This window comes from Hevea brasiliensis, chromosome 15 (assembly GCF_030052815.1).
Source record: "Hevea brasiliensis isolate MT/VB/25A 57/8 chromosome 15, ASM3005281v1, whole genome shotgun sequence".
NCBI classification, from domain to species: Eukaryota; Viridiplantae; Streptophyta; class Magnoliopsida; order Malpighiales; family Euphorbiaceae; genus Hevea; species Hevea brasiliensis.
In genome coordinates this window covers 48123360-48195448 of record NC_079507.1, presented here as the reverse complement: position 1 = coordinate 48195448, position 72089 = coordinate 48123360, and the positions used below count along the sequence as shown (strand labels likewise).

Here is a 72089-nt window from a genome sequence, read left to right as displayed (position 1 = left end):
AGGAACCATTACTCCAATAGAGAGAAGTCTAGAATTTTCAAACAAATTTCCTGACAAAATCTTGGATAAAACCCAGCTGCAAAGATTCTTAGGTAGCTTGAATTATGTCTTAGATTTTTGTCCAAATATTAACCGTCTAGCAAAACCCTTGCATGATAGGTTAAAGAAAAACCCTGTTCCATGGACAGATCATCACACTGAAGTGATCCGTCATATTAAAAAACAGGTCCAAACCATTCCTTGTCTGCATTTAGCAGATCCATTAGCCCCTAAGGTAGTCGAGACAGATGCCTCAGAGTTAGGTTATGGCGGAATTTTAAAACAAGTTCAAAACGGAAAAGAACAAATAGTTCAATTCCATTCTGCACATTGGAATGATTGTCAAAAGAAATACTCTACCATCAAAAAAGAGATTCTTGCAATTGTTATGTGCATACAAAAATTTCAAAGTGACTTATTAAATCAAAAATTTTTGCTTAGAATTGATTGCAAATCAGCCAAAGAAGTTTTGCAAAAAGATGTTCAAAATCTTGCATCAAAACAAATTTTTGCACGATGGCAAGTAATTTTAAGTATTTTTTATTTTGAAATTGAATTTATAAAAGGAGATACAAATTCCATCCCAGACTTTCTAACCAGAGAATTTCTTCAAAACAGGCCAATGCCCAGAAAGAAAAATACCAAGGCTGAAGCCTCAGCCTCTACAAAACCAAACCCTACAAAACCAATCATCTCTTCTGCAAAACTTATTCAAACTTGGGCAGACATGGTCGAAGCAGAAGAAGAAGATCAAACAAAACTCATTTAATCTTAGGCTCGAAGCAGAATGACCAGTTAAAAATGGATAGAATCACGCCCAAATCTCTTGAAGTTCTTGAGCTCTACAAAACATAACTCGTGCCAATCGGAAAGGTAAATCTATAAAACCTGTTTCCAAAACCCAGGAGAAAGGAGAGTCTTCCTCCCAAAAAACCCTTTCTCAAACTTTTCAAAACTGTTCTCAAGCCCATGAGATTTTACAAATAGATTTTCAAACCGATGTTTCCCAACCAAATTCTTCTCAAATAGTTTTGTCTCAAACAAAATTAAAAAGAAGTCTTCTAATGGATTACAAAACCCATTTTCAAAATGTTTTGATCATAGAGGATGAGTTCTTACACCAAGACGCTCTATGGCAATTTCAAAAGCCTTTACAAAGGATGGCATTACAAACCTTGGGATCTTTCCAAAACCCGAGCCTACTATCGTGCAACACTTGAATTTCTTGGCTCGGCAAAATTTAAACATTTTTATCTAAAAGAAAATCATGCCGATCCGCTTATTCAACTGCCACATTCAAAACGCCCTTAATCCTTCCGATTGGGGCAAGAACTTACAAAACCAAAAATCTTCCCATTATCATTCCAAAACAAGATTGACCATTGCTAACATTTCAATTACTGGGATTACCAATAGGCATGGTACAATACCTCTCTCATACAAAATCACAAGAATAGTCATTCATGGCTGTTCTATTTCCAAAAAACATTTGATCCTTCCAAAACCCCTTCATGGTTTGCTCAGGTGGAAGTATTTTGGTGCACTACAAATTCTTACACCGTAAATATCGAGAGTTTAAACCTTTTCAAAACCCATTACAAACCCTCACCCAAAGAGAAAAGGTTTCCTCCTCTTCTCTTATTTTCTTCAAAATTCTTTTTACCTTGGGTTCTTATCTGGCTTTTTGAATTTCGACCCCAAGATGGATTGAATACAATCATCAGAAGGTTCAAGGTAAAATGGTGGGATTCACTTAATATCCTAGAAACAATTACAAACCAAGGAGTAAAACTGCTTAAGGAAAACTGTTGCCACCAACTCCTATACAAACTTTTCAAATCAATTGTTTTTGGCTCAAAGATCACATGCCATGGCAAGATTAGCAGAGCTAAAAATGATAAAGAATATTTTGCAATAATGGAACAATTATTGCAAACAGTAACCAATTCTTCACCAATTCGATTCGTAACCCATCATAGATTTGGGAGATGATGATGAAGAAGGTTGTGGTACCTCTTCACAAATACAAAATCTGTTATAAAAAAAAAAAGAAGAAAAAGAAAAGAGAAAAAGAAAAAGAAAAAGAAAAATTTAAGACCGGCAAAAGAAATTTATGGCTGCAAAATTATCCATTTTCTCTTCATTTTCCTTTATTTTAATAATCATTTTTACTTTTGTAATATTCTCTTTTTTCTCTTCCTTTATTTCAAAATTAGACAGGACACTGTTCACCTGTCATATCTTGTACTATTCACTTTTTACTGTTAGCATGTGAAGGAGACAAGAAGCACTGTTCACACGTGAAGGCATCAAGTGGCAGACACTATTCAAAACCTACAAAATTACAAAACTGCCCCTGGACACTTCTATTTAAGGAGGCACCCATCCAAGGCAAAGGGAAGCCACTTCAAACCATTCTTCAAGCCTCTTGAGCCCAAGCTTTTCCCTTTTAAGCTTCTCAAGCCGAGAGAAACCGAAGAAGGTCCTGAAGGAGTTTCACCCCGAGGTGAAGAAAGGAGCAAGAAGGTTGATTCACTTCCCATCCTGCCCTACCTCTACCTCACCTACAATCCGAAGAGGTAGGGCAGGATGGGAAGTGAATCAACCTTCTTGCTCCTTTCTTCACCTCGGGGTGAAACTCCTTCAGGACCTTCTTCGGTTTCTCTCGGCTTGAGAAGCTTAAAAGGGAAAAGCTTGGGCTCAAGAGGCTTGAAGAATGGTATGAAGTGGCTTGCCTTTGCCTTGGATGGGTGCCTCCTTAAATAGAAGTGTCCAGGGGTAGTTTGTAATTTTGTAGGTTTTGAATAGTGTCTGCCACTTGATGCCTTCACGTGAACAAAGGCTTTGTCTCCTTCACATGCTAACAAGAAAGTGAATAAAGACAAGATATGACAGTGAAATGTTGTCCTATCTAGTTTTGAAATAAAGGAAGAGAAAAAAGAGAATATTACAAAAGTAAAAATGATTATTAAAATAAAGGAAAATGAAGAGAAAATGGATAATTTTGCCGCCATAAATTTCTTTTGCCGGTCTTAAATTTTTTCCTTTTCTTTTTCTTTTTCTCTATTCTTTTTCTTCTTTTTTTTTTTATAACAGATTTTGTATTTGTGAAGAGGTACCACAACCTTCTTCATCATCATCTCCCAAATCTATGATGGGTTTTGAATCAGAATTGGCTGCAGAAGAATTGGTTCTGTTTTGCAATAATTGTTCCATTATTGCAAAATATTCTTCATCATTTTTAGCTCCTGCTAATCTTGCCATGGCATGTGATCTTTGAGCCAAAATCAATTGATTTGAAAAGTTTTGTATAGGAGTTGGTGGCAACAGGTTTTTTCCCTTAAGCCAGGTTTTTACTCCTTGGTTTGTAATTGTTTCTAGGATATTAAGTGAATCCCACCATTTTACCTTGAACCTTCTGATAATTGTATTCAATCCATCTTGCGGTTGAAATTCAAAAAACTAGATAAGAACCCAAGGTAAAAAGAATTTTGAAGAAAACAAGAGAAGAGGAGGAAACCTTTTCTCTTTGGGTGAGGGTTTGTAATGGGTTTTGAAAAGGTTTAAACTCTCTGATATTTCTGGTGTAAGAATTTCAGGTAGTGCACTAAAATACTTCCACCACTGAGCAAACCATGAAGGGGTTTTGGAAGGATCAAATGTTTTTTAGAAATAGAACAGCCATGAATGACTATTCTTGTGATTTTGTATGAGAAAGGTATTGTACCATGCCTGTTGGTAATCCCAGTAATTGAAATGTTGGCAATGGTCAATCTTGTTTTGGAATGATAATGGGAAGATTTTTGGTTTTGTAAGTTCTTGCCCCCAATCAGAAGGATTAAGGACGTTTTGAATGTGGCAGGTTGAATAAGCCGGATCAGCATGATTTTCTTTTAGATAAAAATGTTTAAATTTTGCCGAGCCAGTAAATTCAAGTATTGCCTGATAGTAGGCTCGGGTTTTGGAAAGATCCCAAGGTTTGTAATGCCATCCTTTTGTAAAGGCTTTTGAAATTGCCATAGAGGCGTCTTGGTGTAAGAACTCATCCTCTATGATCAAAACATTTTGAAAATGGGTTTTTGTAATCCATTCCGAAGACTTCTTTTTTAATTTTGTTTGAGACAAAACTATTTGAGAAGAATTTGGTTGGGAAACATCGGTTTGAAAATCTATTTGTAAAATCTCATGGGCTTGAGAACAGTTTTGAAAAGTTTGAGAAAGGGTTTTTTGGGAGGAAGACTCTCCTTTCTCCTGGGTTTTGGAAACAGGTTTTGTAGATTTACCTTTCTGGGCCTGATTGGCCTGAGTTATGTTTTGTAGAGCCTGAAGAACTTCAGGAGATTTGGACAGTGATTCTATCCATTTTTGAATCTGGCTGTCTGTTTCTGGAGCCTGAGATTAAATGAGTTTTGTTTGATCTTCTTCTTCTGCTTCGACCATGTCTGCCCAAGTTTGAATAGGTTTTGCAAAAGAGATGATTGGTTTTGTAGAGGCTGAGGCTTCAGCCTTGGTATTTTTCTTTCTGGGCATTGGCCTGTGTTGAAGAAATTCTCTGGTTAGAAAGTCTGGGATGGAATTTGTATCTCCTTTTATAAATTCAATTTCAAAATCAAAAATACTTAAAATTGCTTGCCATCGTGCAAAAATTTATTTTGATGCAAGATTTTGAACATCTTTTTCCAAAACTTCTTTGGCTGATTTGCAATCGATTCTAAGCAAAAATTTTTGATTTAATAAATCACTTTGAAATTTTTGTATGCACATAACAATTGCAAGAATCTCTTTTTTGATGGTAGAGTATTTCTTTTGACAATCATTCCAATGTGCAGAATGGAATTGAACTATTTGTTCTTTTCCGTTTTGAACTTGTTTTAAAATTCCGCCATAACCTAACTCTGAGGCATCTGTCTCAACTACCTTAGGGGCTAATGGATCTGCTAAATGCAGACAAGGAATGGTTTGGACCTATTTTTTAATATGACGGATCACTTCAGTGTGATGATCTGTCCATGGAACAGGGTTTTTCTTTAACCTATCATGCAAGGGTTTTGCAAGACGGTTAATATTTGAACAAAAATCTAAGACATAATTCAAGCTACCTAAGAATCTCTGTAGCTGGGTTTTATCCAAGATTTTGTCAGGAAATTTGTTTGAAAATTCTAGACTTCTCTCTATTGGAGTAATGGTTCCTTGGGATATGTAATGACCTAGAATATATATACTTAATCTCATTATTCTAGAATATATATGTTGAAAATTCTACAAGTGTTGCTTTTTTCCCTCTATTAAAACATTAATCTCATTATTATAAATGGAACAAGCTTTTATAATATTAAGATTTCTTGTTTTTGGTTTTGTAACGAAAGGGAAAACAAGAGTTTGTTTTGTAGTTTTGAAGGAGATATTATCATCGTTAACCTTGTAGGGAGTTATCAAGTTAATGAAAGGAGTCCCTAAGATTACACTATGATGAATATCTTGAACAATTACGAATGAGGTTTTGAAAAGGAAATCACCATTAGCTATGGAGGCTTCTGTCTTATAGCTAATATCCATTTTTGAATTATTTGCAGCTGAAAGTTTTTCTGTGGTTTTTTCGTAAAATTTCTTTGGAACAATTCCTTCTTTAATACAGTTCAAATTTGCTCCTGTATCAAATAAAGCAATTGTATTGATTTTGAAATCTTTTGAAAAAACAATGGTAATTTGTATCAAATATTTTTTGGAGGTGATCTGATTGAGGATGAAAAGAAAATCTTCTGGAGGTTTTTGAGTTTCCAAACTATTTTCTTTATTTTTCTCAGATTCTTCCTGGGGTTTTGAAAACAAAAGCTGGATTGCTTTTGAGTCCTGTGCCTTTTTCTCTTTAAGTTGTTTAAGCTCATTTTTAGTGATTTTTATTTCTCTTTGGAGGCTTTGGACTGGAGGGTTTTGTAGTTTTTTCTGATCTTCAAGATTTTCTTCATGCTTTAAAACATCTAAGACTAATTCTTGATTTTTTAAAAGCATGTTGACATTTTTTGCATTTTCTTCAGATTCAATTTTAGAATCTGAATTGGATGAATTATTAACTAATCCATCTTTTTGTAAAGGAGTGTTTTCTTCAGACTCCTGGTTGGAGTTTGAAGAGGAAGTTAAAAAATTAGTACTCAAATTTTGAATGACTAATTCTTCTTTTTGTAATGATTTATGATTGTCAGTGGATTCAGAGATTTTGAATTCACTTTCCATTTGTAATTCTGGGATTGATTTTGGAAGAGGTTTGTTTTGTAATCCAAAGGTTTCTTGGGGGTTTTGTTCCTTTAAAACCTGTTATTTTGAATTCTTTTTATGAGGAGTTGTATTCTTAACAGTAACAGGGTTATCAGACAGTTTTTCTTCTGCTTTCCTTAGAAGATCTTTCAGAGCCGCAATGAACTCTGTTTGATTATCTTCTAACTCCTGTTGTTTAGGTTTTGAAATTTGAGAAGGTTTTGAAACTGGATCTGATTTTTTGAAAGCTTTTGGAGTTTTGGAAAACAGATATGAAATGTTATGCTGTTTAGCATACATCTCAAACCAATCAAAGAAAAGAATATGAACTTTGTGTTGGTATATAAAGTCATAATATTCCTTTTGAATTTCTTTCCTTTGATCATTGAAATTTTTGAAAAACCACATTTGCTTTTTATGATTTTTAAGAGAATAAAAATCATCATGCAAATATTGTTTGTCTACTTCAAATTCTTTTTCAAGCACATTAAGTTCATGGCTTACATTTTCTGTAATGGCTGAAAAGGTAGGAGAAGTAGGTTCTGACTCTGTTTGGGTTTCATCCCAATGCACTGCTTTGTAAATTTGTATAAACTGGATGTGGAACATTTGCAGAGTAGTCTACATTTTGTAAAGTGGATCTAGATATTTCTGAAGTAGAAAACCTAGAAGAGCTAGGTAAGTCTGAGGTAGAATACCTAGGCTGAATATTTTGTATTTCAATTGGTTTTGTAACAGGCAAACTAATGACAGAAGGTATACAAGACACTCTTCCTATGTCAACAGTACTGGATGTTGAGGAATCATCTGAAAACCTAAGGCTTCTGTTAAAGCTAAGGCTGACTCTTCCATCGTCATACTGGGTTATTTGCCTAAGTTGAACATTTGGCTCAACTATTTTTGAAGATTCTGGTTCTACTACACCTTCTAAGATCCATTCTTCTAGTAGGGTTATGTCCTTCCATTGGATAGATCTAGGGATTACAGTGTTCGATTTTGTAAGATCAGTTTGTAAAAGCAAAGTTTCTCCTTTTTTACTTTGAAACTTATGTTTTGTAACAAAAGCAGAAACCATAGCTTTGTAATGGATTTTGTAAATCAGTGCAAGAGGAATAGATCCTTCAAGCATTTTGTAATTGTGAGTTTTGATTTGTAAAACAAGGGATTTTGTAATATTACTGCCGTTTAACGAAACAGTAAAATTTGGATAGCAATCAAAAGATATTGGTCCACTGCACAGACTAGACTCGACTGAACTAAGCGAGGAGTCCTGGAAGTTTATGAACCTAGTATCTGTAAGAACTGCTAGGATTGAGGTGTTCAACCCTTCTTTTGTAAGCGGTTTAATTCCAATTTGGACTAAACCTATATGGATGTATTTGTATTGTTTTTCACGGTGTTTTTGTAAAGATTTTTGAGACAGAAGAGAAATCGTCTCAAAGGGTTTTATAATCTGAAGATCTCTTTCTTCAGTTTTGATCGTAAAATCAGTTTTGAAAAAATTGAGTTTGTAGTCTGATAGATTTGATCCTTTTGTACTTTTGGAATTTCCCAATTATCTATACATTTTTCAAAATTTTACATTATTATTTCTTCACTATTAACTATCTTTCTTGACTCGGAGGACGAGGTAGAAGAGTTTGAAGAAGAAACTGTCCTAAAGAAAATTAGATTCATACTTAAAGAATTTTTCTAGGTTGATCTTTTGAGTTAAGTGAGGTAATCGCACCAGGAATCACTGCCCTAAACACGCCCTCTCGGCTACAAAGACAGGACTTGCAACCCAGGCCTGTTTACACCTCTAAAGAAGCTGTCTTATCACCGTTAGATCATCTTACCAACCTCTAAAAAATGTTTAAATGTGAATCTGAACGTTAAATAGAACCTTTTCCCCCCCAAGGCTCAGATACTAGGGACGCACTGGGATCGAAAGGGGGTTAAGCTAACAGGGAAGAAGTAACAATCTAGATCTTGAACAATATATAAATAATTAAAGAAATAAACAAAATGCACAAGAAAGGAAAATCTTCAGAAATGAAAATTAAATTTGTAAATTAAAGATTATATATATATATTCTATAAGCGGCAGAGCCAGTCCGTTAAGAATATATATATACTTAAAAATTAAACTTGAAATTTAAATATGAATATATATGTATATATTCAATAAAGGCAGAGCCAAATTGCTATGAATATATATACGTATATTTATGCAGATCAGGCGGTTGAACCGACCATATGCATGCAAAAGAAAGAAATATTTGTAATTTTGTAAGAAAAGTATTGAAGAAAAACTTATTTCAAAACTTTATAAAATTTGTAAGATTTGTACAAAGGTTTTGGAGATGTAATTCCGGGTAGGACTTACAAAGGTTGCTCAGCACATGAGCTTCCTAAGATCTACTACAAGGAAGTTACAGGGTTTGTAGGTTTGTAGGTGAGGTAGAGATAGGGTAGGATGGGAAGTGAATCAACCTTCTTGCTCCTTTCTTCACCTCGGGGTGAAACTCTTTCAGGACCTTCTTCGGATTCTTTTGGCTTAAGAAGCTTGAAAGGGAGAAGCTTGGGCTCAAGAGGCTTGAAGAATGGTTTGAAGTGGCTTCCCTTGCCTTGGATGGGTGCCTCCTTAAATAGAAGTGTCCAGGGGCAGTTTTGTAATTTTGTAGGTTTTGAATAGTGTCTGCCACTTGATGCCTTCACGTGTGAACAGTGCTTCTTGTCTCCTTCACATGCTAACAAGAAAAGTGAACAAGACAGATATGACAGTGAACAGTTGTCCTGTCTGGTTTTGAAATAAAGGAAGAGGAAAAAGAGAATATTACAAAAGTAAAAATGATTATTAAAATAAAGGAAAATGAAGAGAAAATGGATAATTTTGCCGCCATAAATTTCTTTTGCCGGTCTTAAATTTTTTCTTTTTCTTTTTCTTTTTCTCTTTTCTTTTTCTTTTTCTTTTTTTTTATTTTTTATTTTTTATAACAGATTTTGTATTTGTGAAGAGGTACCACAACCTTCTTCATCATCATCTCCCAAATCTATGATGGGTTCTAAATCAGAATTGGCTGCAGAAGAATTGGTTCTGTTTTGCAATAATTGTTCCATTATTGCAAAATATTCTTCATCATTTTTAGCTCCTGCTAATCTTGCCATGGCATGTGATCTTTGAGCCAAAAACAATTGATTTGAAAAGTTTTGTATAGGAGTTGGTGGCAACAGGTTTTTTCCTTAAGCCGTGCTTTACTCCTTGGTTTGTAATTGTTTCTGGGATATTAAGTGAATCCCACCATTTTACCTTGAACCTTCTGATGATTGTATTCAATCCATCTTGGGATCGAAATTCAAAAAACCAGATAAGAACCCAAGGTAAAAAGAATTTTGAAGAAAATAAGAGAAGAGGAGGAAACCTTTTCTCTTTGGGTGAGGGTTTGTAATGGGTTTTGAAAAGGTTTAAACTCTCTGATATTTCTGGTGTAAGAATTTCAGGTAGTGCACCAAAATACTTCCACCACTGAGCAAACGATGAAGGGATTTTGGAAGGATCAAATGTTTTTTGGAAATAGAACAACCATGAATGACTATTCTTGTGATTTTGTATGAGAAAGGTATTGTTCCATGCCTGTTGGTAATCCTAGTAATTGAAATGTTGGCAATGGTCAATCTTGTTTTGGAATGATAATGGGAAGATTTTTGGTTTTGTAAGTTCTTGCCCCAATCAGAAGGATTAAGGACGTTTTAAATGTGGCAGGTTGAATAAGCCGGATCAGCATGATTTTCTTTTAGATAAAAATGATTAAATTTTGCCGAGCCAGTAAATTCAAGTATTGCCTGATAGTAGGCTCGGGTTTTGAAAAGATCCCAAGGTTTGTAATGCCATCCTTTTATAAAGGCTTTTGAAATTGCCATAGAGGCGTCTTGGTGTAAGAACTCATCCTCTATGATCAAAACATTTTGAAAATGGGTTTTTGTAATCCATTCCGAAGACTTCTTTTTTAATTTTGTTTGAGACAAAACTATTTGAGAAGAATTTGGTTGGGAAACATCGGTTTGAAAATCTATTTGTAAAATCTCATGGGCTTGAGAACAGTTTTGAAAAGTTTGAGAAAGGGTTTTTTGGGAGGAAGACTCTCCTTTCTCCTGGGTTTTAGCAACAGGTTTTGTAGATTTACCTTTTTGGGCCTGATTGGCCTGAGTTATGTTTTGTAGAGCCTGAAGAACTTCAGGAGATTTAGACAGTGATTCTATCCATTTTTGAATCTGGCTGTCTGTTTCTGGAGCCTGAGATTCAATGAGTTTTGTTTGATCTTCTTCTTCTGCTTCGACCATGTCTGCCCAAGTTTGAATAGGTTTTGCGGAAGAGATGATTGGTTTTGTAGAGGCTGAGGCTTCAGCCTTGGTATTTTTCTTTCTGGGCATTGGCCTGTTTTGAAGAAATTCTCTGGTTAGAAAGTCTGGGATGGAATTTGTATCTCCTTTTATAAATTCAATTTCAAAATCAAAAATACTTAAAATTGCTTGCCATCGTGCAAAAATTTATTTTGATGCAAGATTTTGAACATCTTTTTGCAAAACTTCTTTGGCTGATTTGCAATCAATTCTAAGTAAAAATTTTTTATTTAATAAATCACTTTGAAATTTTTGTATGCACATGACAATTGCAGGAATCTCTTTTTTAATGGTAGAGTATTTCTTTTGACAATCATTCCAATGTGCAGAATGGAATTGAACTATTTGTTCTTTTCCGTTTTGAACTTGTTTTAAAATTCCAGCATAACCTAACTCTGAGGTATCTGTCTCGACTACCTTAGGGGCTAATGGATCTGCTAAATACAGACAAGGAATGGTTTGGACCTGTTTTTTAATATGACGGATCACTTCAGTGTGATGATCTGTCTATGGAACAGGGTTTTTCTTTAACCTATCATGCAAGGGTTTTGCTAGACGGTTAATATTTGGACAAAAATCTAAGACATAATTCAAGCTACCTAAGAATCTTTGCAGCTGGGTTTTAACCAAGATTTTGTCAGGAAATTTGTTTGAAAATTCTAGACTTCTCTCTATTGGAGTAATGGTTCCTTGGGATATGTAATGACCTAGAAACCTAACCCTAGTTTGGAAAAGAGAAATCTTTGATTTTGAAACGGCAAGGCCATTTCATTTTGTAACAAAGAAGAATGTTCTTAAGTGTTTGAAGTGTTGTTCAATTGACTCCGAGAACACAAGAACATCATCTATATAGACTGTGCAAAATTTTGAATATGGATTAAAGATTTCATTCATAATTCTCTGGAATTCTGATGGGGCATTTTTCTGGCCAAAAGGCATGACTTTCCACTCATACTGTCCAAAGGGAACTGTGAATGCAGTTTTGTATCTATCTTTTGGATCAATTTATATTTGCCAAAATCCTGATTTCATATCAAATTTGGAAAATACAAATGCAGAATGAAGTTTTTGTAAAAGATATTTTTTGTTTGGAATTGAATACCTGATCCATTTCAAAGCTTTATTCAAAGGTTTGTAATTAATTACTAATCTAGGAGTGCCTCTTTCTATTTCTGAATTTTTGTTTACATAAAAAGCTGCACAACTCCAAGGAGATCTAGATTCTGTAATTAATCCTTTTTTCTTTAAATCCAAAATTTCTGAACGACAGTGTTGTTCTAGTTCAGCATTCATTTGGATTGGTCTGGCTTTTGTAGGTATCTGTTTTTCATTGAAATCATTTTCATATGGTAAATCTACCATATGTTGTTTTCGATTCCAAAAGGCGTTTGGTAAATCAGAACAAATTTCTCTTTCAATTTGGGTTTTGAAATTCGAAATTTTCTTTTTCACCAAATCATTTTGTAATTGTTTTTCAATTCTTGTTAAAGAAACATCTTGCTGTAAATACAACAAGTGTTGCCTTTTTCCCTCTATTAAAACATTAATCTCATTATTATAAATGGAACAAGCTTTTATAATATTGAGATTTCTTGTTTTTGGTTTTGTAACGAAAGGGAAAACAAGAGTTTGTTTTGTAGTTTTGAAGGAGATATTATCATCGTTAACCATGTAGGGAGTTATCAAGTTAATGAAAGGAGTCCCTAAGATTACACTATGATGAATATCTTGAACAATTACGAATGAGGTTTTGAAAAGAAAATCACCATTAGCCATGGAGGCTTCTGTCTTATAGCTAATAGCCATTTTTGAATTATTTGCAGCTGAAAGTTTTTCTGTGGTTTTTTCGTAAAATTTCTTTGGAACAATTCCTTCTTTAATACAGTTCAAATATGCTCCTATATCAAATAAGGCAATTGTATTGATTTTGAAATCTTTTGAAAAAACAATGGTAATTTGTATTAAATATTTTCTAGAGGTGATCTGATTAAGGATGAAAAGAAAATCTTTCTCGACTCGGAGGACGAGGTAGAAGAGTTTGAAGAAGAAACTGTCCTAAAGAAAATTGGATTCATACTTAAAGAATTTTTCTAGGTTGATCTTTTGAGTTAAGTGAGGTAATCGCACCAGGAATCACTGCCCTAAACACGCCCTCTAGGCTACAAAGACGGGACTTCTAACCCAGGCCTATTTACACCCCTAAAGAAGTTGTCTTATCACCTTTAGATCATCTTACCAACTTCTAAAAAATGTTTAAATGTGAATTTGAACCTTAAATAGAACCTTTTCCCCCCCAAGGCTCTGATACCAGGGACGCACTGGGATCGAAAGGGGGTTGAGCTAACAGGGAAGAAGTAACAATCTAGATCTTGAATAATATATAAATAATTAAAGAAATAAACAAAATGCACAAGAAAGGAAAATCTTCAGAAATGAAAATTAAATTTGTAAATTAAAGATTATATATATATATTCTATAGGCGGTAGAGCCAGTCCGTTAAGAATATATATATACTTAAAAATTAAACTTGAAATTTAAATATGAATATACATGTATATATTCAATAGGCGGCAGAGCCAGTCCGTTATGAATATATATACGTATATTTATGCAGATCAGGCGGTTGAACCGACCATATGCATGCAAAAGAAAGATATATTTATAATTTTGTAAGAAAAGTATTGAAGAAAAACTTACTTTAAAACTTTATAAAATTTGTAAGATTTGTACAAAGGTTTTGGAGATGTAATTCCGGGTAGGACTTACAAAGGTTGCTCAGCACATGAGCTTCCTTAGATCTACTACAAGGAAGTTACAGGGTTTGTAGGTTTGTAGGTGAGGTAGAGGTAGGGCAGGATGGGAAGTGAATCAACCTTCTTGCTCCTTTCTTCACCTCGGGGTGAAACTCCTTCAGGACCTTCTTCGGATTCTCTCGGCTTCAGAAGCTTGAAGGGGAGAAGCTTGGGCACAAGAGGCTTGAAGAATGGTTTGAAGTGGCTTCCCTTTGCCTTGGATGGATGCCTCCTTATATAGAAGCGTCCAGGGGCAGTTTTGTAATTTTGTAGGTTTTGAACAGTGTCTGCCACTTGATGCCTTCACGTGTGAACAATGCTTCTTGTCTCCTTCACATGCGAACAGTAAAAAGTGAACAGTACAAGATATGACAGGTGAACAGTGTCCTGTCTGGATTTGAAATAAAGGAAGAGAATATAAATGATTACAAAAATTAAAATAAAGGAAAATGAAGAGAAAATGGATAATTTTGCCGCCATAAATTTCTTTTGCCGGTCTTAAATTTTCTTTTTCTTTTCTTTTTCTCTTTTCTTTTTCTTTTTCTTTTCTTTTTCTCTTTTTTTTTTTTTTTTTTTTTTTATGGAGTGGAGCTGGGACCACTCTTTTATCCTTCCATCATGTTTTGTAAGTTGTGCCATGTCTCCTCGTCGTCACTTGTTTCGTCATCTGACGAGACAGAAGATAAGTCGTAGTGACTTTCTTATTGAACCATGTAATTTTCATACCGTGTTTCAATATGAAAGGGTTTTGGGCTTGGCAAATGTTCATAGTGAACATATATCCGAGAATATGTACCTGTATGGACTAGCGCATATTCTGGATATCGGTGTTTTCGATGACTGTCTTTGCTCGCCATTTGTTGAGTTGGACGAAATGGTCTTCATGATTGCATGGCCAATCAGGAAGATGATAGAGAGGAGGAAGTTTTGTATCCAGGTAAAAGTAATGGATCGCTTGTTGTAGCTCTCCATTTGCTAATACTTCTGGAGGTGTTGAAATGATTTGTATGTTGACTGGTTTTTGGCAGAATAATAGTCTCCTGAATTCTTGAAGGACTCTATTTCCCAAAAACCTTGTCATTTCACAATCAGATCTTGTGACTCGGACTCCAGCTAACATACCCCATTTGAATAGTTCTCTAGCGTCTAGATATCGGGTTCCAGACATCTGAGTGGTTTTGAAGCGGGGGATGCTGAAATCTAAGCTATGTTCACAGTCTGGATAGCATAGAGGATATCGGTTAGGATGTTCCTAAGTGCAATGAAAACGGGGTTTTGAATGGTACTCCCATTCCCATGACCATCCATTGTAGCCTTGCTGATTGCTTTTTGTAAGATTGAGGCATTTTTGGAGAACATCCAGCTGTTCTTTGATTCTGGACTGGATGATGTTTTGTAGAATCTGCTCGCGGATCTCTTGAGGAAGACCATTGAGAACTTGTTGCCTGAATTTCTTCGAAAGACAATGGGTTTGGAAATGTTCTAAGGACCTATTGGCACCAAGTGAAGTAAAAAGGACTCACTGTGGTGATAATTTTTCACATTGACCAGTGGGGCCAATGGTAATTTTACACTAGAATCCAGTAGGGATCCTAGGCCTTTAGTCCTTCACTTTTGAATTTTTACACTAGAATCCAGTGGGGATCCTAGGCCTTCAAATTCCTGTTTTTGTAATTCAAGGTGATGATTTTGGTTAGAAGTGGATGGATCTGATGGACTAATTCTGGATGTAATGGATTTGTATAAAATTTGGTTTTGTAAAAACTCAATGAATGATTGAGCTACCATGATATGATCCTCATGATATTTAATTCTGCTAAGGAGGTCAGCCACATATTTATTAGCTTCCTCAAACTCAATGCAAAGTGCATTGAGAGCTGTTACTCCCAACCTTTTGTTTTGTATTAAAGTCCAAAGATTGTCTAATAAATATTGGTGCCTTTCTGTAAGAACATATGCAGTTCTGGCTACATTAATTCTGAATTTTTGAGCAGGAGTTTTGGAGAGGACTATTGGTCCAAAGTGGACTAAATCACCATTGTTGGATGATTCTGTCATCTGTAAAAACTCACAAGGGTTAGTTTGTAATAAGCAGTAATAAAAAAATTGATTTTTGAAAACAAGCTTTGTCACACCTTACCCCTTTGTAAGGCATAATATGTTCTCGTAGAATACTTAATGAACTACCGAACTTCACCTACCGATAACTCATTAAGTACCCTACAAAGGATTTTAAAACGATTTTCTTACATTTTGGAAGTGGTGAGCATTTTAGTGAGAATTAAAAACCATTTATTCAAAGCTTAAAGACTAGTAAAAATTTTTGTCCATTTAAATTTTGCCGCAAATTTTATAAAAATTTTGACAGAGTTCCGTTTGAAACTGGAGAAAACAGTTCTTCAAATACCTAAAAAAAACACTTCCAAAAATATTTCACAACTCCCAACCTTCAATAACTCAATCATCTCAATTCAATGCACTTCAAAATAATTTCACAATACAAATCAAGATTTCTCATCTCAAAATATTTAATATCTCCATTCACAAAGCATAAAGCAGGAAATTCATATGTACAAATATTAAATTTACAGAAGAAAATCCAAAATAATATTATTACAATTTATTTACAACTGCTCAACTACATTGATACATACAACATTTTTATATTTACATCAAGATTATCTACAAGGGTATAAAATAATACCCGTACAAAATGGTCAGAGTAATCCTCGATTTAACAGCAGCTCACTCTGCTGCTTTCTCCTTGCTCTTATCTGCGATAGCAAAATAAGCTATCGCTGAGTATAAAAATACTCAGTGGTGCACAATAAAAATTTAAAATACAATAAATAAATCATTCATTGCCAAACACAATTTAAATATTTCTCAATCACATTTCACAAATATCAAAGTTCATAATAACACCATTTTGTCAAATAATCTATTAAACACAGTTTAGTCAAACAATTTCATAAACACAGTGTTGCCAAAGTCATACACAACTTAAGCCATGACACAAAATTTCCGATCAATGACGCGTTGTACACCACGACAAAGCAATCTCAACCCCATTAATCGAAATCAATGAGGGAGGTGGCTAGCTAGCTAATGAGTACTCATCCGATCTACAACCTCAACTGGCAAGCCAGAGAGGGAGGAAAATAAATGATCTCAACCCCATAAATGGAGGAGGAATAATGTGGTACTGTCATGCTAAGTGTGAACATAAAATCCATTCAAAACAATTTATGCAAACAATTTATGAGAAATCTGATCACTTTCCAAAGTCACATTTACGATTATAAAATGGCAACACAATACATAATTAATCAACGAAGTCAAATTTTTGAGATTAAAATATTTAAACCATTATTATTGTGCACAAACCTGACTGGAGTTGCCTCTAGGCCTTGACTCAGTCTCTCCGAGCTTCCAAGTCTTTTTCAGCTGAAACACACAATTTCACCGTGTTTCAGTATCATAACTTAGCACAAATCCAAAAATAAATTTCACTTCATTTTTACCTAGCTTTAATGTACTAATTTCGACGTTCTCGAAGTTTTTGTGTTTCGGGTTACTATTAAAGTCAAATTGTTGACTTTTTAAGGCTTAATAGGTATGGGAACTCCAACTTCACCCACATACCACATTTTGGTCATTTTCTCAAAGCTTAAGTCCTTTTGGCCAAATTGTCAAATTTTCAGTTTTGGTGCTCCTAGTTGCACTGTTCCATTGGTCAATCTACTGTTGGAATTTGACAAAACTTCCTTCATAGAAAATGTTCCTTATTGTCTTAAGTTTATTCTCATTTTTGAATCACCCCAATTGGAGTTTTGTAGCTCAAGTTATAGCCAAAATACAGTTACTGTTCACGTGCACTGTTCATGCTGTAATTTTGGTTCTGGCAGATTTTTGATCCAACTTTGTTCAGTAATTTGATCAAGTTAAGTTCATAATTTAGTCTAACTTTCTTCATATGAAATGTTCTACTATGTCTTCGGTTTCTATCGGTTCAAGAATCGCCTAAATCGGAGTTTTCTAGAGAGAGTTATAACCATTGGAACTTTACTGTTCAAATGGAAATCTGCAGTTTTGCAGGTTCAGTAACTCAACTTTGCCCAATAATTTGATTAGGTTAATGGCATAATTTGGGTTGGTGTTCTTCATAAAAGTTTTAGATCTATATCTTATCTAATTACTGGTAAAATTTCAGGTCATTTTGACCTGCCTAACTCGAGTTATGACCAAATAAACAAATACTGTTCATTTAGTAAGTTTATACAGTGGCAGCCTGCTCTCATTTCACTTTGGTCAATTGGTTCACTAAGTTTTGGTCAATTTTTGGGCATGGTTCCTCAATGAAAATTGTGTCATTTTATGTCTATTTTCATCCCCAATTGGTGGCATATCAATTGGACTTGTAAAATTTCATTTTTGGTCCTTTAAAGTTGACTTGGTCATGCTGCCAGAAGCATGACCATATACCCTCCGAATTTGGCTTCACTTCCAACAATTCAAACACAACTCATTTGGTCACAATTGACCATTTTTCACTTCACAATAGGTCAAACATGCCATTTACTCATTTCTTACATTTTTGGTTCACAAACCCTAAGTGCCATAAACCCTAATTTCTAATTTATTAAAATTCATCAAATCAAAGTGTGCCAATCACATCTACTTGCTCAATTAGGCTTGTATACACATTTACTTGAACTAAAACATATCAACACTTCACAATCCCATGGCTGGCTGAAATTTACATCTTTGTTCTCATATATAATTTTCTCAATTTTTCATGTTATTCTATCCATTTCTACTCTAATTCAAACATTTTTACTAAAAAAAAAAGGTTGGATCAACTTACTTCAATTGAAGTTTTTCCAAAAGCTCTGATTCTTCTAATTTCTTCTTTCTTTTTGTACTCAATAAGCTTGTCAAGATCCAACAATAAGATTTACATAAGAAATTTGTGGGATTTATGGGGTTGATTCAAGCTTTAAAAGCTTGATTTTTCATGGCTATGGAGGAACAAAGGAGAAAAGAGAGAGAGAGAGAGTGTGGACGGGAAAGTGGGAAGATGACCATTTTTTTTTTCTTTTCTTTTCTTTTATAAACTTGGCTTATGGAAGACCACAAATCAATTTAATAAATAATTTAATTAATTTGTTTATGACATCATGCATGATGTCATCACTTTTTTACTTTTTCATTTTTCTCTCTTTTTTTTCTTTTTTTTTATCAGTTCTTTAATTTAATTCTCGATTCTGAAATTTTCTTTTCTCTGATTTTATTTGACAGTTAGGTCAGGAGTCAGCTCTCGGGGTCAATTGACCAAATTGCCCCTCGCCGGTTCATCCCGGTTTGCAAATAATCTAATATTTCTTCTGGCTCCCTGACCTAATTATTTGACTGGCTTAACAGTTCTTTTTCATGATTTTCTCTTTTCCACTGTATTCATAAGGGTCCTAAGGACCGCAGCGTCATATTTTACGGTTCAAAATTTGAGTTTAAAACGACTTCGCAGTCGTTCCCGAGGAGGTCACCCAACGTTGTGACTCTCGGCTCGTTTAACTTCTTATGTTTTGTTTTTCTTATTTATACTTAACTAATTGAACATTACTAATTATTTGTGTTTATGGCTTCTCTAGTTGTCTTAAGTATGGTTCTAATCCCCTTAATTGTCCGGACCGACACCGGTCACCGGAACAGTGAAATCTACCAGGCTATACAAATAGGGGTGTTACAAGCTTGTTTAAAGAATTTTCTTTTTGTAAATGCTGTCTTGTTTCCAAAACATTTATTTGATTATAAAAAATGGAATAAGCCTTTATGATATTCAAATTCTTTATTTTGGGTTTTTCAACAAAAGGAAACACAAGGTTTTGATTTTTTGTTTTAAAAGAAATACTATCATAGTTGACTCTGTAGGGAGTAATTAAATTGATGAACGGCGTCCCTAATATGACACTATGACTAATATCTTTTATTAAAACAAATGAAGTTTTTAGAAGGTGATTTGAATTGGCTATTGAAGCCTCTATTTTGTAATTAATTTTGATTTTGGAATTGTTTGCAGCTGAAAGTTTTTCAGTAGTTTTTTCTTGGAATTTCTCTGGAACAATGCCTTCTTTAATACAATTTAAATCTGCACCTGTATCAAATAAGGCAATTGTATCGATCTTGAAATCTTTTGAAAAAACTATCGAAATTCTAATCAAATATTTTCTGGAAGAAATCTCATTAAGAATGAAGAGAAAATCCTTTGTAGGTTTTTCAAGATTTTGAATTTCTGAAGTATTTTTTTCATCTTCTTCTTCGACTTCTTCATTATTTGTTTTGAAAGTAATTTTTGAATTGTTTCTGAGTCCTATGCCTGTTTTTCTTTAAGCTCATTAAGCTCAATCTTAACAGCTTTTATTTCTTCCTGGAGGCTTTAGACTGAAACAGTTGATTGTTTTGAAGTCTTCTTTCTACCCAACATGGCCGTAAGGTCATATGTGTTTCTTGCAACAGAGGGCAGAATAGAAGGTTTTTGTATTGGTTGTTCTTCAAAGGTTTTTAAAAGTTTTCCTAAAAATTCCTTTTGTAGTTGAGAATCTTTAACCTGTGTAAGGATTTCTAAGAGTAACTTCTGGTCTTTTGAAAGAACATTGATTTTCAATTTCGGTTTTGTAAACAGTTCATTTTCTGCTTCAGAATCTGAACTGGATGATGAACTTGTGATTAATTCATCAATTTGTAATCCTTCTTCATTTTCTGTGAGTTCAGAATTACTGGACTCACCTTCGGTTTCAATTAAAAGTGCAGTTATCTTATTAATAACTTCTTCTTCTAATTGCAACTCATGAAGTTTTTTGTTTAATTTGCAAAAATTTGCAGTGTGGCCTTTGTTACCACATTTGTAGCAAGTTAAATTTTTTATCTTTGATTTGGATTAGGGACTACGTTTACTAGTCTTTTTTGGAAGTTTTTTGTAATAGGAATCTTTTTCTGGTTTTGAAGAGTTTTTGTATTTTGGGATGATTTTTTGTAAGGTTTTCTGCTACAACTTCCTCCACAATCTGGAGTAGGATTTTTGGTTCCTATTTCAAATTATTTGCAGAAAGATCCTAACTCTTGGCGAGTTTTTCTCATTTCCCATTTGAGATGTTTTTGTAATTTCAAATCCTGACAGATCTTTAAACCTTCTTTTTGAGTGAGACTGACTAGTTCACCATAAGTTAATTTATCATATGGGATTTGATTTTCAAATGCTTCCTTGATTTTATTCCTAACTTTTTCTCCTAAAAGAGTCGGAAGTCCAGCAAGGAATTTTTCTTTCCAAAAGGGTTTATTAGAATCTTCTCTAAGCATTACCCTAGTAAGAAAAGTGTTTTTGTAATACTGAAAATCACTCAGTTTTTTGCATCTAAGGTTTGAAAGAAGTTCGGCATTCTTATCCTTAAGATGGGATGGGTCACCTACGAAATATAAGGAAATTGTTACAATCAAGGTGGCTACTGCATCTGGGATTGGTTGGCCAAGCTCATCAAGAATTGGCACGCCATCTTCTTGAGTTTGTATGGATTCTAGAATCTCAGATTTTTGTAGGTTCGTGAGATGATAATCCCACCATCCTTTGAGCTGTGCTGAGAATCCTGCAATGAGGAGTTCAGCAATAGCTCTGTCTGGAGTTCCAGTTTGGGTTTTGTAAGCATTTGCTGCCATGGTCATTTGCTGGAGCAAATTCAAGATGTTGTATTCAGACATACCATCTATGTTCCATTCATAGACAGTCGAGGCATTGAATTTAGACTGGGTCAGAATTTTAGATCTATTTTCTATGCCTAGGTCTGGAGCTGTTATTGGGAGGGGTGTTGCTACCCGCGGCCAATAAAGTCTATTGATTTGTAAAGGTTTTGAAGACTGAATTTCTTCAGTTTGGATGGGCTGGTTTTCCTGGCTTTGGACATCTGAATCTGAATCTTCCTCAATTATATTGACACTCCTTTGGGAAGTTTGAGGTGTTTCATGTGCTACTGGAGTAGAAGTTGAAGCTTCTAGCCTAGTCTTCATATCTCTCAAAGCTTGGATAAATTCAGAGTTGTTGTTGTTTTGTAAATCTTTTTGACTGTTTTTGGAAACTTGGAATGGTTTGAAAATTGGGTTTTTCAATTTTGTATCCGGCTTAGTTTCAAGTTGGGAAACTGTAGCCTGTTGGTTTTGTTCCATTTTTTTGTAATTGCTTACCTATGGTATGCAAATGGGCATTTGTAAAGTTATTCTGTAAAACAATATTTTTTATATTCACAGAATCACTTTCATTTGGAATTTTGTAAGGGGCTGCTTCTACTGTTTGTTCCAAGTGAGGAATTTTTACTATCCTAAGAGGAGGATGTTCATATTGTATTTTTCTACCATCTGAAATTTCCCATTCAGGAACTTTGTTTCTAACAGTAACAGGATTAACAGACAATTTTTCTTCTGCTTTATTTAGAAGATCTTTCAAAGCCGCAATGAACTCTGTTTGATTATCTTCTGACTCCTGTTGTTTAGGTTTTGAATTTTGGGAAGGTTTTGAATTTGGATTTGATTTTTTGAAAGTTTTTGGAGTTTTGGAAAATGGATATGAAATATTATGCTGTTTAGGATAAATCTCAAACCAATCAAAGAAGAGAATATGAACTTTATGTTGGTGTATAAAGTCATAATATTCCTTTTGAATTTCTTTCCTTTGATCATTGAAATTTTTGAAAAACCACATTTGCTTTTTATGATTTTTAGGAGAATAAAAATCATCATGCAAATATTGTTTGTCTACTTCAAATTCTTTTTCAAGCACATTGAGTTCATGGTTTACATTTTCTGTAATGGCTGAAAAGGTAGGAGAAGTAGGTTCTGACTCTATTTGGGTTTCATCCTGAACAGACTCGTTTTGTAAATTTGTATAAACTGGATATGGAACATTTAGAGTAATCTATGTTTTGTAAAGCGGATCTAGGTATTTCTGAAGTAGAAAACCTAGAAGAGCTAGGTAAGTCTGAGGTAGAATACCTAGGCTGAATATTTTGTATACCAATTGGTTTTGTAATATGAAGATCTCTTTCTTCAGTTTTGATTGTGAAATCAGTTTTGAAAAAATTGAGTTTTGTAGGCTGATAGATCTGATCCTTTTGTACTTTTGGAATTTCCCAATTATCTATACATTTTTCATAATCTTCGATTATTATTTCTTCACTATTAACTATCTTTCTCGACTCAGAGGACGAGGTAGAAGAGTTTGAAGAAGAAACTGTCCTACAGAAAATTCGATTCATACTTAAAGAATTTTTCTAGGTTGATCTTTTGAGTTAAGTGAGGTAATCGCACCAGGAATCACTGCCCTAAACACGCCCTCTCGGCTAAACATGGGACTTACAACCCAGGCCTGTTTACACCTCTAAAGCAGCTCTTTTATCACCTTAAGATCATCGTACCAACCTCTAAAAAATGTTTAAATGTGAATCCGAACCTTAAATAGAACCTTTTTCCCCCCCAGGCTCTGATACCAAGGACGCACCAGGGGAAAAGATTTACCATCTAAAATTCCTTTTGTAGTTGAGAATCTTCAACCTGTGTAAGGATTTCTAAGAGTAACTTCTGGTCTTTTGAAAGAACATTGATTTTCAATTTTGGTTTTGTAAACAGTTCATTTTCTGTTTCAGAATCTGAACTGGATGATGAACTTGTGATTAATTCATCAATTTGTAATCCTTCTTTATTTTCTGTGAGTTCAGAATTACTGGACTCACCTTCGGTTTCAATTAAAAGAGCAGTTATTTTATTAATAACTTCTTCTTCTAATTGCAACTCATGAAGTTTTTTGTTTAACTTGCGAAGAACAATATATGAATAATTAAAGAAATAAACAAAATGCACAAGAAAGGGAAATCTTCAGAAATGAAAATTAAATTTGTAAATTAAAGATTAAATATATATATTCTATTGGCGGCAGAGCCAGTCCGTTAAGAATATATATACTTAACAAAAATAAAAATTAAACTTGGAATTTAAATATGAATATACATGTATATATTCAATAGGCGGCAGAGCCAGTCCGTTATGAACATATATACGTATATTTATGCAGATCAGGCGGTTAAACAGACCATATTCATGCAAAATAAATTTTGTAAAAGAAATTGAAGAAAACTTACTTCAAAATCTTATAAATTTTGTAAGATTTGTACAAAGGTTTTGGAGATGTAATTCCGGGTAGGACTTACAAAGGTTGCTCAACACATGAGCTTTCTAAGATCTTCTACAAGGAAGTTACAAGGTTTGTAGGTGAGGTAGAGATAGGGTAGGATGGGAAGTGAATCAACCTTCTTGCTCCTTTCTTCACCTCGGGGTGAAACTCTTTCAGGACCTTCTTCGGATTCTTTTGGCTTAAGAAGCTTGAAAGGGAGAAGCTTGGGCTCAAGAGGCTTGAAGAATGGTTTGAAGTGGCTTCCCTTGCCTTGGATGGGTGCCTCCTTAAATAGAAGTGTCCAGGGGCAGTTTTGTAATTTTGTAGGTTTTGAATAGTGTCTGCCACTTGATGCCTTCACGTGTGAACAGTGCTTCTTGTCTCCTTCACATGCTAACAGTAAAAAGTGAACAGTACAGATATGACAGGTGAACAGTGTCCTGTCTGGTTTTGAAATAAAGGAAGAGAAAAAAGAGAATATTACAAAAGTAAAAATGATTATTAAAATAAAGGAAAATGAAGAGAAAATGGATAATTTTGCCGTCATAAATTTCTTTTGCCGGTCTTAAATTTTTTCTTTTTCTTTTTCTTTTTCTCTTTTCTTTTTCTTCTTTTTCTTTTTCTTTTTCTCTTTTCTTTTTCTTCTTTTTTTTTTTATAACAGATTTTGTATTTGTGAAGAGGTACCACAACCTTCTTCATCATCATCTCCCAAATCTATGATGGGTTCTGAATCAGAATTGGCTACAGAAGAATTGGTTCTGTTTTGCAATAATTGTTCCATTATTGCAAAATATTCTTCATCATTTTTAGCTCCTGCTAATCTTGCCATGGCATGTGATCTTTGAGCCAAAAACAATTGATTTGAAAAGTTTTGTATAGGAGTTGGTGGCAACAGGTTTTTTCCCTTAAGCCAGGTTTTTACTCCTTGGTTTGTAATTGTTTCTGGGATATTAAGTGAATCCCACCATTTTACCTTGAACCTTCTGATGATTGTATTCAATCCATCTTGGGATCGAAATTCAAAAAACCAGATAAGAACCCAAGGTAAAAAGAATTTTGAAGAAAATAAGAGAAGAGGAGGAAACCTTTTCTCTTTGGGTGAGGGTTTGTAATGGGTTTTGAAAAGGTTTAAACTCTCTGATATTTCTGGTGTAAGAATTTCAGGTAGTGCACCAAAATACTTCCACCACTGAGCAAACCATGAAGGGGTTTTGGAAGGATCAAATGTTTTTTGGAAATAGAACAGCCATGAATGACTATTCTTGTGATTTTGTATGAGAAAGGTGTTGTACCATGCCTGTTGGTAATCCCAGTAATTGAAATGTTGGCAATGGTCAATCTTGTTTTGGAATGATAATGGGAAGATTTTTTGTTTTGTAAGTTCTTGCCCCCAATCAGAAGGATTAAGGACGTTTTGAATGTGGCAGGTTGAATAAGCCAGATCAGCATGATTTTCTTTTAGATAAAAATGTTTAAATTTTGCTGAGCCAGTAAATTCAAGTATTGCCTAATAGTAGGCTCGGGTTTTGGAAAGATCCCAAGGTTTGTAATGCCATCCTTTTGTAAAGGCTTTTGAAATTGCCATAGAGGCGTCTTGGTGTAAGAACTCATCCTCTATGATCAAAACATTTTGAAAATGGGTTTTTGTAATCCATTCGAAGACTTCTTTTTTAATTTTGTTTGAGACAAAACTATTTGAGAAGAATTTGGTTGGGAAACATCGGTTTGAAAATCTATTTGTAAAATCTCATGGGCTTGAGAACAGTTTTGAAAAGTTTGAGAAAGGGTTTTTTGGGAGGAAGACTCTCCTTTCTCCTGGGTTTTGGAAACAGGTTTTGTAGATTTACCTTTCTGGGCCTGATTGGCCTGAGTTATGTTTTGTAGAGCCTGAAGAACTTCAGGAGATTTGGACAGTGATTCTATCCATTTTTGAATCTGGCTATCTGTTTCTGGAGCCTGAGATTCAATGAGTTTTGTTTGATCTTCTTCTTCTGCTTCAACCATGTCTGCCCAAGTTTGAATAGGTTTTGCAGAAGAGATGATTGGTTTTGTAGGGTTTGGTTTTGTAGAGGCTGAGGCTTCAGCCTTGGTATTTTTCTTTCTGGGCATTAGCCTGTTTTGAAGAAATTCTCTGGTTAGAAAGTCTAGGATGGAATTTGTATCTCCTTTTATAAATTCAATTTCAAAATAAAAAATACTTAAAATTGCTTGCCATCGTGCAAAAATTTGTTTTGATGCAAGATTTTGAACATCTTTTTGCAAAACTTCTTTGGCTGATTTGCAATTGATTCTAAGTAAAAATTTTTGATTTAATAAATCGCTTTGAAATTTTTGTATGCACATGACAATTGCAAGAATCTCTTTTTTGATGGTAGAGTATTTCTTTTGACAATCATTCCAATGTGCAGAATGGAATTGAAGTATTTGTTCTTTTCCGTTTTGAACTTGTTTTAAAATTCCACCATAACCTAACTCTGAGGCATCTGTCTCGACTACCTTAGGGGCTAATGGATCTGATAAATGCAGACAAGGAATGGTTTGGACCTGTTTTTCAATATGACGGATCACTTCAGTGTGATGATCTGTCCATGGAACAGGGTTTTTCTTTAACCTATCATGCAAGGGTTTTGCTAGACAATTAATATTTGGATAAAAATCTAAGACATAATTCAAGCTACCTAAGAATCTTTACAACTGGGTTTTATCCAAGATTTTGTCAGGAAATTTGTTTGAAAATTCTAGACTTCTCTCTATTGGAGTAATGGTTCCTTGGGATATGTAATGACCTAGAAACCTAACCCTGGTTTGGAAAAGAGAAATCTTTGATTTTGAAACGGCAAGGCCATTTCGTTTTGTAATAGAGAAGAATGTTCTTAAGTGTTTGAAGTGTTGTTCAATTGACTCCGAGAACACAAGAACATCATCTATATAGACTATGCAAAATTTTGAATATGGATTAAAGATTTCATTCATAATTCTCTGGAATTCTGATGGGGCATTTTTCAGGCCAAAAGGCATGACTTTCCACTCATACTGTCCAAAGGGAACTGTGAATGCGGTTTTGTATCTATCTTTTGGATCAATTTGTATTTGCCAAAATCCTGATTTCATATCAAACTTGGAAAGTACAAATGCATAATGAAGTTTTTGTAAAAGATCTTTTTTGTTTGGAATTGGATACCTGATCCATTTCAAAGCTTTATTCAAAGGTTTGTAATTAATTACTAATCTAGGAGTGCCTCTTTCTAATTCTGAATTTTTATTTACATAAAAAGCTGCACAACTCCAAGGAGATCTAGATTCTGTAATTAATCCTTTTTTCTTTAAATCCAAAATTTCTGAACGACAGTGTTGTTCTAGTTCAGCATTCATTTGGATTGGTCTGGCTTTTGTAGGTATTTGTTTTTCATTGAAATCATTTTCATATGGTAAATCTACCATATGTTGTTTTCGATTCCAAAAGGCATTTGGTAAATTAGAACAAATTTCTCTTTCAATTTGGGTTTTGAAATCCAAAATTTTCTTTTTCACCAAATCATTTTGTAATTGTTTTTCAATTCTTGTTAAAGAAACATCTTGCTGTAAATACAACAAGTGTTGCCTTTTTCCCTCTATTAAAACATTAATCTCATTATTATAAATGGAACAAGCTGTTATAATATTGAGATTTCTTGTTTTTGGTTTTGCAACGAAAGGGAAAACAAGAGTTTCTTTTGTAGTTTTGAATGAGATATTGTCATCGTTAACCATGTAAGGAGTTATCAAGTTAATGAAAGGAGTCCCTAAGATTACACTATGATGAATATCTTGAACAATTACAAATGAGGTTTTGAAAAGAAAATCACCATTAGCTATGGAGGCTTCTGTCTTATAGCTAATAGCCATTTTTGAATTATTTGCAGCTGAAAGTTTTTCTGTGGTTTTTTCGTAAAATTTCTTTTGAACAATTCCCTCTTTAATACAGTTCAAATCTGGTCCTGTATCAAATAAGGCAATTGTATTGATTTTGAAATCTTTTAAAAAAACAATGGTAATTTTTATCAAATATTTTCTGGAGGTGATTTGATTGAGGATGAAAAGAAAATCTTCTGGAGGTTTTTGAGTTTCCAAACTATTTTCTTTATTTTTCTCAGATTCTTCCTGGGGTTTCGAAAACAAAAGTTGGATTGCTTTTGAGTCCTGTGCCTTTTTCTCTTTAAGCTGTTTAAGCTCATTCTTAGTGATTTTTATTTCTCTTTGGAGGCATTGGACTGGAGGGTTTTGTAGTTTTTTCTGATCTTCAAGATTTTCTTCATGCTTTAAAACATCTAAGACTAATTCTTGATTTTTAAAAAGCATGTTGACATTTTTTGCATTTTCTTCAGATTTAATTTTAGAATCTGAATTGGATGAATTATTAACTAATCCATCTTTTTGTAAAGGCGTGTTTTCTTCAGACTCCTGGTTGGAGTTTGAAGAGGAAGTTAAAAAATTACTACTCAAATTTTGAATGACTAATTCTTCTTTTTGTAATGATTTATGACTGTCAGTGGATTCAGAGATTTTGAATTCACTTTCCATTTGTAATTATGGGATTGATTTTGGAAGAGGTTTGTTTTGTAATCCAAAGGTTTCTTGGGGGTTTTGTTCCTTTAAAACCTGTTGTTTTGAATTATTTTTATGAGGAGTTTTATTCTTAACAGGGTTATCAGACAGTTTTTCTTCTGCTTTCCTTAGAAGATCTTTCAGAGCCGCAATGAACTCTGATTGATTATCTTCTAACTCCTGTTGTTTAGGTTTTGAAATTTGAGAAGGTTTTGAAACTGGATCTGATTTTTTGAAAGTTTTTGGAGTTTTGGAAAACGGATATGAAATGTTATGCTGTTTAAGATACATCTCAAACCAATCAAAGAAAAGAATATGAACTTTGTGTTGGTATATAAAGTCATAATATTCCTTTTGAATTTCTTTCCTTTGATCATTAAAATTTTTGAAAAACCACATTTGCTTTTTATGATTTTTAGGAGAATAAAAATCATCATGCAAATATTGTTTGTCTACTTCAAATTCTTTTTCAAGCACATTAAGTTCATGGTTTACATTTTCTGTAATGGCTGAAAAGGTAGGAGAAGTAGGTTCTGACTCGGTTTGGGTTTCATCCTGAACAGACTCGTTTTGTAAATTTGTATAAACTGGATGTGGAACATTTGTAGAGTAGTCTACATTTTGTAATGTGGATCTAGGTATTTCTGAAGTAGAAAACCTAGAAGAGCTAGGTAAGTCTGAGGTAGAATACCTAGGCTGAATATTTTGTATTTCAATTGGTTTTGTAACAGGCAAACTAATGACAGAAGATATACAAGACACTCTTCCTATGTCAACAATACTGGATGTTGAGGAATCATCTGAAAACCTAAGGCTTCTGTTAAAGCTAAGGCTGACTCTTCCATCGTTATACTGGGTTATTTGCCTAAGTTGAACGTTTGGCTCAACTATTTTTGAAGATTCTGGTTTTACTGCACCTTCTAAGATCCATTCTTCTGGTAGGGTTATGTCCTTCCACTAGATAGATCTAGGGATTACAGTGTTGGATTTTGTAAGATCAGTTTGTAAAAGCAAAGTTTCTCCTCTTTTACTTTGAAACTTATGTTTTATAGCAAAAGCAGAAACCATAGCTTTGTAATGGATTTTGTAAATCAGTGCAAGAGGAATAAATCCTTCAAGCATTTTGTAATTGTGAGTTTTGATTTGTAAAACAAGGGATTTTGTAATATTACTGTCGTTTAACGAAACAGTAAAATTTGGATAGCAATCAAAAGATATTGGTCCACTGCACAGACTAGACTCGACTGAACTAAGCGAGGAGTCATGGAAGTTTATGAACCTAGTATCTCTAAGAACTGCTAGGATTGAGGTGTTCAACCCTTCTTTTGTAAGCGGTTTAATTCCAATTTGGACTAAACCTATATGGATGTATTTGTATTGTTTTTCACTGTGTTTTTGTAAAGATTTTTAGACAGAAGAGAAATCATCTCAAAGGGTTTTGTAATCTGAAAATCTCTTTCTTCAGTTTTGATCGTAAAATCAGTTTTGAAAAAATTGAGTTTTGTAGTCTGATAGATTTGATCCTTTTGTACTTTTGGAATTTCCCAATTATCTATACATTTTTCAAAATTTTCGATTATTATTTCTTCACTATTAACTATCTTTCTCGACTCGGAGGACGAGGTAGAAGAGTTTGAAGAAGAAACTGTCCTACAGAAAATTGGATTCATACTTAAAGAATTTTTCTAGGTTGATCTTTTGAGTTAAGTGAGGTAATCGCACCAGGAATCACTGCCCTAAACACGCCCTCTCGGCTACAAAGACGGGACTTACAACCCAGGCCTGTTTACACCTCTAAAGAAGCTGTCTTATCACCTTAAGATCATCTTACCAACCTCTAAAAAATGTTTAAATGTGAATCCGAACCTTAAATAGAACCTTTTCCCCCCCAGGCTCTGATACCAAGGACGCACCGGATCGAAAGGGGGATGAGCTAACAGGGAAGAAGTAACAATCTAGATCTTGAACAATATATAAATAATTAAATAAATAAACAAAATGCACAAGAAAGGAAAATCTTCAGAAATGAAAATTAAATTTGTAAATTAAAGATTATATATATATATATATATATATATATTCTATAGGCGGCAGAGCCAGTCCGTTAAGAATATATATATACTTAAAAATTAAACTTGAAATTTAAATATGAATATACATGTATATATTCAATAGGCGGCAGAGCCAGTCCGTTATAAATATATATACGTATATTTATGCAGATCAGGCGGTTGAACCGACCATATGCATGCAAAAGAAAGAAATATTTGTAATTTTGTAAGAAAAGTATTGAAGAAAAACTTACTTCAAAACTTTATAAAATTTGTAAGATTTGTACAAAGGTTTTGGAGATGTAATTCCGGATAGGACTTACAAAGGTTGCTTAGCACATGAGCTTCCTAAGATCTACTACAAGGAAGTTACAGGGTTTGTAGGTTTGTAGGTGAGGTAGAGGTAGGGCAGGATGGGAAGTGAATCAACCTTCTTGCTTTTAAAATTCAAGAATTACAAATATTTCTTTCTTTTGCATGCATATGGTCGGTTCAACCTCCTGATCTGCATAAATATACGTATATATGTTCATAACGGACTGGCTCTGCCGCCTATTGAATATATACATGTATATTCATATTTAAATTTCAAGTTTAATTTTTATTTTTGTTAAGTATATATATTCTTAACGGACTGGCTCTGCCGCCTATAAAATATATATATTTCTTTAACTTACAAATTTAATTTTCATTCATGAAGATTTTCCTTTCTTGTGCATTTTGCTTATTTCTTTAATTATTTATATATTGTTCAAGATCTAGATTATTACCTCTTCCCTGTTAGCTCATCCCCCTTTTGATCCCGGTGCGTCCTTGGTATCAGAGCCTGGGGGGAAAAGGTTCTATTTAAGGTTCGGATTCACATTTAAACATTTTTTAGAGGTTGGTAAGATGATCTTAAGGTGATAAGACAGCTTCTTTAGAGGTGTAAACAGGCCTGGGTTGTAAGTCCCGTTTTTGTAGCCGAGAGGGCGTGTTTAGGGCAGTGATTCCTGGTGCGATTACCTCACTTAACTCAAAAGATGAACCTAGAAAAATTCTTTAAGTATGAATCCAATTTTCTGTAGGATAGTTTCTTCTTCAAACTCTTCTACCTCGTCCTCCGAGTCGAGAAAGATAGTTAATAGTAAAGAAATAATAATCGAAAATTTTGAAAAATGTATAGATAATTGGAAAATTCCAAAACTACAAAAGGATCAAATCTATTAGACTACAAAACTCAATTTTTTCAAAACTGATTTTACGATCAAAACTGAAGAAAGAGATCTTCAGATTACAAAACCCTTTGAGACGATTTCTCTTCTGTCTCAAAAATCTTTACAAAAACACCGTGAAAAACAATACAAATACATCCATATACGTTTAATCCAAATTGGAATTAAACCGCTTACAAAAGAAGGGTTGAACACCTCAATTCTAGCAGTTCTTAGAGATACTAGGTTCATAAACTTTCAAGACTCCTTGCTTAGTTCAGTCGAGTCTAGTCTGTGCAGTGGACCAATATCTTTTGATTGCTATCCAAATTTTACTGTTTCGTTAAATGACAGTAATATTACAAAATCCCTTGTTTTACAAATCAAAACTCACAATTACAAAATGCTTGAAGGATCTATTCCTCTTGCACTGATTTACAAAATCCATTACAAAGCTATGGTTTCTGCTTTTGCTACAAAACATAAGTTTCAAAGTAAAAGAGGAGAAACTTTGCTTTTACAAACTGATCTTACAAAATCCAACACTGTAATCCCTAGATCTATCCAGTGGAAGGACATAACCCTACCAGAAGAATCGATCTTAGAAGGTGCAGTAGAACCAGAATCTTCAAAAATAGTTGAGCCAAACATTCAACTTAGGCAAATAACCCAGTATGACGATGGAAGAGTCAGCCTTAGCTTTAACAGAAGCCTTAGGTTTTCAGATGATTCCTCAACATCCAGTACTGTTGACATAGGAAGAGTGTCTTGTATACCTTCTGTCATTAGTTTGCCTGTTACAAAACCAATTGAAATACAAAATATTCAGCCTAGGTATTCTACCTCAAACTTACCTAGCTCTTCTAGGTTTTCTACTTCAGAAATACCTAGATCCATTTTACAAAACGTAGACTACTCTACAAATGTTCCACATCCAGTTTATACAAATTTACAAAACGAGTCTGTTCAGGATGAAACCCAAACAGAGTCAGAACCTACTTCTCCTACCTTTTCAGCCATTACAGAAAATGTAAACCATGAACTTAATGTGCTTGAAAAAGAATTTGAAGTAGACAAACAATATTTGCATGATGATTTTTATTCTCCTAAAAATCATAAAAAGCAAATGTGGTTTTTCAAAAATTTCAATGATCAAAGGAAAGAAATTCAAAAGGAATATTATGACTTTATATACCAACACAAAGTTCATATTCTTTTCTTTGATTGGTTTGAAATGTATGCTAAACAGCATAACATTTCCTATCCGTTTTCCAAAACTCCAGAAACTTTCAAAAAATCAGATCCAGTTTCAAAACCTTCTCAAATTTCAAAACCTAAACAACAGGAGTTAGAAGATAATCAAACAGAGTTCATTGCGGCTCTGAAAGATCTTCTAAGGAAAGCAGAAGAAAAACTGTCTGATAACCCTGTTACTGTTAAGAATACAACTCCTCATAAAAAGAATTCAAAACAACAGGTTTTAAAGGAACAAAACCCCCAAGAAACCTTTGGATTACAAAACAAACCTCTTCCAAAATCAATCCCAGAATTACAAATGGAAAGTGAATTCAAAATCTCTGAATCCACTGACAATCATAAATCATTACAAAAAGAAGAATTAGTCATTCAAAATTTGAGTACTAATTTTTCAACTTCCTCTTCAAACTCCAACCAGGAGTCTGAAGAAAACACGCATTTACAAAAAGATGGATTAGTTAATAATTCATCCAATTCAGATTCTAAAATTAAATCTGAAGAAAATGCAAAAAATGTCAACATGCTTTTTAAAAATCAAGAATTAGTCTTAGATGTTTTAAAGCATGAAGAAAATCTTGAAGATCAGAAAAAACTACAAAACCCTCCAGTCTAATGCCTCCAAAGAGAAATAAAATTCACTAAGAATGAGCTTAAATAGCTTAAAGAGAAAAAGGCACAGGACTCAAAAGCAATCCAGCTTTTGTTTTCAAAACCCCAAGAAGAATCTGAGAAAAATAAAGAAAATAGTTTGGAAACTCAAAAACCTCCAGAAGATTTTCTTTTCATCCTCAATCAGATCACCTCCAGAAAATATTTGATACAAATTACCATTGTTTTTTCAAAAGATTTCAAAATCAATACAATTGCCTTATTTGATACAGGAGCAGATTTGAACTGTATTAAAGAAGGAATTGTTCCAAAGAAATTTTACGAAAAAACCACAGAAAAACTTTCAGCTGCAAATAATTCAAAATGGCTATTAGCTATAAGGCAGAAGCCTCCATAGCTAATGGTGATTTTCTTTTCAAAACCTCATTCGTAATTGTTCAAGATATTCATCATAGTGTAATCTTAGGGACTCTTTTCATTAACTTGATAACTCCCTACATGGTTAACGATGATAATATCTCATTCAAAACTACAAAAGAAACTCTTGTTTTCCCTTTCGTTACAAAACCAAAAACAAGAAATCTCAATATTATAAAAGCTTGTTCCATTTATAATAATGAGATTAATGTTTTAATAGAGGGAAAAAGGCAACACTTGCTGTATTTACAGCAAGATGTTTCTTTAACAAGAATTGAAAAACAATTACAAAATGATTTGGTGAAAAAGAAAATTTCGGATTTCAAAACCCAAATTGAAAGAGAAATTTGTTCTGATTTACCAAACGCCTTTTGGAATTGAAAACAACATATGGTAGATTTACCATATGAAAATGATTTCAATGAAAAACAGATACCTACAAAAGCCAGACCAATCCAAATGAATGCTGAACTAGAACAACACTGCCGTTCAGAAATTTTGGATTTAAAAAAAAAAGGATTAATTACAGAATTTAGATCTCCTTGGAGTTATGCAGCTTTTTATGTAAACAAAAATTCAGAAATAGAAAGAGGCACTCCTAGATTAGTAATTAATTACAAACCTTTGAATAAAGCTTTGAAATGGATCAGGTATCTAATTCCAAACAAAAAAGATCTTTTACAAAAACTTCATTCTGCATTTGTATTTTCCGAATTTGATATGAAATCAGGATTTTGGCAAATACAAATTGATCCAAAAAATAGATACAAAACCGCATTCACAGTTTCCTTTGGATAGTATGAGTGGAAAGTCATGCCTTTTGGCCTGAAAAATGCCCCATCATAATTCCAGAGAATTATGAATGAAATCTTTAATCCATATTCAAAATTTTGCATAGTCTATATAGATGATGTTTTTGTGTTCTCGGAGTCAATTGAACAACACTTCAAACACTTAAGAACATTCTTCTCTGTTACAAAACGAAATGGTCTTGCCGTTTCAAAATCAAAGATTTCTCTTTTCCAAACCAGGGTTAGGTTTCTAGGTCATTACATATCCCAAGGAACCATTACTCCAATAGAGAGAAGTCTAGAATTTTCAAACAAATTTCCTGACAAAATCTTGGATAAAACCCAGCTGTAAAGATTCTTAGGTAGCTTGAATTATGTCTTAGATTTTTGTCCAAATATTAACCGTCTAGCAAAACCCTTGCATGATAGGTTAAAGAAAAACCCTGTTCCATGGACAGATCATCACACTGAAGTGATCCGTCATATTGAAAAACAGGTCCAAACCATTCCTTGTCTGCATTTAGCAGATCCATTAGCCCCTAAGGTAGTCGAGATAGATGCCTCAGAGTTAGGTTATAGTGGAATTTTAAAACAAGTTCAAAACAGAAAAGAACAAATAGTTCAATTCCATTCTGCACATTGGAATGATTGTCAAAAGAAATACTCTACCATCAAAAAAGAGATTCTTGCAATTGTCATGTGCATACAAAAATTTCAAAGCGATTTATTAAATAAAAAATTTTTACTTAGAATCGATTGCAAATAAGCCAAAGAAGTTTTGCAAAAAGATGTTCAAAATCTTGCATCAAAACAAATTTTTGCACAATGGCAAGCAATTTTAAGTATTTTTTATTTTGAAATTGAATTTATAGAAGGAGATACAAATTCCATCCCAGACTTTCTAACCAGAGAATTTCTTCAAAACAGTCCAATGCCCGGAAAGAAAAATACCAAGGCTGAAGCCTCAGCCTCTACAAAACCAAACCCTACTAAACCAATCATCTCTTCTGCAAAACCTATTCAAACTTGGGCAGACATGGTCGAAGCAGAAGAAGAAGATCAAACAAAACTCATTGAATCTCATGCTCCAGAAACAGACAGCCAGATTCAAAAATGGATAGAATCACTGTCCAAATCTCCTGAAGTTCTTCAGACTCTACAAAACATAACTCACGCCAATCAGGCCCAGAAAGGTAAATCTACAAAACCTGTTTCTAAAACCCAGGAGAAAGGAGAGTCTTCCTCCCAAAAAACCCTTTCTCAAACTTTTCAAAACTGTTCTCAAGCCCATGAGATTTTACAAAAAGATTTTCAAACCGATGTTTCCCAACCAAATTCTTCTCAAATAGTTTTGTCTCAAATAAAATTAAAAAAGAAGTCTTCGGAATGAATTACAAAAACCCATTTTCAAAATGTTTTGATCATAGAGGATGAGTTCTTACACCAAGACGCCTCAATGGCAATTTCAAAAGCCTTTACAAAAGGATGGCATTACAAACCTTGGGATCTTTCCAAAACCCGAGCCTACTATCAGGCAATACTTGAATTTACTGGCTCGGCAAAATTTAAACATTTTTATCTAAAAGAAAATCATGCTGATCCGGCTTATTCAACCTGCCACATTCAAAACGTCCTTAATCCTTCTGATTGGGGGCAAGAACTTACAAAACAAAAAATCTTCCCATTATCATTCCAAAACAAGATTGACCATTGCCAACATTTCAATTACTGGGATTACCAACAGGCATGGTACAATACCTTTCTCATACAAAATCATAAGAATAGTCATTCGTGGTTGTTCTATTTCCAAAAAACATTTGATCCTTCCAAAACCCCTTCATGGTTTGCTCAGTGGTGGAAGTATTTTGGTGCACTACCTGAAATTCTTACACCAGAAATATCAGAGAGTTTAAACCTTTTCAAAACCCATTACAAACCCTCACCCAAAGAGAAAAGGTTTCCTCCTCTTCTCTTGTTTTCTTCAAAATTCTTTTTACCTTAGGTTCTTATCTGGTTTTTTAAATTTCGACCCCAAGATGGATTGAATACAATCATCAGAAGGTTCAAGGTAAAATGGTGGGATTCACTTAATATCCCAGAAATAATTACAAACCAAGGAGTAAAAACCTGGCTTAAGGGAAAAAACCTGTTGCCACCAACTCCTATACAAAACTTTTCAAATCAATTGTTTTTGGCTCAAAGATCACATGCCATGGCAAGATTAGCAGGAGCTAAAAATGATGAAGAATATTTTGCAATAATGGAACAATTATTGCAAAACAGAACCAATTCTTCTGCAGCCAATTCTGATTCAGAACCCATCATAGATTTGGGAGATGATGATGAAGAAGGTTGTGGTACCTCTTCACAAATACAAAATCTGTTATAAAAAAAAATAAAATAAAAGAAGAAAAAGAAAAGAAAAAAAGAAAAAGAAAAAGAAGAAAAAGAAAAAGAAAAAATTTAAGACCGGCAAAAGAAATTTATGGCGGTAAAATTATCCATTTTCTCTTCATTTTCCTTTATTTTAATAATCATTTTTACTTTTGTAATATTCTCTTTTTTCTCTTCCTCTATTTCAAAACCAGACAGGACACTGTTCACCTGTCATATCTTGTACTGTTCACTTTTTACTGTTAGCATGTGAAGGAGACAAGAAGCACTGTTCACACATGAAGGCATCAAGTGGCAGACACTATTCAAAACCTACAAAATTAAAAAACTACCCCTGGACACTTCTATTTAAGGAGGCACCCATCCAAGGCAAAGGCAAGCCACTTCAAACCATTCTTCAAGCCTCTTGAGCCCAAGCTTCTCCCCTTCAAGCCTCTGAAGCAGAGAGAAACCGAAGAAGGTCCTGAAGGAGTTTCACCCCGAGGTGAAGAAAGGAGCAAGAAGGTTGATTCACTTCCCATCCTGCCCTACCTCTACCTCACCTACAAACTTACAAACCCTGTAACTTCCTTGTAGTAGATCTAGGAAGCTCATGTGTTGAGCAACCTTTGTAAGTCCTACCCGGAATTACATCTCCAAAACCGTTGTACAAATCTTACAAATTTTATAAAGTTTTGAAGTAAGTTTTTCTTCAATTCTTTTCTTACAAAATTACAAATATTTCTTTCTTTTGCATGCATATGGTCGGTTCAACCGCCTGATCTGCATAAATATACGTATATATGTTCATAACGGACTGGCTCTGCCGCCTATTGAATATATACATGTATATTCATATTTAAATTTCAAGTTTAATTTTTATTTTTGTTAAGTATATATATTCTTAACGGACTGGCTCTGCAGCCTATATAATATATATATTTCTTTAACTTACAAATTTAATTTTCATTTCTGAAGATTTTCCTTTCTTGTACATTTTGTTTATTTCTTTAATTATTTATATATTGTTCAAGATCTAGATTATTGCCTGTTCCCTGTTAGCTCATCCGAGAGGGCGTGTTTAGGGCAGTGATTCCTGGTGCGATTACCTCACTTAACTCAAAAGATCAACCTAGAAAATTTCTTTAAGTATGAATCCAATTTTCTGTAGGACAGTTTCTTCTTCAAACTCTTCTACCTCGTCCTCTGAGTCGAGAAAGATAGTTAATAGTGAAGAAATAATAATCGAAGATTATGAAAAATGTATAGATAATTGGGAAATTCAAAAAGTACAAAAGGATCAGATCCATCAGACTACAAAACTCAATTTTTTCAAAACTGATTTCACAATCAAAACTGAAGAAAGAGATCTTCAGATTACAAAACCAATTGGTATACAAAATATTCAGCCTAGGTATTCTACCTCAGACTTACCTAGCTCTTCTAGGTTTTCTACTTCAGAAATACCTAGATCCGCTTAACAAAACGTAGATTACTCTACAAATGTTCCACATCCAGTTTATACAAATTTACAAAATGAGTCTGTTCAGGATGAAACCCAAACAGAGTCAGAACCTACTTCTCCTACCTTTTCAGCCATTACAGAAAATGTAAACCATGAACTTAATGTGCTTGAAAAAGAATTTGAAGTAGACAAACAATATTTGCAAGATGATTTTTATTCTCCTAAAAATCATAAAAAGCAAATGTGGTTTTTCAAAAATTTCAATGATCAAAGGAAAGAAATTCAAAAGGAATATTATGACTTTATACACCAACATAAAGTTCATATTCTCTTCTTTGATTGGTTTGAGATGTATGCTAAACAGCATAACATTTCATATTCGTTTTCCAAAACTCCAAAAACTTTCAAAAAATCAAATCCAAATTCAAAACCTTCCCAAAATTCAAAACCTAAATAACAGGAGTCAGAAGATAATCAAACAGAGTTCATTGCGGCTTTGAAAGATCTTCTAAAGAAAGCAGAAGAAAAATTATCTGTTAATCCTGTTACTGTTAGAAACAAAGTTCCTGAATGGGAAATTTCAGATGGTAGAAAAATACAATCTGAACATCCTCCTCTTAGGATAGTAAAAATTCCCCACTTGGAACAAACAGTAGAAGCAGCCCCTTACAAAATTCCAAATGAAAGTGATTCTGTGAATATAAAAAACATTATTTTACAGAATAACTTTACAAATGCCCATTTGCATACCATAGGTAAGCAATTACAAAAAATGGAACAAAACCAACAGGATACAGTTTCCCAAATTGAAACTAAGCCAGATACAAAATTGAAAAACCCAATTTTCAAACCATTCCAAGTTTTCAAAAATAGTAAAAAAGATTTACAAAACAACAACAACTCTGAATTCATCCAAGCTTTGAGAGATATGAAGACTAGGCTAGAAGCTTCAACTTCTACTCCAGTAGCACCTGAAACACCTCAAACTTCCCAAAGGAGTGTCAATATAATTGAGGAAGATTCAGATTCAGATGTCCAAAGCCAGGAAAACCAGCCCATCCAAACTGAAGAAATTCAGTCTTCAAAACCTTTACAAATCAATAGAATTTATTGGCCGCGGGTAGCAACACCCCTCCCAATAATGACTCGGACCTAGGCATAGAAAATAGATCTCAAATCGACCAGTCTAAATTCAATGCCTCTGCCTATGAATGGAACATAGATGGTATGTCCGAATACAACATCTTGAATTTGCTCCGAGAAATGACCATGGCGAGAAATGCTTACAAAACCCAAACTAGAACCCAGACAGAGCTATTCTTTGAACTCCTCATTGCAGGATTCTCAGGACAGCTCAAAGGATGGTGGGATTATCATCTCACGAACCTACAAAAATCTGAGATTCTAGAATCCATACAAACTCAAGAAGATGGCGTGCCAATCCCAGATGAGTTAGGCCAACCAATCCCAGATGCAGTAGCCACCTTGATTGTAACAATTTCCTTACATTTCGTAGGTGACCCATCCCATCTTAAGGATAAAAATGCCGAACTTCTTTCAAACCTTAGATGTAAAAAACTGAGTGATTTTTAGTATTACAAAAACACTTTTCTTACTAGGGTAATGCTTAGAGAAGATTCTAATCAGCCCTTTTGGAAAGAAAAATTTCTTGTTGGACTTCCGATCCTTTTAGGAGAAAAAGTTAGGAATAAAATCAAGGAAGTATTTGGAAATCAAATCCTATATGATAAATTAACCTATGGTGAACTAATCAGTCTCACTCAAAAAGAAGGTTTAAAGATTTGTCAGGATTTGAAATTACAAAAATATTTGAAATGGGAAATGAGAAAAACTCGCCAAGAGTTAGGATCTTTCTGCAAACAATTTGAAATAAGAACCAAAAACCCTACTCCAGATTGTGGAGGAAGTTGTAGCAGAAAACCTTACAAAAAATCATCCCAAAAATACAAAAACTCTTCAAAACCAGAAAAAGATTCCTATTACAAAAAACTTCCAAAAAAGACTAGTAAACCTAGTTCTCAATCCAAATCAAAGATAAAAAATTTCACTTGCTACAAATGTGGTAACAAAGGCCACACTACAAATTTTTGCAAGTTAAACAAAAAACTTCATGAGTTGCAATTAGAAGAAGAAGTTATTAATAAAATAACTGCTCTTTTAATTGAAATCGAAAGTGAGTCTAGTAATTCTGAACTCACAGAAAATGAAGAAGGATTACAAATTGATGAATTAATCACAAGTTCATCATCCAGTTCAGATTCTGAAACAGAAAATGAACTGTTTACAAAACCAAAATTGAAAATCAATGTTCTTTCAAAAGACCAGAAGTTACTCTTAGAAATCCTTACACAGGTTGAAGATTCTCAACTACAAAAGGAATTTTTAGGAAAACTTTTAAAAACCTTTGCAGAACAACCAATACAAAAACCTTCTATTATGCCCTCTGTTGCAAGAAACACATATGACCTTACGGCCATGTTGGGTAGAAAGAAGACTTCAAAACAATCAACTGTTTCAGTCCAAAGCCTCTAGGAAGAAATAAAAGCTGTTAAGATTGAGCTTAATAAGCTTAAAGAAAAACAGGCACAGGACTCAGAAACAATTCAAAAATTACTTTCAAAACAAATCAATGAAGAAGTCAAAGAAGAAGATGAAGAAAATACTTTAGAAATTCAAAATCTTGAAAAACCTACAAAGGATTTTCTCTTCATTCTTAATGAGATTTCTTCCAGAAAATATTTGTTTAGAATTTCGATAGTTTTTTCAAAAGATTTCAAGATCGATACAATTGCCTCATTTGATACAGGTGCAGATTTAAATTGTATTAAATAAGGCATTGTTCCAGAGAAATTCCAAGAAAAAACTACTGAAAACCTTTCAGCTGGAAATAATTCCAAAATCAAAATCAATTACAAAACAGAGACTTCAATAGCCAATTCAAATCTTCTTCTAAAAACTTCATTTGTTTTAATAAAAGATATCAGTCATAGTGTCATTTTAGGGACGCTGTTCATCAATTTAATTACTCCCTACAGAGTCAACTATGATAGTATTTCTTTTAAAATAAAAAATCAAAACCTTGTGTTTCCTTTTGTTGAAAAACCCAAAACAAAGAATTTGAATATCATAAAGGCTTATTCCATTTTTGATAATCAAATAAATATTTTGGAACAAAAAACAAGACAGCATTTACAAAAGGGAATTTCTTTAAACAAGCTTGTTTTCAAAAATCAATTTTTTGATTACTGCTTATTACAAACTAACCCTTGTGAGTTTTTGCAGATGGCAGAATCATCCAACAATGGTGATTTAGTCCACTTTGGACCAAAAATCCTCTCCAAAACTCCTGCTCAAAAATTCAGAATTAATGTAGCCAGAACTGCATATATTCCCACGGAAAAGGCACCAATGTTTATTAGACAATCTTTGGACTTTGATACAAAACAAAAGGTTGGGAGTAACAGCTCTCAATGCACTTTGTATTGAGTTTGTGGAAGCTAATAAACATGTATCTGACCTCCTTAGCAGAATTAAATATCATGAGGATCATATCATGGTAGCTCAATCATTCATTGAGTTTTTACAAAACCAGATTTTATACAAATCCATTACATCCAGAATTAGTCCATCAGATCCTTCCACTTCTAACCAAAATCATCACCTTGAATTACAAAAATAGGAATTTGAAGGCCTAGGATCCCCACTGGATTCTAGTGTAAGAATTCAAAAGCGAAGGACTGAAGGCCTAGGATCCCCACTGGATTTTAGTGTAAAATTATCATTGGCCCCACTGATCAATGTGAAAAATTATCACCACAGTGAAATCCTTTTTGCTTCACTTGGTGCCAATAGGTCCTTAGAACATTTCCAAACCCGTTGTCTTTCGAAGAAATTGAGGCAACAAGTTCTCAACGGTCTTCCTCAAGAGATCCGCGAGCAGATCCTACAAAACATCATCCAGTCCAGAGCCAAAGAACAGCTAGATGTTCTCCAGAAATGTCTCAATTTTACAAAAAAAATCAGCAAGGTCACAATGGATGGTCATGGAAATGGGAGTACTATTCAAAACCCCATTTTCATTGCACTCAGGAACATCCTAACAGATACCCTCTGTGCTATCCAGACTGTGAACACAGCTTAGATTTCAAAGATCCCCGCTCAAAACCACTCAGATGTCTGGAACTCGATATCTAGACGCCAGAGAACTATTCAAATGGGGTATGTTAGCTGGAGTCCGAGTCACAAGGTCTGATTGTGAAATGACGAGATTTTTGGGAAATAGATTCCTTCAAGAAGTCAGGAGACTATTATTCTCCAAAAAACCAGTCAACATATAAATTATTTCAACACCTCCAGAAGTATTAGCAAATGGAGAACTACAATAAGCGATCCATTACTTCTACCTGGATACAAAACTTCCTCCTCTCTATCATCTTCCTGATTAGCCATGCAATCATGAAGACCATTTCGTCCAACTCAACAAATGGCGAGCAAAGGCGATCGTCATCGGCAAAAACACCGATATCCAGAATATGCGCTAGTCCATACAGGTATATATTCTCGGATATATGTTCACTATGAACATTTGCCAAGTCCAAAATGCTTTCATATTGAAACACGGTATGAAAATTACATGGTTCAATATGAAAGTCACTACGACTTATCTTCTGTCTCGTCAGATGACGAAACAAGTGACGACGAGGAGACATGGCTCAACTTACAAAACATGATGGAAGGATAAAAGAGTGGTCCCAGCTCCACTCCATAAAAAAAAATTAGAAAAAAAAAGAAAAAGAAAAGAGAAAAAGAAAAGAGAAAAAGAAAAGAAAAAGAAAATTTAAGACCAGCAAAAGAAATTTATGGCGGCAAAATTATCCATTTTTTCTTCATTTTCCTTTATTTTAATTTTTGTAATCATTTTTATTCTCTTCCTTTATTTCAAATCCAGACAGGACACTATTCACCTGTCATATCTTATACTGTTCACTTTTTACTGTTCGCATGTGAAGGAGACAAGACGCACTGTTCAAACGTGAAGGCATCAAGTGGCAGACACTGTTCAAAACCTACAAAATTACAAAACTGCCCCTGGACACTTCTATATAAGGAGGCACCCATCCAAGGCAAAGGGAAGCCACTTCATACCATTCTTCAAGCCTCTTGAGCCCAAGCTTCTCCCTTTCAAGCTTCTCAAGCTGAGAGAAACCGAAGAAGGTCCTGAAGGAGTTTCACCCCGAGGTGAAGAAAGGAGCAAGAAGGTTGATTCACTTCCCATCCTGCCCTACCTCTACCTCACCTACAAACTTACAAACCCTGTAACTTCCTTGTAGTAGATCTTAGGAAGCTCATGTGTTGAGCAACCTTTGTAAGTCCTACCCAGAATTACATCTCTAAAACCTTTGTACAAATCTTACAAATTTTATAAAGTTTTGAAGTAAGTTTTTCTTCAATTATTTTCTTACAAAATTACAAATATTTCTTTCTTTTGCATGCATATGGTCGGTTCAACCGCCTGATCTGCATAAATATACGTATATATGTTCATAACGGACTGGCTCTGCCGCCTATTGAATATATACATGTATATTCATATTTAAATTTCAAGTTTAATTTTTATTTTTGTTAAGTATATATATTCTTAACGGACTGGCTCTGCCGCCTATAGAATATATATATTTCTTTAACTTACAAATTTAATTTTCATTTCTGAAGATTTTCCTTTCTTGTGCATTTTGTTTATTTCTTTAATTATTTATATATTGTTCAAGATCTAGATTATTGCTTCTTCCCTGTTAGCTCATCCCCCTTTCGATCCCGGTGCGTCCTTGGTATCAGAGCCTGGGGGGGAAAAGGTTCTATTTAAGGTTCGAATTCACATTTAAACATTTTTTAGAGGTTGGTACGATGATCTTAAGGTGATAAGACAGCTTCTTTAGAGGTGTAAGCAGGCCTGGGTTGTAAGTCCCGTGTTTAGCCGAGAGGGCGTGTTTAGGGCAGTGATTCCTGGTGCGATTACCTCACTTAACTCAAAAGATCAACCTAGAAAAATTCTTTAAGTATGAATCCAATTTTCTGTAGGACAGTTTCTTCTTCAAACTCTTCTACCTCGTCATCTAAGTCGAGAAAGATAGTTAATAGTGAAAAAATAATAATCGAAGATCTTGAAAAATGTATAGATAATTGGGAAATTCCCAAAGTACAAAAGGATCAGATCTATCAGACTACAAAACTCAATTTTTTCAAAACTGATTTCACAATCAAAACTGAAGAAAGAGATCTTCATATTACAAAACCAATTGGTATACAAAATATTCAGCCTAGGTATTCTACCTCAGACTTACCTAGCTCTTCTAGGTTTTCTACTTCAGAAATACCTAGATCCACTTTAAAAAACATAGATTACTCTACAAATGTTCCACATCCAGTTTATACAAATTTACAAAACGAGTCCGTTCAGGATGAAACCCAAACAGAGTCAGAACCTACTTCTCCTACCTTTTCAGCCATTACAGAAAATGTAAACCATGAACTTAATGTGCTTGAAAAGAATTTGAAGTAGACAAACAATATTTGCATGATGATTTTTATTCTCCTAAAAATCATAAAAAGCAAATGTGGTTTTTCAAAAATTTCAATGATCAATGGAAAGAAATTCAAAAGGAATATTATGACTTTGTACACCAACATAAAGTTCATATTCTCTTCTTTGATTGGTTTGAGATGTATGCTAAAAAGCATAATATTTCATATCCATTTTCCAAAACTCCAAAAACTTTCAAAAAATCAAATCCAATTTCAAAACCTTCCCAAAATTCAAAACCTAAACAACAGGAGTCAGAAGATAATCAAACAGAGTTCATTGCGGCTTTGAAAGATCTTCTAAAGCGAGAAGAAAAATTATGCATTAATCCATTCTTGTTAGAAACAAAGTTTCTGAATGGGAAATTTCAGATGGTAGAAAAAAACAATCTGAACATCCTCCTCTTAGGATAGTAAAAATTCCCCACTTGGAACAAACAGTAGAAGTAGCCCCTTACAAAATTCCAAATGAAAGTGATTCTGTGAATATAAAAAACATTATTTTATAGAATAACTTTACAAATGCCCATTTGCATACGATAGGTAAGCAATTACAAAAAATGGAACAAAACCAACAGGCTACAGTTTCCCAAATTGAAACTAAGCCGAATACAAAATTGAAAAACCCAATTTTCAAACCATTCCAAGTTTCCAAAAACAGTAAAAAAGATTTACAAAACAAAAACAACTCTGAATTCATCCAAGCTTTGAGAGATATGAAGACTAGGCTAGAAGCTTCAACTTCTACTCCAGTAGCACCTGAAACACCTCAAACTTCCCAAAGGAGTGTCAATATAATTGAGGAAGATTCAGATTCAGATGTCTAAAGCCAGGAAAACCAGCCTATCCAAGCTGAAGAAATTCAGTCTTCAAAACCTTTACAAATCAATAGACTTTATTGGCCGCGGGTAGCAACACCCCTCCCAATAACAGCTCTAGACCTAGGCATAGAAAATAGATCTGAAATTCTGACCCAGTCTAAGTTCAATGCCTCTACTGTCTATGAATGGAACATAGATGGTATGTCTGAATACAACATCTTGAATTTGCTCCAGCAAATGACCATGGCAGCAAATGCTTACAAAACCCAAACTGGAATCCCAGACAGAGCTATTGCTGAACTCCTCATTGCAGGATTCTTAGGACAGCTCAACGGATGGTGGGATTATCATCTCACGAACCTACAAAAATCTGAGATTCTAGAATCCATACAAACTCAAGAAGATGGCGTGCTAATTCTTGATGAGCTTGGCCAACCAATCCCAGATGCAGTAGCCACCTTGATTGTAACAATTTCCTTACATTTCGTAGGTGACCCATCCCATCTTAAGGATAAGAATGCCGAACTTCTTTCAAACCTTAGATGCAAAAAACTGAGTGATTTTCAGTATTACAAAAACACTTTTCTTACTAGGGTAATGCTTAGAGAAGATTCTAATCAACCCTTTTGGAAAGAAAAATTTCTTGCTGGACTTCCGACTCTTTTAGGAGAAAAAGTTAGGAATAAAATCAAGGAAGCATTTGGAAATCAAATCCCATATGATAAATTAACCTATGGTGAACTAGTCAGTCTCACTCAAAAAGAAGGTTTAAAGATCTGTCGGGATTTGAAATTACAAAAATATCTCAAATGGGAAATGAGAAAAACTCGCCAAGAGTTAGGATCTTTCTGCAAACAATTTGAAATAGGAACCAAAAATCCTACTCCAGATTGTGGAGGAAGTTGTAGCAGAAAACCTTACAAAAAATCATCCCAAAAATACAAAAACTCTTCAAAACCAGAAAAAGATTCCTATTACAAAAAACTTCCAAAAAAGACTAGTAAACCTAGTCCCCAATCCAAATCAAAGATAAAAAATTTAACTTACTACAAATGTGGTAACAAAGGCCACACTGCAAATTTTTGCAAATTAAACAAAAAAACTTCATGAGTTGCAATTAGAAGAAGAAGTTATTAATAAGATAACTGCACTTTTAATTGAAACCGAAGGTGAGTCCAGTAATTCTGAACTCACAGAAAATGAAGAAGGATTACAAATTGATGAATTAATCACAAGTTCATCATCCAGTTCAGATTCTGAAACAGAAAATGAACTGTTTACAAAACCAAAATTGAAAATAATTGTTCTTTCAAAAGACCAAAAGTTACTCTTAGAAATCCTTACACAGGTTGAAGATTCTCAACTACAAAAGGAATTTTTAGAAAAACTTTTAAAAACCTTTGAAGAACAACCAATACAAAAACCTTCTATTCTGCCCTCTATTGTAAGAAACACATATGACCTTACGGCCATGTTGGGTAGAAAGAAGACTTCAAAACAATCAACTATTTCAGTCCAAAGCCTCCAGGAAGAAATAAAAGCTGTTAAGATTGAGCTTAATGAGCTTAAAGAAAAACAGGCATAGGACTCAGAAACAATTCAAAAATTACTTTCAAAACAAATCAATGAAGAAGTCGAAGAAGAAGATGAAGAAAATACTTTAGAAATTTAAAATCTTGAAAAACCTACAAAGGATTTTCTCTTCATTCTTAATAAGATTTCTTCCAGAAAATATTTGATTACAATTTCGATAGTTTTTTCAAAAGATTTCAAGATCGATACAATTGCCTTATTTGATACAGGTGCAGATTTAAATTGTATTAAAGAAGGCATTGTTCCAGAGAAATTCCAAGAAAAAACTACTGAAAAACTTTCAGCTGCAAACAATTTCAAAATAAAAATTAATTACAAAATAGAGGCTTCAATAGCCAATTCAAATCTCCTTCTAAAAACTTCATTTGTTTTAATAAAAGATATTAGTCATAGTGTCATATTAGGGACGCCGTTCATCAATTTAATTACTCCCTACAGAGTCAACTATGATAGTATTTCTTTTAAATCAAAAAATCAAAACCTTGTGTTTCCTTTTGTTGAAAAACCCAAAACAAAGAATTTGAATATCATAAAGGCTTATTCCATTTTTGATAATCAAATAAATGTTTTGGAAACGAGACAGCATTTACAAAAAGAAAATTCTTTAAACAAGCTTGTTTTCAAAAATCAATTTTTTTATTACTGCTTATTACAAACTAACCCTTGTGAGTTTTTGCAGATGGCAGAATCATCCAACAAAGGTGATTTAGTCCACTTTGGACCAATAGTCCTCTCCAAAACTCCTGCTCAAAAATTCAGAATTAATGTAGCCAGAACTGCATATGTTCCCACAGAAAGGCACCAATGTTTATTAGACAATCTTTGGACTTTAATACAAAATAAAAGGTTGGGAGTAAAAGCTCTCAATGCACTTTGTATTGAGTTTGAGGAAGCTAATAAATATGTGGCTGACCTCCTTAGCAGAATTAAATATCATGAGGATCATATCATGGTAGCTCAATCATTCATTGAGTTTTTACAAAACCAAATTTTATACAAATCCATTACATCCAGAATTAGTCCATCAGATCCATCCACTTCTAACCAAAATCATCACCTTGAATTACAAAAACAGGAATTTGAAGGCCTAGGATCCCCACTGGATTCTAGTGTAAGAATTCAAAAGCGAAGGACTGAAGGCCTAGGATCCCCACTGGATTCTAGTGTAAAATTACCATTGGCCCCACTGGTCAATGTGAAAAATTATCACCACAGTGAAGTCCTTTTTACTTCACTTGGTGCCAATAGGTCCTTAGAACATTTCCAAACCCGTTGTCTTTCGAAGAAATTCAGGCAACAAGTTCTCAATGGTCTTCCTCAAGAGATCCGCGAGCAGATTCTACAAAACATCATCCAGTCCAGAATCAAAGAACAGCTGGATGTTCTCCAAAAATGCCTCAATTTTACAAAAAGCAATCAGCAAGGTCACAATGGATGGTCATGGGAATGGGAGTACCATTCAAAACCCCATTTTCATTGCACTCAGGAACATCCTAACCGATATCCTCTGTGCTATCCAGACTGTGAACACAGCTTAGATTTCAGCATCCCCCGCTTCAAAACCACTCAAATGTCTGGAACCCGATATCTAAACGCCAGAGAACTATTCAAATGGGGTATGTTAGCTGGAGTCCGAGTCACAAGATTTGATTGTGAAATGACAAGGTTTTTGGGAAATAGAGTCCTTCAAGAAGTCAGGAGACTATTATTCTGCCAAAAACCAGTCAACATACAAATCATTTCAACACCTCCAGAAGTATTAGCAAATGGAGAGCTACAACAAGCGATCCATTACTTCTACCTAGATACAAAACTTCCTCCTCTCTATCATCTTCCTGATTGGCCATGCAATGATGAAGACCATTTCGTCCAACTCAACAAATGGCGAGCAAAGACGATCGTCGGCGGCGAAAACAGATATCGAATATGCGCTAGTCCATACAGGTACATATTCTCGAATATATGTTCACTATGAACATTTGCCAAGCCCAAAACCCTTTCATATTGAAACACGGTATGAAAATTACATGGTTCAATATGAAAGTCACTACGACTTATCTTCTGTCTCGTCAGATGACGAAACAAGTGACGACGAGGAGACATGGCACAACTTACAAAACATGATGGAAGGATAAAAGAGTGGTCCCAGCTCCACTCCATAAAAAAAAAAAAAAAAAAAAAAAAGAGAAAAAGAAAAGAAAAAGAAAATTTAAGACCGGTAAAAGAAATTTATGGCGGCAAAATTATCCATTTTCTCTTCATTTTCCTTTATTTTAATTTCTGTAATCATTTTTATTCTCTTCCTTTATTTCAAATCCAGACAGGACACTGTTCACCTGTCATATCTTGTACTACTCACTTTTTACTGTTCACTTGTGAAGGAGACAAGAAGCACTGTTCACACGTGAAGACATCAAGTGGCAGACACTATTCAAAACCTACAAAATTACAAAACTGCCCCTGGACACTTCTATATAAGGAGGCACCCATCCAAGGCAATGGGAAGCCACTTCATAACATTCTTCAAGCCTCTTGAGCCCAAGCTTCTCCCTTTCAAGCTTCTCAAGCCGAGAGAAACCGAAGAAGGTCCTGAAGGAGTTTCACCCCGAGGTGAAGAAAGGAGCAAGAAGGTTGATTCACTTCCCATCCTGCCCTACCTCTACCTCACCTACAAACTTACAAACCCTATAACTTCCTTGTAGTAGATCTTAGGAAGCTCATGTGTTGAGAAACCTTTGTAAGTCCTACCCGGAATTACATCTCTAAAACCTTTGTACAAATCTTACAAATTTTATAAAGTTTTGAAGTAAGTTTTTCTTCAATTCTTTTCTTACAAAATTACAAATATTTCTTTCTTTTGCATGCATATGGTCGGTTCATCCGCCTGATCTGCATAAATATACGTATATATGTTCATAACGGACTGGCTCTGCCGGCTATTGAATATATACATGTATATTCATATTTAAATTTCAAGTTTAATTTTTATTTTTGTTAAGTATATATATTCTTAATGGACTGGCTCTGCCGCCTATAGAATATATATATTTCTTTAACTTACAAATTTAATTTTCATTTCTGAAGATTTTCCTTTCTTGTGCATTTTGTTTATTTCTTTAATTATTTATATATTAAATTTGTAAATTAAAGATTATATATATATATATATATATATATATATATATATATATATATATATATATTCTATAGGCGGCAGAGCCAGTCCGTTAAGAATATATATATATACTTAAAAATTAAACTTGAAATTTAAATATGAATATACATGTATATATTCAATAGGCGGCAGAGCCAGTCTGTTATGAATATATATATATATATTTATGCAGATCAGGCGGTTGAACCGACCATATGCATGCAAAAGAAAGAAATATTTGTAATTTTGTAAGAAAAGTGTTGAAGAAAAACTTACTTCAAAACTTTATAAAATTTGTAAGATTTGTACAAAGGTTTTGGAGATGTAATTCCAGGTAGGACTTACAAAGGTTGCTCAGCACATGAGCTTCCTAAGATCTACTACAAGGAAGTTACAGGGTTTGTAGGTTTGTAGGTGAGGTAGAGGTAGGGTAGGATGGGAAGTGAATCAACCTTCTTGCTCCTTTCTTCACCTCGGGGTGAAACTCCTTCAGGACCTTCTTCGGTTTCTCTTGGCTTGAGAAGCTTGAAAGGGAGAAACTTGGGCTCAAGAGGCTTGAAGAATGGTATGAAGTGGCTTCCCTTTGCCTTAGATGGGTGCCTCCTTATATAGAAGTGTCTAGGGGCAGTTTTGTAATTTTGTAGGTTTTGAACAGTGTCTGCCACTTGATGCCTTCACGTGTGAACAGTGCTTCTTGTCTCCTTCACATGCGAACAGTAAAAAGTGAACAGTACAAGATATGACAGGTGAACAGTGTCCTGTCTGGATTTGAAATAAAGGAAGAGAATAAAAATGATTACAAAAATTAAAATAAAGGAAAATGAAGAGAAAATGGATAATTTTACAGCCATAAATTTCTTTTGCCGGTCTTAAATTTTCTTTTTCTTTTCTTTTTCTCTTTCCTTTTTCTCTTTTCTTTTTCTTTTTCTTTTCTTTTTCTCTTTTCTTTTTCTCTTTTCTTTTTCTTTTTCTTTTCTTTTTCTCTTTTCTTTTTCTCTTTTCTTTTTCTTTTTATTTATTTTTTATTTTTTTTATGGAGTGGAGCTGGGACCACTCTTTTATCCTTCCATCATGTTTTGTAAGTTGTGCCATGTCTCCTCGTCGTCACTTGTTTCGTCATCTGACGAGACAGAAGATAAGTCGTAGTGACTTTCATATTGAACCATGTAATTTTCATACTGTGTTTCAATATGAAAGGGTTTTGGGCTTGGCAAATGTTCATAGTGAACATATATCCGAGAATATGTACCTGTATGGACTAGCGCATATTCTGGATATCGGTGTTTTCGCCAGTTTTCGATGACTGTCTTTGCTCGCCATTTGTTGAGTTGGACGAAATGGTCTTCATGATTGCATGGCCAATCAGGAAGATGATAGAGAGGAGGAAGTTTTGTATCCAGGTAGAAGTAATGGATCGCTTGTTGTAGCTCTCCATTTGCTAATACTTCTGGAGGTGTTGAAATGATTTGTATGTTGACTGGTTTTTAGCAGAATAATAGTCTCTTGACTTCTTGAAGGACTCTATTTTCCAAAAACCTTGTCATTTCACAATCAGATCTTGTGACTCGGACTCCAGCTAACATACCCCATTTGAATAGTTCTCTGGCGTCTAGATATCGGGTTCCAGACATCTGAGTGGTTTTGAAGCGGGGGATGCTGAAATCTAAGCTGTGTTCATAGTCTGGATAGCACAGAGGATATCGGTTAGGATGTTCCTGAGTGCAATAAAAACGGGGTTTTGAATGGTACTCCCATTCCCATGACCATCCATTGTGACCTTGCTGATTGCTTTTTGTAAAATTGAGGCATTTTTTGAGAACATCCAGCTGTTCTTTGATTCTGGACTGGATGATGTTTCGTAGAATCTGCTAGCGGATCTCTTGAGGAAGACCATTGAGAACTTGTTGCCTGAATTTCTTCGAAAGACAACGGGTTTGGAAATGTTCTTAGGACCTATTGGCACCAAGTGAAGTAAAAAGGACTTCACTTTGGTGATAATTTTTCACATTAACCAGTGGGGCCAATGGTAATTTTACACTAGAATCCAGTGGGGATCCTAGGCCTTCAGTCATTCGCTTTTGAATTCTTACACTAGAATCCAGTGGGGATCCTAGGCCTTCAAATTCCTGTTTTTGTAATTCAAGGTGATGATTTTGGTTAGAAGTGGATGGATCTGATGGACTAATTCTGGATGTAATGGATTTGTATAAAATTTGGTTTTGTAAAAACTCAATGAATGATTGAGCTACCATGATATGATCCTCATGATATTTAATTCTGCTAAGGAGGTCAGCCACATATTTATTAGCTTCCTCAAACTCAATACAAAGTGCATTGAGAGCTGTTACTCCCAACCTTTTATTTTGTATTAAAGTCCAAAGATTATCTAATAAACATTGGTGCCTTTCTGTGGGAACATATGTAGTTCTGGCTACATTAATTCTGAATTTTTGAGCAGGAGTTTTGGAGAGGACTATTGGTCCAAAGTGGACTAAATCACCATTGTTGGATGATTCTGCCATCTGCAAAAACTCACAAGGGTTAGTTTGTAATAAGAAGTAATCAAAAAATTGATTTTTCAAAACAAGCTTGTTTAAAGAATTTTCTTTTTGTAAATGTTGTCTTGTTTCCAAAACATTTATTTGATTATAAAAAATGGATTAAGCCTTTATGATATTCAAATTCTTTGTTTTGGGTTTTTCAACAAAAGGAAACACAAGGTTTTGATTTTTTGTTTTAAAAGAAATACTATCATAGTTGACTCTGTAGGGAGTAATTAAATTGATGAACGACGTCCCTAATATGACATTATGACTAATATCTTTTATTAAAACAAATGAAGCTTTTAGAAGGAGATTTGAATTGGCTATTGAAGCCTCTGTTTTGTAATTAATTTTGATTTTGGAATTGTTTGCAGCTGAAAGTTTTTCAGTAGTTTTTTCTTGGAATTTCTCTGGAACAATGCCTTCTTTAATACAATTTAACTATACACCTGTACCAAATAAGGCAATTGTATCGATCTTGAAATCTTTTGAGAAAACTATTGAAATTCTAATCAAATAATTTCTGGAAGAAATCTCATTAAGAATGAAGAGAAAATCCTTTGTAGGTTTTTCAAGATTTTGAATTTCTAAAGTATTTTCTTCATCTTCTTCTTTGACTTCTTCATTGATTTGTTTTGAAAGTAATTTTTGAATTGTTTCTGAGTCCTATGCCTGTTTTTCTTTAAGCTTATTAAGCTCAATCTTAACAGCTTTTATTTCTTCCTGGAGGCTTTGGACTGAAACAGTTGATTGTTTTGAAGTCTTCTTTCTACCCAACATGGACGTAAGGTCATATGTGTTTCTTGCAACAGAGGGCAGAATAGAAGGTTTTTGTATTGGTTGTTCTTCAAAGATTTTTAAAAGTTTTCCTAAAAATTCCTTTTGTAATTGAGAATCTTCAACCTGTGCAAGGATTTCTAAGTGTAACTTCTGGTCTTTCGAAAGAACATTGATTTTCAATTTTAGTTTTGTAAACAATTCATTTTCTGTTTCAGAATCTGAACTGGATGATGAACTTGTGATTAATTCATCAATTTGTAATCCTTCTTCATTTTCTGTGAGTTCAGAATTACTGGACTCACCTTCGGTTTCAATTAAAAGAGCAGTTATTTTATTAATAACTTCTTCTTCTAATTGCAACTCATGAAGTTTTTGGTTTAACTTGCAAAAATTTGCAGTGTGGCCTTTGTTACCACATTTGTAGCAAGTGAAATTTTTGATACAAAATTTGGATTGAGAACTAGGTTTATTAGTCTTTTTTGGAAGTTTTTTGTAATAGGAATCTTTTTCTGGTTTTGAAGAGTTTTTGTATTTTTGGGATGATTTTTTGTAAGGTTTTCTGCTACAACTTCCTCCACAATCTGGAGTAGGGTTTTTGGTTCCTATTTCAAATTGTTTGCAGAAAGATCCTAACTCTTGGCGAGTTTTTCTCATTTCCCATTTCAAATGTTTTTGTAATTTCAAATCCTGACAAATCTTTAAACCTTCTTTTTGAGTGAGACTGACTAGTTCACGATAGGTTAATTTATCATACGGGATTTGATTTCCAAATGCTTCCTTGATTTTATTCCTAACTTTTTCTCCTAAAAGGATCAGAAGTCCAGCAAGGAATTTTTCTTTCCAAAAGGGCTGATTAGAATCTTCTCTAAGCATTACCCTAGTAAGAAAAGTGTTTTTGTAATACTGAAAATCACTCAGTTTTTTGCATCTAAGGTTTGAAAGAAGTTCGGCATTTTTATCCTTAAGATGGGATGGGTCACCTACGAAATGTAAGGAAATTGTTACAATCAAGGTGGCTACTGCATCTGGGATTGGTTGGCCTAACTCATCAAGAATTGGCACGCCATCTTCTTGAGTTTGTATGGATTCTAGAATCTCAGATTTTTGTAGGTTCGTGAGATGATAATCCCACCATCCTTTGAGTCATCCCGAGAATCCTGCAATGAGGAGTTCAGAATAGCTCTGCAGGGTTCCAGTTTGGGTTTTGTAAGCATTTGCTGCCATGGTCATTTGCTGGAGCAAATTCAAGATGTTGTATTCAGACATACCATCTATGTTCCATTCATAGACAGTAGAGGCATTGAATTTAGACTGGGTCAGGATTTCAGATCTATTTTCTATGCCTAGGTCTGGAGCTGTTATTGAGAGGGGTGTTGCTACCCGCGGCCAATAAAGTCTATTGATTTGTAAAGGTTTTGAAGACTGAATTTCTTCAGTTTGGATGGGCTGGTTTTCTTGGCTTTGGACATCTGAATATGAATCTTCCTCGATTATATTTGACACTCCTTTGGGAAGTTTGAGGTGTTTCAGGTGCTACTGGAGTAGAAGTTGAAGCTTTTATCCTAGTTTTCATGTCTCTCAAAGCTTGGATGAATTCAGAATTGCTGTTGTTTTGTAAGTCTTTTTGACTATTTTTGGAAACTTGGAATGGTTTGAAAATTGGGTTTTTCAATTTTGTATCCGGCTTAGTTTCAATTTGGGAAACTGTAGCCTGTTGGTTTTGTTCCATTTTTTGTAATTGCTTACCTATGGTATGCAAATGGGCATTTGTAAAGTTATTCTGTAGAACAATGTTTTTTATATTCACAGAATCATTTTCATTTGGAATTTTGTAATGAAATTTGCTTCTACTGTTTGTTCCAAGTGGGGAATTTTTACTATCCTAAGAGGAGGATGTTCAGATTGTATTTTTCTACCATCTGAAATTTCCCATTCAGGAACTTTGTTTCTAACAGTAACAGGATTAACAGACAATTTTTCTTCTGCTTTCTTTAGAAGATCTGTCAAAGCCGCAATGAACTCTGTTTGATTATCTTCTGACTCCTGTTGTTTAGGTTTTGAAATTTGAGAAGGTTTTGAAACTGGATCTGATTGTTTGAAAGTTTTTGGAGTTTTGGAAAATGGATATGAAATGTTATGCTATTTAGCATACATCTCAAACCAATCAAAGAAGAGAATATGAACTTTATGTTGGTGTATAAAGTCATAATATTCCTTTTGAATTTCTTTCCTTTGATCATTGAAATTTTTGAAAAATCACATTTGCTTTTTATGATTTTTAGGAGAATAAAAATCATCATGCAAATATTGTTTGTCTACTTCAAATTCTTTTTCAAGCACATTAAGTTCATGGTTTACATTTTCTGTAATGGCTGAAAAGGTAGGAGAAGTAGGTTCTGACTCTGTTTGGGTTTCATCCTGAACATACTCGTTTTGTAAATTTCTATAAACTGGATGTGGAACATTTGTAGAGTAATCTACATTTTGTAAAGTGGATCTAGGTATTTCTGAAGTAGAAAACCTAGAAGAGGTAGGTAAGTCTGAGGTAGAATACCTAGGCTGAATATTTTGTATTCCAATTGGTTTTGTAACAGGCAAACTAATGACAGAAGGTATACAAGACACTCTTCCTATGTCAACAGTACTGGATGTTGAGGAATCATCTGGAAACCTAAGTCTTCTGTTAAAGCTAAGGCTGACTCTTCCATCGTCATACTGGGTTATTTGCCTAAGTTGAACGTTTGGCTCAACTATTTTTGAAGATTCTGGTTCTACTGCACCTTCTAAGATCCATTATTCTGGTAGGGTTATGTCCTTCCACTGGATAGATCTAGGGATTACAGTGTTGGATTTTGTAAGATCAGTTTGTAAAAGCAAAGTTTCTCCCCTTTTACTTTGAAACTTATGTTTTGTAGCAAAAGCAGAAACCATAGCTTTGTAATGGATTTTGTAAATTAGTGCAAGAGGAATAGATCCTTCAAGCATTTTGTAATTGTGAGTTTTGATTTGTAAAACAAGGGATTTTGTAATATTACTGTCGTTTAACAAAACAGTAAAATTTGGATAGCAATCAAAAGATATTGGTCCACTGCACAAACTAGACTCGACTGAACTAAGCAGGGAATCCTGGAAGTTTATAAACCTAGTATCTCTAAGAACTGTTAGGATTGAGGTGTTCAACCCTTCTTTTGTAAGCGGTTTAATTCCAACTTGGACTAAATCTATATGGATGTATTTGTATTGTTTTTCACGGTGTTTTTGTAAGGATTTTTGAGACAGAAGAGAGATCGTCTCAAAGGGTTTTGTAATCTGAAGATCTCTTTCTTCAGTTTTGATTGTGAAATCAGTTTTGAAAAAATTGAGTTTTGTAGTCTGATAGATCTGATCCTTTTGTACTTTTGGAATTTGCCAATTATCTATACATTTTTCAAAACCTTCGATTATTATTTCTTCACTATTAACTATCTTTCTCGACTCGGAGGACGAGGTAGAAGAGTTTGAAGAAGAAACTGTCCTATAAAAAATTGGATTCATACTTAAAGAATTTTTCTAGGTTGATCTTTTGAGTTAGGTGAGGTAATCGCACCAGGAATCACTGCCCTAAACACGCCCTCTCGGCTACAAAGACGGGACTTACAACCCAGGCCTGAACATATAATAATATTGAGATTATAATTAAAATCAATATTTTACTTACTAACGTAAACCGAGGTCACTGTGATGATTGGGCGGAGAAGGAAGGCTGTCTCAGCTCACCTAATAATTATATTATAATTATTTAATATAATTGACTCAATACAAGTTTAACAAGAAACAAAGACACTGTAAGTTGTGCCAAAAATCAGGCAGAGTTCCCCCTATACCTAGGACCTACCCAACCTGCAAAAGGGCTTAAAAATACACTTCTATATCCACAAGTCACACAACCATATCTCAATTACATCACATGGCTCCTCCTAGGTCCATCCAAACAGTCAACAACCACAATTTTAAAAAATTACAATTTAATCCCTACAACTAACCCTTTTGTAAAAACTGCCCAAATGAGTTTTAAAAATTTTAAAATTTTGCCCCGCGGTCTTTAGAAATATTACTAAGCTAATACAAAATAAATTATAATTTTCTAACTACCCACAAATATTTTATAAAATTTTATTCTAAACCCAGCACTATAAAATTAAAGAAACTCGGAGTTCGAGTTTACCTATGTTAATTCTGACGCTTGAAACGCGTCCGAGGTGTCTGAAAATGGTGGGGTAGCCTATAACTTTGACCCGATTCTGAAGTGATTCCAGCAACTTATCTGCTCAACCTGAAATTATAGATCTAGGCGACGGTTGAATTGCCACGAAATAAAAGTACCTACGCAAAGCTCACAACACCATGGGTTAGACTAAAATATTTATATTTATATATAAAATAATTATTTGAAAATTAGGAGTGTTACATTCTTGCCCCGCCCCATAGAAAATTCGCCCTTAAATTTTTCACAAGACAGAATAAAGAATTACAAGATTACACAGTGGAAAAGTACGAGTACTTATTGCGCATGTCCTGCTCTGACTCCTAGGTACACTCTTCTACCGATTGGCTCCTTTACAAAACCTTAACCATAGGGATCTATTTTGACCATAGCCGCCTCGTCTGAAAGTCCACTATGGCTATTGGTTGCTCCTTGAAGGTTAGGTTTTCCTTCAACTCCACTATATTGGGCTATAACACATGGGAAGGATCAGGTATGTACTTCCAAAGCATGGAAATGTGGAACCTTGGGTGGACATGAGAAAGGCTTGGTGGTAACTCCAAGTGGTCAGCAACTGTTCCAACTCTATCAATGACCTCAAAAGATCCTATGTATCTAGGTGGCAGCTTGCCTTCCTTCCCAAACCTCATAGCTCCTTTCATTGGGGAGACCTTTAGGAATAAATAATCACCAACTGTAAACTCTACATCCTTTCACCCAGGATCCGAATAGCTCTTTTGCCTGCTGTAGTATCCTAGCTATCATCGTTATTTCACAGTGAAACTCATACCTCAAACCACTCTTTAATCTTTTTCTGACATCTTCAGTACTCACTATACCTCTACTGTGTTCGACTTGATATCTCATAACTTCCATCAACTTTGGTGCTTAACTCTCCTTCATTGTGCCCTAATGCATCTCTTAGTGACTTCAGTCATCATGCCTTTGTTTCAATAATCTCTGCTTCCTACAGACATGACTTATGTTCCTTATCCTATAGTATCCTATGAGATGCTTTCCTGCAGCACCTATCATAGGTATCTTGTTCGACACCTTTACTTGTCCTATGGCCCCATTGGTTAACACCTATGCATCTTCTCATTCCGATGATAGTTCGAATTTCCAATTTACTTGTGTCATTACTAAGGTCCTCAAATCAACCCCTATCCATCTTATGTAACTAGTTATGTAGAGCTCTATCCAAGTGTTGAGCATTCATATTCTATTTATTAATAGTAGAAAGTGGGTTGGGCCTTTTCTCTAACCTAACAAAATTCTACATATTCCTAAGCCATCCAGTTAAAACAACTTATCATATCCTAATCCTTTTCTGAAAGAGAGTTACTTTCCTTCTGCTTGAAATTTCTTACTATCTGACGTGCTTCCTAACACATTGGTACTTAAATCGAGGCTCCATTATTCATTTATCTTACCATTTCACCATAATTTTTTTTAAACATCCCTTAATGTGTCCCTAGTGTACTTATTCTCTCTTATCCTCATCATTGTAACAAACTCTACTAAGCTTTTCACCTATTCTTTGGATCTTATCCACTTTTTTTTTTCTTTCTGTTTCTGTTAGTGTTGATATCTTTCCAATTTATTGTACTTATTCTTTAACCTTCGTCCTCTCTCACCCTTATGCCTTTCCTTCAAGGATATCCATCCCAACATCTACTTTGACTTTCTTTTTATCTCTTAGTTCTATCTTGATTACTAGTTCCATTACTTCTAGGATTCCAACCTTATGATTGGCTCCTATCAGTACATCTTTCACATTATGTAATGCTTGTAATTGACCCTAGAAAATTCTTTTTGTGTCTACTTTCCTAACTTAACCATTAGAACATTATCATTCCATACTATCCTTTGTAGGAAATTGCTCATCATAGTTAGATAGGAACCCTTGAAACTATAAGTTGCAGCTGAACTAACATGGATGTGGGAAATGTGTGCTAGGCTATAATTTCGGTCAAGATACTTCACGTATTCATTCTCCTTAATACAACCATTGTAACACCCTATTTGTATAGCCTGGTATATTTCACTATTCTGGTGACTGGTGTCGTTCCGGACAATTAAGGAGATTAGAACCACACTTAAGACAACTAGAGAAGCCATAAACACAAATAATTAGTAATGTTCAATTAGTTGAGTATAAATAAGAAAAACAGAACAGAAGAAGTTAAACGAGCCGAGAGTCATAGCGATGGGTGACCTTCTCGGGAATGACTGCGAAGTCATTTTAAACTCAAATTTCGAACCGTAAAAAGTGACGCCACGGTCCTTAGGACCCTTATGGACACAATGGAAAAGAGAAAATCATGAAAAAGAATTGTTAAGTCAGTCAAATAATTATGTCATGGAACCAAAAGAAATATGGAATTATTTGCAAACCGGGATGAACCGGCGAGGGGCAATTTGGTCAATTGACCACGAGTGACTCGACCTAATCACAAATAAAATCAGAGAAAAGAAAATTTCGGAATCGGGAATTAAATTAAAGAACTAATAGATAAATGAAAAAAAGAAAAGAAAAGAAAAGAAAAGGCTAATTACATTACTTTATGACATCAAAATGATGTCACAATTGATTTTTAATTTCCTACCAAAGTTGACCAAGTTAAATATCCATTGAGTAAGACAAAAATAAAACAAAGAAAAAAAAATTACCCTCATCTTCTCTCCCAACCCAAACCAGCCGAAACCCTCCCTTGCTTCCCCATGAATGAAACCTCCATTGAAGCCATCTAAAGCTTCCTTTAAACCCTAAATCTTGCCATGAAATCTTTACATCTCATAACTAAAACTTGTATTTGAACTTTGATAAGAAGGTTGGGAGTAAATAAATCAAGCAAAGTTGAAGAATTGGATAGACAAATTCTACTCACTTCAGGTAAGCTAATCCAACTTTTCTTTTTAGTATATATATGATGGATTTGAGGTAGAAATGAATGAGATTATATGAAGAAATTGAAAAATATTGCATGATTAGGAAGAGAGGGAATTTTGGCCAGCATTGTGAAGAGTGTAATTTGCATGGCTTGATTGACTTGGATAGGAATATGAACCTTAATGAGTTAAGTGATGATAGTTAAAGGCATTGAAATGGTTAAATGCAAGAGTTAGTGAGATTAGGGTTTGAATGCTAGGGTTTGTGAACCAAATTTTGGAGAAATGCTTAAATGATGACTTTGGTCTATTTTGAGATGAAAAATGGTCAATAATGACCAAAGGAAATGTGTGGGAATTGTTAGAATGGAAGCCAAATTCGTAGGGCAATTGGTCATGCTGCTGGCAGCATGACCAAGCCAACTTTGAAGGACCAAAACTCAAATTTTACAAGTCCAATTGATATGCCACCAATTGGGGATGAAAATAGACATAAAATGGCACAATTTTCATTAAGGAACCATGCCCAAAAACTGACCAAAACTTAGTGAAACAATTGACCAAAATGAAATGAGAGCAGGCTGCCACTGCACCAAACTGACCAAATGAACAGTAACTGTTCATTTGGTCATAACGCGAGCTAAACAGGTCAAATTGACCTGAAATTTTTCCAGTAATTAGATAAGATATAGACTTAAAACTTTTATGAAGAACACAAACCCAAATTAGGCCATTAATCCATTCAAATTATTGAGCAAAGTTGAGTTACCAAACCTGCAACTCTGCAGAATTACCATTGAGCAGTAAAGTTCCAATGGCTATAACTCTTTCTGGAAAACTCCAATTTAGGCGATTCTTGAACCGATGGAAACCTAAGACATAGTAGAACATTTCATGTGAAGAAAGTTAGGCCAAATTATGAACTTAACTTGACCAAATTACTGAACAAAATTGGATCAAAAATCTGCAAGAACCCAGATACCAGTATGAACAGTGCATGTGAACAGTAAATTTATTTTGGCTATAACTTGAGCTACAAAACTCCGATTGAGGTGATCCAAAAATGAGAATACACTTAAGACAATAAGGAACATTTTCTATGAAGGAAGTTTTGTCAAATTCCAACAGTAGATTGACCAATGGAACAGTGCAACTTCGGAGCACCAAAACCGAAAATTGGCAATTTTGCCAAAATGACCTAAGCTTTGAGAAAATGCCCAAAACCAACAAGTTTGGTGACCAAAATATGGTATGTGGGTGAAGTTGGAGTTCCCATACCTATTAAGCCTTAGAAAGTCAATAATTTGACTTGAATAGTGCAGTGAATAGTAACCCGAAACACAAAATTTCGAGAACGTCGAATTTAACACGTTAGAGCTAGGTAAATGTGAAGCTAAGTTTATTTTGGATTTATTTTAAGTTCTAGTACTGAAACATTATAAAATTGCGTGTTTCAGTGGAAAAGAATACCGGGACAGAACCCGAGGAGTCGAGTCAAGGCCAACAGGCACTCGTTTGATGTTTGTGCACAACATCACTATGCTTTAAAAATTCATTGATTAAATGAATGAAATATGCATTTTACTGTTGCTTTGAATTGTTGAAAGTATTGTGACCTTATTTATGATGTTTTGATTTAAATTGTGAAAGTTACTGTGTATATTTGAAATGACAATGTTTAGCAAATTGTTAAGATAAGTTTTGAAACCACAGTATCATGACCATATATTTGAACACCTCACTAGCACGACTAGTGGGGGTAATTAGTTTCGAATTTTGATTCCTTCTCTGGACAAGTGTTGAGGTGTGCCAGTAGAAGAGGATGTGAATGGATATCCATATATTTGAGCTAGCTAGCCTTGTGATGTGATTTCTCTTTAGCCTCTGGCTATTGAGATTCTATTTGTTTCGAATGGCATGATCTAACTGTGGGTTTTATGAAATGTGTTTTGATACTTTGAAATGAACTTGGTTTGCATTAAAATCTCATAATTTATGTTTTGTGTTTAATGCTCATGTTTAGTCAAATTTTTGAATAAATGTGATTTATATTTTGCATAAAGATTATTTTAGTATGTTGTGCACCACTGAGTCCTAGTACTCAACGATAGCTTCTATTGTCATGAATACAGAGACTAGAGGAGCAGCAGATGAGTCTTGAGGATTGAGGATCGTTCTGCTTTGAAGCTATCGGGTATAATTTATACCCTGATCGTAAATATTTATTTTGATGTATGTAATGCACAGAAATGTATGGACATGTGAAGATGGGTTTTGAGCAGCTTTTACAAAATCTGTATAAAATTTGTAATAAACTTTAGATTGGATTTTCTTAATGTAAATTTTTGTATGATGTATACATAAATTGTTTATCTTTAAAGAAATATGAATGTATGAAATTGATTGACTGTACCTTGAGGACTATTGAATTTTGAACTTGAGAAATTTATTGAAATGATTGTGAAATTGATTGAGTTTGATTGTGAAACTGAAGTAGTGGTTGAGAAAAACTTTTAGAAGTGCTTTTACAGGTATTTGAAGAACTGTTTTCTCAAAACACAGAGGAAACTCTGTCAAAATTTTTATAAAATTTGGGAAAAATAAAATGGGCTAAAATTTCCAACTAGCTTTCAACTTAATTACATGTTTTAAATATTTATTAGAAATACTCACCACTTATCAAAAAGAAGAAAATTGTTTTAAAATCCCTTGTAGGGTACTTAATGAGTTATCGGTAGGTGAAGTTCGGTAGTTATTAGGTATTCTACGGGATCATGTTATGCCTTACAGAGGGGTAAGGTGTGACAACCACACATACTGCTCATGGCTCTCTAGACTTAAACCTTAAAGTTACCCATCAGCAATAATTTCATCCACTAAAACTTATTCACAACTAGCTCTTCCTCTAGCTTATAGTTCAAAAGGGTTGCGAGCCCTGGTGACTTACTCGACTTAATTCCCGTCACTACTCTGATCGTCCTTTCATACATAACATCAAGTATACGCTTACCGTTATTTTCTTTTTAAGAAGAATGTGTACAAACTGATGCCTATTAGGTTCTTAAATACTAGGTCATCACAACATTATTTCCCTTGCTTATGTAGACTTCTAGAGCTAAAGGTACAATCTAAACTTGAAGAGAATGAGAAATCTCTTGCTACTGACATCAACACACCATTCATGTCTCTTGGTCTTCTCCCTGCAATTTCATCATCTCTATATAAGATATCAACTACAACAATCCTTCTATTGTACTACCGTTTTGCCTAATATATCATCTTAAGATTTTCTATCTCCACTTGTACTCCATTTCTACTTTTTTATGCCTACCTTAACTCTTTTGTATCCCTATATTTTACTATATTCAAGAAGATACCTCTCACTAATAAACTATTCCAAAAGGGATTCCACTCATGCTTACTGTCATAACTCTTATCCTTGTACTTCTCAGTGACTTGTGACTATCACTCATACATATTTCTTTCTGCTCTATCTCTTCTGTCATTCTATCACTCATTTTTATTCATGTTTCCTTATAAAGTGACCCTATTGGTCATACTAAAAATGCTTACCTAATCCTTGAACGCAGACCCATAATTGTTATCTCACCAACTCTACTCAGGTCCTGAGCCTATGTGCCATTTTCCACCATCCTTTTTGTTCGTCATGCCTATTTGAACCATTAGGTTTACTTTTATTTAACTTACTACTTATTAATTCACTCCTTTCCCTGATAGGACAGTTCAAGACACCATTGCATATCCTATAACTTTTACTTACTCTGGTTGCATTCCTCAACTAACTTTCCTCATACTGTTAGAAGTCTAAATGGACTTATCCCATTGTTACCTACTCCATCTCAGAAATAGGAATAGACAGAGTTTGATCCATATCTTGCAACTCTGAACCCTATGTTTTGGCTCTTGACACTGCCCAAACCATGACCTGCTTTAAGTCCTACACTTTTGGATTCTATATCTTGACAGCTATCCTTACTCATGTACCCTCGTTCTAGGTTTTCTAATATTGCTTTCAGTTCATCCTATTTACCTTGCTCAAGATGGCACTTTATATACCTTATATCACATTTTGATCTTTCTGACCTTATCCTATTTTTGGCTATTCGGTTTGCTCTTTAATTCATCTCTTTTATCTTTCCTAAAGTAGAACTTGACTATTTTATTCTTTAGTGCTACTCTCTTTCTTGATCTGACTATCATGTCAGGAACTTATATTCCTTCACTGTCTCTATCAAGTTATCAACACCTTGATATTACTTAAAATTGGTGCTCTAACCACTCTGGCTGGTACTTTCACTGTCATTCGAATTTCTCTCCAGTTGCATCTAAAACCAACTATCCAAATTTTTATTTCCATATTTCCTTTTATCTACTAATATTTTATGACTTATTTTCGCTAACTTATAGTCATTGTCCGTTCCTCTATTTAACTCTAAACTACCCCTCTAATACCTCAAGGAGGGAACTTACAGGATCCTTTTTTTTTTTCCCTTATTACTCCAAAGCTCTACATCCATCATGATCTGATCTCTTATGATCCTTACAATGAAAATTATACTCTCCCTAAGGGGATACCTGAGCCACTATTTCCTATCACACTACAGTCCCATTTAGGACATCATTCCATAGATCGTTATATTAGTGGTACTCTTCTATCTCTCCTTAGAAAACATTACCATACTCTACAGTATAAGTGACTACAAGAGAGGTACTACCTCAACCCCATTACCACAACTATATAAAGTTGTCTGCTCTCTTTTTATATTGTTAACCTTCCTGGAATGCCATTTCGTAGGCTACGAATATTATTCATAACCTCCAATCTCCTTTAGGGAGTAGAGTCGTACTTATGCTCCAATGTCACATGAAGGAGGTGCTATCTTCATTAAACTCTAGGCAATACGTCCACTGTAATGCCAACACTGCTAACGATCTCATACCAGATGATCCCACCAAGTAGGTGTCACCATTGCACTGCAATCATACTAAAAACCTCTAGTCTTGTGCCACTTATGCTTTAACTCTGCACTCAAAGTAGGATAACAGAGTCACTGACTCTAGTTATCACCCAACTGTGACCTTTGGTGTTCAATCTCTAAGGTCTTAAACCCTAACTAGGAGTTTTCCTAACTTCTCTATAGAACTAAAACTCTGTCTTGACATAACTGTACCAAAACAAAGGTTGTTTACAAACACCCTAATCATGGTGCACTACGAGGAAGCACGTAGCTCTACACAATAATCTCATGTCATTACTGTAATCTGCAGTTTACAGAGAAGACATCGATAACATTGTATAGTTGCTACGATACGTCCTAACATACTAGATCTCTTGATCTCTTATCTCTCTTGAATCCACTGATAGCATGAACTTACTATAACTAGGCTATCCACCGATGACTGCCAGCAGTGGTACCCTCACTCTCACTTAAGGTAGCTATATTGCTAAAAATCACCTTTATGTCCTTGCGCCTTACACCAAATAGGCATGCCACTTAAACCCAACACCAAATAGGCATGCCACTTAAACCCATACTGATAGAAACATAGCATTTCTTAGAGTACGTATCCTCATGGCAAACCTCAACATGTCTGTTAACTTTATTTTACATCTCTACATACTTCACGAAAACTAAGACACTAACTGAAACACTCCTATATTACCCGAGATATAATGCAAAAGTTAGAAACAAGGAGTTACAGAAGAAAAGGAAATAGGATTCTATACTCCGTATGTGAACGCTTAACTAGACTCTTCTTAAGCCGTAGACATGTATTTTCCATGAATATGGAGTCTAAGCTTTGATACCATAATTGTCACGACCTAACCTATGGGCCGGACCTGCACTAGGACCTGGGTTAACCTAAAGCCCCCGAGGCCCGTAGTAAGCCTAACTCTTCCTTAACCCAATCCTAAGGCCCATATTGAGCCCAATTTCAAGAAATTAACCAGACAGAGTCCGACTATAACATGGACCACCTAACGGGGAGTTTTTTACTCACCCGACGTGTAAGCACAATATATATAATAATTTGGGGAGCTCAGCTCACCTTCCACATGCTCATAACAATACTAATTCAAATGGGAGCTCAGCTCCCTCATTCAACCCAATGATTATCCATGCATACTCATATATCATGCTTACAATTCTAGTTAATTCATACATAACAGATCCAAATAAATACATCACTAATAATAATAATAATAATACATGCGGAGTTCTAGAACAGAATAAAAGAACAATATACAATTAAATGTTGATAGTAGACCTGCGAAGAATAGAGCAGGTTAAACTCAATAGAGGACCTCCTGTATCCTGGAAAAATAGGTGAACAGGAGTGAGTGTTCGACTCAGAGAGTAAAATATCGATTTTAAGTATAATTTCTATAGCTATCTAAAGCTAATGCATCCTAAAGAGTGGAATACAACACCTTTATAATTTTCATATAAATCACATCGTAAATAATAAAAAAGTAATTTAGAGCACTCACACACCCATATAATATTCAAACAGTACATATATGGGAGATGATCCCTTATACAGCTCTCTTAATCCAACCTCTGCCAGCGAGTATATCTCAAGCCAGACTTTCTCTTAATAGATCAAATGCAAGAGCCAGTGAGATCATCTCGAGCCGTGCTTACCCCGACTTATCCATAAAAGGATCGGGTCCCAGCGAGTCAAGCTCCAGCTACGTCTACCCATCCTATCTATATCCAATATCACACACCACACGCACGCCAACACACGCACACTGCTCCAAATTACCATAAAATAATATTCATAACATTTCATCAAATAAATATGCAATATGAAACATGCCTAGTATTTAAATACATATATATATATATAAGATTGATGCATGAGCATACCTGAACATATAATAATATTGAAATTATAATTAAAATCAATGTTTTACTCACTAACATAAACCGAGGTCACTGTGGTGGTTGAGTGGAGGAAGAAGACTGTCCCGGCTTACATGACAATTATATTACAATTATTTAATATAATTGACTCAATACAAGTTTAAAAAGAACCAAAGATATCATAAGTTATGCCGAAAATCCAGCAGAATTTTCCCTATACCTAGGACCTATCCAACCTGCAAAAGGGCTTAAAAATACACTTCTATATCCACAAGTCATACAACCATATCTCAATCATATCACATGGCCCCTCCTAAACCTATCCAAACAGTCAACAACTGCAATTTTGAAAAATTATAATTTAGTCCATACAATTAACCATTTTTGTAAAAACTACCCAAATGAGCTCTAAAAATTCTAAAATTTTGCCTCGCGGTCCTTAGCAATATTACTAAGCTAATACAAAAGGAATTATATTTTTCTAACTATCCACGAATATTTTATGGAATTTTATTCTAAACCCAGCACTATAAAATTAAAGAAACTCAGAGTTCGAGTTTACCTATGTCAATTCTGATGCTTGGAACGTGTCCAAGGCGTCTGAAAATGGTGGAGTAGCCTATAACTTTGACCTGATTTTGAAGTGATCTCGGCAGCTTATCTGTTCAATCCGAAATTGTAGATCCAGGCGACGGTCGAATTATCACAAAACAAAAGTACCTACGTAAAGCCCACATTACCAGGGGTTAGACAAAAATATTTATATTTACGTATAAAATAATTATTTAAAAATTAGGGGTATTACATTTTTCAACTTTCTATTACTTACATTTTCCTCACCCATCCAAATAGACCCTAAATGAGCATTCTTTCCATCATTGATTTACCTCTAACTCAATTACCACCATTAAGGAGCTATTGCCTCTTGATTTCTCTCTTATTACATGTCTACTCGAGGGTGACCACCTAGAAGAGTTAAGATAAAGAAAAGTGGTTTTATTTAAATTAGAATAGAACATTGACACAATACCAAACCTCCATCTTCAAAATCAAACTCTCAAACTACGCATGTACTCTTGTTCCATGAGAGAGGCAAAAGTACAATCTTGGCATGAAAGAGTGGAATTTGATGAATTTGGAGGACAAAAAGAGAGAGCAAATGAACCCATACCTACTGATGAAAAGATGGATTTCCCTAGTAGACTCCCGGTGATGCTTCCCTCGTGTTCTTCAATTTTTTTATCATCTCAGCTGTCCTCGCAGTCTCTCCACCTCAAATGATAACGCAGATCTTGCTAAGACAAGGGGATGGGATCTACATATCACGGAGAAAATTCACCCGATATCTCATTGTATCCATGAGAGATATCATATATGGAGTATGGATAGGGATGGAAAAGGAAGACCAATAAAAGGGAGGCATAAAACGTTGTCATTTTAAAGGATGATCATGGGCAAGACAGTAAAACAGACGCAAGAAAGAACGTGGGAAAGATTGCAAAAGATCCTGAATGTAAAAGATAACGACAGACATTGCATGAAAAAGCTTATAACATGTGGTAAAGGGCATAATTGCAATTGAAGTCCTCTCAAAATCAATTTCACAATCATTGTTGATAAGGGATTTGCTTTTAATTTATTTATATTAATATTAAATACATATTTTTGATTCATTAACTTAATATAATTGTGAGAGAATAAGCAAAATTTATCTAAACTATTTTGCCAAATACGAATAAAGGATTGTATCCTCCTGTTTTATAGTTTAACTTTCCCTTCCTTTGAAAGGTCTGAAACCCAAATTCCTTAGTTGATTTTCCCTTTTTTTTTTATTTTACTTAATTGAAATTTCGTGTTGAATTCATATAATGGAAATATGGAATTAATTTTCAAATGGGATCACAACTATCAGCTAAAAAAAAATACAATTTGGATATGATTAATAGAGGCCACGTGTGACATTGCTTATGCCTACTTAACAATAACAAATGCTTATTCACCACGTTTATGTTTCCGCAATCCTTGTCTTACCTTCGAGCTCTTTCTTTATTCACATAAATTAATGTCATGGCAAGCGCAAGTCACCCTTCCAACCTTAGAGAAGGCCAAAAAAATTTGACTCAAAAACCTCAACCTCACACGGACATTTGTCCGTCCAGCTAGCCCCTCAAACGTCTTGCCACTTGTTCCTCAACATCCTCCTTTTGGATGCCACTTCCTCTAAAATCAAAATCAAAAGTTTCCACCTCTGCCACCCCAGTCATATCCTATTTAATTAAATAAAAATTATCAACACCCAATTGGAAGCCATCTATTTAATTTTTGTTCATCTTTAAATATATATATATATATATATATATATATATATATATATATATATATATATATATATAATCTTAAATTCAAATATTTTCATCTATTAATTATAAAATTTATTATTAAAAAAATTCTATTCAATAAAAAAATCATTTTTTTTGCTAATTAGAAATTATATTAAGCATTTTAATTTTAAATCATATATCCTAATTTTTAAGATTGAATCTCAAAATTAATTTGAACGATTTTAAATTTTATCTATTTAAAGTAGTGATTGATAAAATAAAAAAGTAAAAAATAATTTATAGTCTATGCATTTTATTGTGATTAATAAAAGATTTAAAACTCAATTACACTTTATATTTATTGGAGAAGTTTAATTTAGTCAATTTTTAACTTTTTATCTAATTTAACTTAAAAATTTTAATTTAAACTTAATTTAGCTCAAAAATTAAAAAAAATTAAAAAATTAAACTTCTTCATTTTTAATTAGGTTTAAATCAGAAATTTATTTTCAAAATTAAGAAATTTAACTTTTTAAATTTAGATTTAAATTAAAAAATTTAACCCATAATTTTAATTTTGAGTTAAATTGAGTTAAAATTAAAAATTTTAAATTAATTTAGAAAAAAAAATTAAAAATAGACTAAATTTAACTTTTACAATAAATATAAATATAAGAATTAAATTAAATATTTTGCCATTAATAAAATGAATCTAAAATTGTTAGGGTTGATACAATTTCTCTTAATATTAAAGGTTGACATATGTAGTTTAAAATCAAAATGCAATAGTCAATTAACTAAAACATTTGATTTTTTTTATCCAATTAACTTTTAAAAAAATTATTTCTTATTTATATAAAATCCATTAATTATTATCCATTAAATTTTCTTTAAATAAAAAAATTGAAATAGAAACATATCCAATATTTGCACTCCACCTCACACATCCTCCTGTTAGGCTAATAATTCATCAATCAATCTCAAGTAAACAAAAATCTTTCCCACCCTAATCTCTTTTAAGATCCCAGATGATGTGGCGCTCCAGCATGACCCAAAATCATGATGCTAACTAAACGGCGACGGTTTTCTGCCTTAAGACTAATCTCCAAGCCTTGAGTTTTGTATTCACCACACGTCCTTTCATTGAACACGTGATGCCCTTCTTTTACTCAATCTTCTTCCACGCGTCATCTATCCACGGTTCCTTTTCACCACGTATCCAGGGGCTAAAGGAAAATAAAACGCACCGTTTTTGTCCTCACCATATATAAATGCGCCCCTCAAACAAGAATCACCTGTTCGACGCAAGCTCCATTTCTATTTTCTTTTCCAAGATTTTGTATAAACATGACTGTCAAGTCGATCCAAGAGACTCAAGATCGAGTCTCTGATCTTGGAATACAGCAGAAATCCAAGGATTTCTCGTTGCCTGAGATAGCCTCTGAATCTGGTGATCACTACGGGAAGATAGTGAGAGTGAAGGAGTGTACCGAGGCCGAGATGGATAGGGAGGGCAGAAGGTCATCGGAGGAGACCGAGGAATTGCCAAAATTTGTTGTGCATAGCCAGGTGTTAAGGATTAGAAAGGAGGAATTACATCTCGGTGAAGATATCGGCGAGGGATTAAACGCCAAAGATAAGGTTATCAATGCAAGTTTTGGTCAGAATACGCAACTTCGACGCATGGCTTCGGTTGTGGATTTGGTGTTCTTTTCAAGGCCGATCTTGCCTTGCTCGCCTCTCAGTAGGAAAACCACCGTACGAGCCGTGCCGTGACATCAAAGGTTCGTTTTCTTTCCATATTTTTCATGCTTGTTTAATTTCTTTTAT

General features: G+C 34.2%; 1 long non-coding RNA gene across 2 annotated transcripts; it reads right to left on the bottom strand.

Annotated features, from left to right (window-relative positions):
* Positions 1-15920: 15920 nt before the first annotated feature.
* LOC110641406 (uncharacterized) lies at positions 15921-69399 on the bottom strand. 2 transcript variants are annotated; one of them, XR_009144334.1, is made up of 4 exons: positions 69110-69399; positions 68768-68904; positions 68501-68658; positions 15921-16241 (listed from the first exon to the last, which is right to left on the bottom strand). It is a non-coding gene; the product is annotated as an uncharacterized LOC110641406 (long non-coding RNA). The 2 variants fall into 2 exon arrangements; XR_009144333.1 differs by lacking the exon at positions 15921-16241 and adding an exon at positions 57931-58272.
* Between the last annotated feature and the right edge of the window lie 2690 nt (positions 69400-72089).